The following is a 72,089-nucleotide window of genomic DNA, read 5'->3' on the forward strand; positions in this document are numbered from 1 at the left end:
TGTTGCAAAAACCCATAACTGATCAATCCGATGAAAAAGGTGTGTTGATCGTATTGATACCTCTGGGATGACAGCGCTCGGGAGAGCCATGAGGTGTGGGACGAGGTGGGGCTCCATCTGCTGGACAGACTGTCCTCTCCCCGTCCTTCAGCGTATCCACTGCCTGCAGTAGCTCTTCTTCCTCTACCTGAACACTGTGTCCTGGGAACTGGATGCCATGACGGGAGAGAGTGTGAAAATACACTGAAGGACAACAGCACGCTCAGCAGCGGCAAGGGGAGGAAGAAACACATACACACTAAGAGAGACACATCAGCGGTAATAAACACAGACATCAATGTATCCCTGCTGGGTGTGAGTGTGTGTGTACTGAGTGTCTGGTGTGAAGTGGTGTTACAGACGTCTGATACAGGCGCGTCTCCCAGTGTCACGTCTCTCTCATCCCCTCGCCACACACACACACACACGCAGGCAGGCAGGCAGGCAGGCAGGCAGGCAGGCAGGCAGGCAGGCAGGCAGGCAGGCAGGCAGGCAGGCAGGCAGGCAGGCAGGCAGGCAGGCCTTTCATATTAACAGAGCACAGTAAGGACCAAGGCTGCTGCAGGTCAGTGGAATAACCCGTCACTCTCTGTGTGCTGTACCTCACTCTGCTTACTCACAGACCAGGTGCTGTAGAAGGAGCCCTGCTGCTTTACGTTCATTTAAATTCCACTCCTTTGAACACAGGTTGAGTTTTCAGTCTCTTTTCTAGTGCTTGACTTAACTTCTCTAGGGTAGTAGATGTGGATAGAAAACACTCTGAAGTTTCTAAAACCCTTTGAATGACGTCTGTGTGTATAACAGAACTCATATAGCAGGCAAAAACCTGAGATAAATCCAACCAGGAAGTGTGGAAATCTGAGGTTTGTAGTTTTTCAAGTGATTGCCTATACAGTATACAGTGACTTAGGGTTCATTTTGCACTTCTTAAGGTTTCCACTAGAGGTCAACAGTCTTTAAAACGTTGTTTCATGCTTCTACTGTGAATGGGGAGAGAATAAGAGCTCCTGGAGTCAGATGACTGAGAGAATGACATGAGTTCAGTGGCGCGCACTCACGTGAGAGTTAGCTCCTTTTCTTTTTTGAAAACATTGGAATTGTCCGGTTGGAATATTACTGAATATTTATGATAAAAACATCCTAAAGATTGATGCTATACATCGTTTGACATGTTTCTACAAACGTAAATAGAACTTTTTTTGACTTTTTTGAAATCTGACACAGCGGTTGCATTAAGGAGAAGATTATCTATAATTTTTTGAATAACTGTTGAATATTTTATCAACGTTTATGATGAGTATTTCTGTAAATTGATGTGCTCATTCACCCAAAGTTTTGGGAGGCAAAACATTTCTGAACATTACACGCCAATGTAAAATGGGGTTTTTGGATATAAATATGAACTTTATCGAGCAAAACATACATGTATTGTGTAACATGAAGTCCTATGAGTGCCATCTGATGAAGATCATCAAAGGTTAGTGATTAATTTTAGCTGTATTTCTGTTTTTTGTGACGCCTCTCCTTGCTTAGAAAATGACTGTGTGGTTTTTCTTGTCTCGGCATTGTCCTAACATAATCTAATGTTATGCTTTTGCCGTAAAGCCTTTTTGAAATCGGACAATGTGGTTGGATTAACAAGAAGTGTATCTTTAAAATGGGTATAATAGTTGTATGTTTGAGAAATTTGAATTATGACATTTTTGATGTTTTGAATTTGCCGCCCTGGTATTTCACTGGCTGTTGAATAGTGTGTCCCACATACCCCAGAGAGGTTAAGGCTTTCCTATGCAACCAAGGGTAAAACGGGCAAAGATAACCTTGGTTTTGAGCACAGGTCTGGAGAGTAGAGGCCTTGTAGCCTCTACTAGCTAAAGCTAGAGGTTGAGAGAGAGCCAAGCAATAATTGAATGGATCCTTGTGTTATCAGCCTTGTGCAAGAGAGAGGAACAGAATGAAACAGATAAGAAGTGTTTACAGAAATTTGAAAGAAAGTTATTTATCTTGTGAGAATCCTTTTGTGAGAAGGAAAGGGTGATGTACAGAGACGAGAACAGCAAAGCAGTATATGGTGTGTCACATTATTCCTCATACTCAATGTTTGGCTCTCTGATTGGCCTATTTATGGGATATACGGGGTAAACATCCACAAAGTACACTATGCCATTGTTTACTTTCCTAAAATGGTGCATATGTCAGGCTTGCTTTCTTCTGGGGATGGGAAGTGCGCTTTTTACATCTCCTACACACAGCATCTGTCTCTATGCTTCCCTCCCTGCCTCTCTCCAACTCTCTCGCTCTCTGTCCCTCTCCTTAAACGTGAGATGAGAGAAGGCAGCTGGGATAATTGGCGATGCGTCAGTTAGCCTGTTTGATCACGTAATGCAGTGCGGAGGTGGCAGTGGGTACACACTTACGTGCCGCTCAACAAACCGTCAAATGTAGCACCGGAGGCAGAACATTGCCCCAAAGGGTAGCAGCGCCCCCACCGTGTAACAACTATAAAGCGATGCAGTTTTTTGCCTCGTGTCGTGTGAGTGCCTGCTCTACCACAACTACACTGACAAAAGTGACTTGTTGGAACAACTTACATTAATTACTGCAAGTGGTATCACACAAATGAGTTCAGTTTTTTCAGGTCAGATAAATACTTTAAAGTAATTATTAGCTCAATGATACATTGTAAACCCCAAGGCATGTTAAACTCAAATACTTCTAGTAAACTGAACTCAAAGTCAATGAAAAGTCATTATTACTTAAAATGTTTGTGCTACTGACTCAACACTAAATGAGAAGTCAAATCAACTTTTTGTAAGTTATGATAGCACATTCACTTTTTACCCAACATGCTCTACCGCAGGTAGATTTGTTTGTAATATCTGTGTTTTTGCATGTACATTGATTGATTCATCTTATGCTACACAAAGATACAGTGTAAATACCATATATTTTTTCTAAACTAATCCAATCATTTAGTTACATTTTTTGCTCCCATAACTGAAATGGTTGTTCCAGTTTAAATGGCTTAGCTAGTCTCCTCACACTATTCATAACTATTCCTAAATCATTATGAATGCAGGTTGCGGGTGAATAGAAATTCCAAATATTGAATATCCTAACTCTGACTGGATTCCAATAGAGAGTCACATTATGAGTCTTAATACCCATAAAACCTAGTGGAAAAACAGGGAAATGGTTCCAATTGTTCCAACAGCCAGTGTAATCCCGTGGCGCGTTATTCAAAAACCTTAGAAATGCAAAAACTTCAATTTTTCAAACATATGACTATTTTACACCATTTTAAAAGACAAGACTCTCGTTAACCTCTTACATCTAGACGTTCCGCTAGCGGAACACCTGCTCCAATATCCAATGATAGGTGTGGCGCGAATTACAAATTCCTCAAAAATACAAAAACTTAAATTTTTCAAACATATGACAATTTCACAGCATTTTAAAGACAAGACTCTCCTTTATCTAACCACACTGTCCGATTTCAAAAAGGCTTTACAGCGAAAGCAAAACATTAGATTATGTCAGCAGAGTACCAAGCCAGAAATAATCAGACACCCATTTTTCAAGCTAGCATATAATGTCACAAAAACCCAGAAGACAGCTAAATGCAGCACTAACCTTTGATGATCTTCATCAGATGACACACCTAGGACATTATGTTATACAATACATGCATGTTTTGTTCAATCAAGTTCATATTTATATCAAAAAACAGCTTTTTACATTAGCATGTGACGTTCAGAACTAGCATACCCCCCGCAAACTTCCGGAGGAATTTGCTAACAATTTACTAAATTACTCACGATAAACGTTCACAAAAAGCATAACAATTATTTTAAGAATTATAGATACAGAACTCCTCTATGCACTCGATATGTCCGATTTTAAAATAGCTTTTTGGTGAAAGCACATTTTGCAATATTCTCAGTAGATAGCCCGACATCACAGGGCTAGCTATTTAGACACCCGGCAAGTTTAGCACTCACCAATATCAGATTTACTATTATAAAAGTTTGATTACCTTTTGTTGTCTTCGTCAGAATGCACTCCCAGGACTGCTACTTCAATAACAAATGTTGGTTTGGTCCAAAATAATCCATCGTTATATGCGAATAGCGGCGTTTTGTTCGTGCGTCCCAGACACTATCCGAAATGGTAAATCAGGGTCGTGCACATGGCGCAATTCGTGACAAAAAAAATCTAAATATTCCATTACCGTACTTCGAAGCATGTCAACCGCAGTTTAAAACCATTTTTATGCCATTTTTCTCGTAAAAAAGCGATAATATTCCGACCGGGAATGTCCATTTAGCTAAACAGAGGAAAGTAAACAAAGCTTTCGGTCGACGCGGGCACGAGCCTGAGTCTCACAGTACTGTAACCAGCCACTACCCAAACGCGCTACTTTGTTTCAGCCAGAGCCTGCAAAGCCACGATTCTGCATTTTGCCGCCTTCTGAGAGCCTATGGCAGCCGTAGGAAGTGTCACGGGACAGCTAAGATCCTCACTCTTCAATAAACAGAGACAAGAAGAACGACACCTTGTCAGACAGGCCACTTCCTGCATGAAATCTTCTCAGGATTTTGCCTGCCATATGAGTTCTGTTATACTCACAGACACCATTCAAACAGTTTTAGAAACTTTGGAGTGTTTTCTATCCAAAGCCAATAATTATATGCATATTCTAGTTACTGGGCAGGAGTAGTAACCAGATTAAATCGGGTACGTTTTTTATCCAGCCGTGAAAATACTGCCCCCTAGCCATAACAGGTTAATCTAACCACACTGTCCGATTTCAAAAAGGCTTTACAACGAAAGCAAAACATTAGATTATGTCAGCAGAGTACCCAGCCAGAAATAATCAGACACCCATTTTTCAAGCTAGCATATAATGTCACATAAACCCAAACCACAGCTAAATGCAGCACTAACCTTTGATGATCTTCATCAGATGACAACCCTAGGACATTATGTTATACAATACATGCATGTTTTGTTCAATCAAGTTCATATTTATATCAAAAACCAGCTTTTTACATTAGCATGTGACTAGCATGTGACTAGTATTCCCACCGAACACTGCCGGTGAATTTACTAAATTACTCACGATAAACGTTCACAAAAAGCATAACAATTATTTTAAGAATTATAGATACAGAACTCCTCTATGCACTCGATGTGTCCGATTTTAAAATAGCTTTTCAGTGAAAGCACATTTTGCAATATTCTCAGTAGATAGCCTGGCATCACAGGGCTAGCTATTTAGACACCCAGCAAGTTTAGCACTCAGAAAAGTCACATTTACTATAAGAAAAATGTTATTACCTTTGCTGTCTTCGTCAGAATGCACTCCCAGGACTTCTACTTCAATAACAAATGTTGGTTTGGTTCAAAATAATCCATAGTTATATCCAAACAGCGGCGTTTTGTTCGTGCGTTCAAGACACTATCCGAAAGGGTAAATAAGGGAGACGAGCATGGCGCAATTCGTGAAAATAAAATTCTAAATATTCCATTACCGTACTTCGAAGCATGTCATCCACTGTTTAAAATCCATTTTTATGCCATTTTTCTCGTAAAAAAGCGATAATATTCTGACCGGGAATCTGCATTTAGGTAAACAGAGGAAAGAAAATAAAGCATTCGGTCGACTCGGGCACGCGCCTAAGCCCACAGTACTCTGAGCGGCCACTTGCCAAACGCAATAATGTGTTTCAGCCAGAGCCTGCCTCGATATCCTTCAGCTTTTTCCCGGGCTCTGAGAGCCTATGGGAGCTGTAGGAAGTGTCACGTTATTGCAAAGATCCTAAGTCTTCAATAAAAAGAGCCCAGATGAAACACAACTTGTCAGACAGGCCACTTCCTGCATGGAATCTTCTCAGGTTTTGGCCTGCCATATGAGTTCTGTTATACTCACAGACACCATTCAAACAGTTTTAGAAACTTTAGGGTGTTTTCTATCCAAAGCCAATAATTATATGCATATTCTAGTTACTGGGCAGGAGTAGTAACCAGATTAAATCGGGTACGTTTTTTATCCACCCGTGTCAATACTGCCCCCTAGCCCTAACAGGATAAAGAACTACAAATGCCATGATGATCTGGACGAGACTGACAAATCGAGGCAAAGGTAAGAATCTCTGGATTAACTATCTAATGTTAGCTAAATGTAATAATTAATACATTGGTAAAATGTCTTTAAATAAACAATTATTTTAACTGTCTTGTGCAAGTTTTAAATTGACACAATACCTGTTAGTAAAGGTGTCAGCTAGAGATGACATGCAGGAGCTTGCAGGGATTTGTAGTTTATCATGATGTCTACTTTGATGCTAATTAGCATTCTCAAATCTGTTAGTAAATAGAGCCGAATATATTGATATAAGTTACCTTGTCCTTGAGAGATTTACATGGTTATCAAAACATCACGCCATGGTAAGCCTACACAAAATACAGCCAGCATAATATGACTTATAGGTAGTGTTGCAAAATTCTGGTACATTTCCCAGGTTTTCCCAAAATCCTGGTTGGAAGATTCCTTGATATCCTGCAACCAGGATTTCTTTAAATTTGGGAATGTTGTTAAAGTTACTGATGTGTCCTGTAAACTATGAGTTTCAGGCCACTGTTTTAGGGTAAAGCTAGACCTCAAAATAAGGCCTTATGAGATATGTAGTGCATTGCCATAAAGAGTTTAATTATAATGATAATATTTGCCTAGGAACTCACAACCTTGTCTATGTCACTAACAAATACAGTCATGTAGAAACTGTAGAAACTCTACAATTCACTTCAAAAGACAAGGTACACTGGAAAATTATATTGGAGGCGTGGCTTAGTCGGGCGTTGCTCAAAAATGTCAAGTTGATACAACTAAAATCTGGACCCTCAACAGTGAGTCTCAAACTCATTCCTATGAGGTCCGAGTGTCTGAGGGTTTATGCTCCTCCCTTGTACTTGATTGTTGAATTAAGATCATTAATTAGTAAAGAACTCCCCTCACCTTGTTGTCTTGATCTTAATTGAGAGGAAAAACCAAAACCTGCAGACACTCTGCCATCCATGGAATGAGTTTGACACCCCTGTAATCTACAAAGTCACAGTGGCGGGTTTCTTCAAAAGTTTTGTGTAATGACAGCACATTAGGGTTTACAGTGTACTTTTATCATTAGATTATAATCAAATCAATAATTAACCTCAGTAAAACCTAATTTGACTGCAACTCAACTGCAATTTCTTGATTTTTTTGCTTTACAGAAAACTAAAATACAATGCAATTACAACCTTATAATTAGGCTTAAAGAAAAGCACATTATTGGATTGGAGTAACTTAACTGTGTTACTTCAATTGGTAAAATCTAATTGAAGAAATTTCCTGCAAATTAAAGTATTAGGTTGCGCTATAGAAATGACATCGGCGCGCTGAGGCATGCATTGAAATCACTAAGCAGCTAACTTCGAAGCAGTGTGTCGATACTTGTATCACTTTATCAGAAGTACTTCAACCATGTCCTCTGAAGCTTTGTTTGATCACGTGTTTTTTCAAACCGTGTGTTGCAAAAATGTGAGATCCCACAGATTTTTCCACAGTTCCACTGCTTCCTTTCATCCAAAGCTGTTTGAAACACCGAACTCTGTTGGAATGGCTTTCGGACTAATGGGTGGGCAAAAATAACAAGCTGAAAGCTGAAAGCCAATAAACCACACCTCCAACTCTTCTGATAGGCTGATGCCACAACATTGCCCCCACCTCTATTCAACACTTCTGAATATAAGGTGTTGAAAGCAATTTCAAACCTTTCATTCAAGAAGAAAAAAAATCGAATTGATCTGTCGAATTTAGCGTTGGATTTCAGACAAATTGAATAGAATAGGTTAAATGAACCAAAGAAAAATGTTCTATCATTCCAATCAGTAATAGCACTTCAGATGAACACCAGCCCCATCCCACTTTTTACAGTGTTACTGTGGGATGGGGATCAGGCCTGGGATGGGGATCGGGCAAGTTTTTAGGGTCGTATAAGTAAAAGACAACAGTATTCACCCAAACATAAACAGACCACCAAAGATACTGTGGCCTAGTAGGTACAGTAGCTCATGTCATTTTTCACTTCTATGGTTGTTGTCATTCAGGTTTACTGATGGAGATCTGCAAGAGCTGCTTTGACAACGATGACATAAATAAAAACACTATGCATAGCTTCCTCTTATGCATACATCTTCAGATCCTTATTGTCTCCCTGTGGCATGTTGTTGTTTGTTTCTGCCTATCTATTTATGTGCTGTATTTTCCAGGGAGGGGAGGGGAGCCTGGGAGGCAGCCTGAGCCTGTGCTTCCTTCCCAGAGCTCTCCCAGGGGAGTGCAGTCTCTGGCATCAGCTACTGTCAAACCACTGAACCATTTAACAGCGTTCACGGAGAGATGTGGCAGTTCTTTTAACCCCTCTGTCTGAAAGGGAAGCTCTGACATTGTTCCCAGACAGATGTGAGGGTCTCAGCCCTTTGTAACCCTTCCTCCCATCCCTCGCTCTCCTCCTGCTTTTCTTTTTCTTCTTCCCTTTCTCTCTCTTTCCCAGGAGTAATGGGGTGAGCAGTATGACTCTGGAGTCTGCCAGACAGGTTGACTGGCCAGGAACAATGCAGGCTTTAAACCCTTACTACCACACCTCACTGCGTCTGCACAGAAAAGGGCTGGCCAAGTGTGTGTGCGGCATATAATTGGAGTTGTATGTGTAATTTCCATTATGTTGAACGATTACATAATTCAGCAGAAAATAGTATCTTATAGGCCTAATATATACAGTATGTAAATAGCAGATTTTCAAAATGGCATTAATAATTGCTTCCCAGTTTAAATACATTGTTACATTATAGAAACAGAAAACACTTTTCATGAATACCATGAAAAGCAATACATCTGTTTTGCCTGCCTATATATGTCTATAGACTTTTCCATAACAACCATTTAGGTAGGGTGAAGTTCAGCTGAAGGTTCTTCATTCAAACACTGAATAACAATCCTGCATGCCCCCCTAGATTTGAATTTCATTCCCAGTTCCCAATATTTCTCCCATAAGGTGACTTGTTCCATGCCCTATATAGGTATATAGAAGGGTTTGAACATGTATAGTAAGCACATTCCCCTTCTCCTCTTTCCCCCTTCCCTCCTTCCCTCGCTCTTTGAACTCACTCCTGTCAAAGCGCACCCAGCTTATTCAGTAGTGAGAGCGCTTCAGTAGCAGAAGAGATAGTCGCAGAGGCTTCCTTTTGGGGATTGAGGCTACTTGGGAATGGTGTTTGTTAATATTTAATAGGAGCTGCTCCTCACTAGATCATATCTGTGCCTGGGATTATACACGCTGTCAGTTGGGCCGTGCTAACGCATGCAACTGTGTAATTACAGCAGGGAGAGCGGGGAGAACGGAGGGTTTTATATGCTCTCTGTTTATGGCTGCTGCTTCTCATTCTGCGGACTGCACACTCCCGAGAAGGCCTGGTTTAAGAGCTGTGGGTTCACACCTAGCAAAGGCTTGTTTGCTGATGTTAATGACTCTGACTGAGTCTTCCTTATTTGTACGCATGTATGTGTGTGTGTGTGTGTGTTCGTGTGTGTGCGTGCCTTGTGTGTGTGTGTGTGTGTGTGTGTGTGTGTGTTTGTATTTATTATGGATTCCCATTAGCAGCTACTCTTCCTGGGGTCCAAACACATTAAGACATTTAAATTACACATAAAACAAAAGTTAAAACAGTACATCATATAACAATATTACACCACTACATATCTCCAACACAACATGTATAATACCACCATACCACAATATTACAATGTACGTATGTGTAGAGTGCGTGTGCTAGCGTTTGTGTGCGTGTGTGTGTGTGTGTGTGTGTGTGTGTGTGTGTGTGTGTGTGTGTGTGTGTGTGTGTGTGTGTGTGTGTGTGTGTCCCTTCACAGTCTCTGCCGTTCCATAAGGTGTATTTTTAAATCTGATTCTACTGCTTGCATTAGTTACCTGATGTGGAATAGAGTTCCATGTAGCCATGGCTTTATGTAGTACTGTGTGCCTGCCATGGTCGGTTCTGGACTTGTGAAGAGACAAAAACAAGTAGTGATGAAGTCAATCTCTTCTCCACTTGGAGCCATGATAGATTGACAGGCATATCATTAATGTTAGCTCTCTGTGTACTTTTATGGGCCAGCCATGCTGCCCTGTTCTGAGCCAATTGTAATTTTACTATTTCCTCTTTGTGGCACCTGACCACACGACTGAACAGTAGTCCAGATGCGACAAAACTAGGGCCTGTAGGACCTGCCTTATTGGTAATGTTGTTAAGAAGGCAAAGCAGCGCTTTATTGTGGACAAACTTCTCCCCAACTTAGCTACTGTTATGTCAACATGTTTACAACATGACAGTTTACAGTCCAGGGTTACTCCAAGCAGTTTAGTCACTTCAACTTGCAAAATGTCCATATTATTCATTATAAGATTTTGTTGAGGTTTAGGGTTTAGTGAATGATTTGTCCCAAATACAATGCTTTTTAGTTTTTGAAATATGTAGGAGTAACTTATTCCTTACCACCCATTCTGAAACTAACTACAGCTCTTTGATAAGTGTTGCAGTCATTTCAGTCGCTGTGGTAGCTGACGTGTGTCGTGTCTTTGGGGTACCATTCAACTGAAGACATGTTTATCAATTAACTCCCTGTAATTATTATCACGCGATTAAACTGATTAATCGTTTAATTGTAATTAACTAGGAGATCGGGGCACCAAGGAAAATATTCAGATTACAAAGTTATAATTTTCCTAATATAACTTTCCTATATTATAACATTATATATTATATTCTATTATAGTATAGGCCGATTATCTTCTGGTTTAAATGGTGTATTTTACCTCGCGTCCAGTCTCATTCCAAACGTCGTAAATTGTTGTATCTGCACGAACCCAGTCTTTACTAAGAGTCATCCATACATCAATTGTCTTAAAATCATTTATTTACTAAACTAAGTAATTCACAGAAAGTATACAAACAGTAATTATCATCACAAAGAATTGGTAGAGTAATGTGCCCTAGTGGCTAACAGGCATGGCTGGTGTCTTGTAGAACAATGGGTCATAAAATGTTCAGCTGAGGAGGTACACAGAGTTCATTAATATTAACAATTGACATGCTAATCAATTGCACATGAACGCTCACTCATTTGGGAACAATTGCAATCAATATATATTTACGCTCAGTGTGTCGTCGGGATCCTTGTTGGAGCGTCGTTCTGTTGGAGAGTTTTGTCCGCGTTCTCTCTCTCTCTCTCTCTCTCTCTCTCTCTCTCTCTCAGTTAGAATGGATCTTTCAAAGCGACATTCATTAATTTCGTTATAGAATGGATGTTTCATTGGTCTTCGCGTTCAATGATATAATTTACTTAGCTGCAGACTAATGATTAATCTCAAAGACTTGTTCTTATTCTGTCGGTATCGATAGTCTAAAAGTTAACCACGTGGTATAGTTCACTTTCAGTAGAGTACTTGGATGGTCAAACCTATTGGCCAACTCGCAATGGAGTGGAGGCCGGGTCTGAAGAAAGTAGATCAGGGTATATTTTTATAGTGAACATGTCACATGATGCCTGGTCCTGTCTGTGTCCCTGGGGGCGTGCCGATGACTGAGTTAACCCCTGTGCGGCCTCCAGCGGAAAATCATATCGCCATTAGCATAACAAAATGTAATAATGTTTTTGGTTCCATTTTTTTTTCAAATTATATCGTTTTATAGATACACCTCTCCTGAATCGAACCACGTTGTCAGATTTCAAAAAGGCTTTACAGCAAAAGCAAAACATTAGATTATGTTAGAGGAGTATATCGTAAAAGTAGCCACAGAGCCATTTTCCGACCAACCACATGCATCACAAATAACCAAAAAACAGCTAAATGCAGCACTAACCTTTGACAATCTTCATCAGATGACACACCTAGGACATCATGTTACACAATACATGCATTCTTTTGTTCGATAAAGTTCATATTTATATATAAAAACAGCATTTTACATCGGTGCGTAACGTTGACTAACTATTTTCCCTCAAATGCATCCGATGAAACAGAGCTACAATTTACTAAATTACTAATCGAAAACATTTTTAAAATGTAATATTGTCATTCTAAGATTTATAGATGAATATCTCTTGAAAGTACCTGTAATGCCAGATTTAAAAATAACTTTACTGGGTAATCACACTTTGCGATAAAAGGGGATGCGATACTCAGAACAATAGGCTAGCAATAGCAATAGGCTAGCCATCTTGGAACAATCGCATATCACATCTAGTCTTGTATACTATTGTCAATAATCCCTTACCTTTGGTTGTCTTCATCAGAAAGCACTTCCAGGAATCCCAGGTCCACAACAAATGTATTTTCGTTCGAAAAAATGACTCCTTTATGTTCCAAGAGCTTGTTCTTGTTAGCGCGTCTGAAGGCTGCTCCAAAACTTCCGTCGGCCACGGGACAGCCATTTCGAGAAAATGCATTTTTTTTCCCATTTAGGTTCGTTCAAACATGTCAAACGTTGTATAACATAAATCTTCAGGGCGTTTTTCAACAAGAGAGCCAATAAGATTCGAGGGGGACGATTGCATTGTGTTTCAAAACGTTTCGAAAGGGGAGGGTAACCAGGGGCGCCGGCGTCATAATGGTGATGGCCCTCTCCGTGTGACTACGTTCCACAGCGTCTCATTCATTCAGTTTTCACAGTAGGAGTCTCAAATCACTTTGTAAAGACTGGGGACATCTAGTGGAAGCAATAGGAAGTGCTCAATGAACCATAGCTCACGGTGTGATTAATAGGCAACGTGATGAAGTTGAGTTCGCAATTCAGAATTCCACTTCCTGTTTCCATCTGTCTCGGGGTTTTGACTGCCATATGAGTTCTGTTATACTCACAGACACCATTCAAACAGTTTTAGAAACTTTAGGGTGTTTTCTATCCACAAGTATTAATTATATGCATATCCTAGCTTCTGAGTTTGAGTAGGAGGCCGTTTAAAATGGGCACAATGTTTTTTCAAAAATCGCTTTAGCGCCCCCTATCCTAGGGGAATGCCAAGATTAAGCTTGGTACAGAAATACAATTCTATCACATTAACATCAGTACATAGCATCTCAATGTATTACAAATAGCTTTATCCTTATTAATACATTTTATACAACCATGTGGATGCAAGTCTCATCGCTGAGGCTATTATATAAACCGTTTTATGGTAATATGGCTATATTATCTCTTCTGAGTATCACAAAATTGTACCAAGCGGACCAGTTCGTAGCTGGATTCTTCACCAATCTTCCATACCTTCTCCAGAACACAAATGTCACTCGGTTCCCCAATTCTGTGAGTTGGAAGAATTTCCTGTGTCTCTCTATGGGCCATGTGGCCAGAGACTCTTCTCTGGAATTTTACCACTCCTTCACACAGGGACTGGGTGGGGGAAAGTAGGTTGGGGGATGGTGCAAGGGGGGAGGGGGTCAACTGTCCTCCCTGTACTCAAAGAGGCCAACGTCATGACATACCCCCCCTGGTGGTTTGGATCTTGTTTATCCTGCAAGTTACAAATCAACATAAAATCATGACCACGTGATGTCCCGTTGGTAGATCATCGTTGCAGTCCCCTCTGGTGGTTGAACTGTTATAGGCTCTCTGGAAGCGGAGCAGTCCACCACAAGGTTGGGCAGTTGATGTCCGGTTGGTGGTCGCCGTTGCGGTCTCCTCTAGTGGTGTACCTTGGTATGTTCCCTGGAAGCTGCAAAGTACCCCAGGAAGGGCCAGGGGATGTCCTGGTTGGTGATCGCCATTGCGGTCCCCCCCTCTGGTGGTTTACCTTGGTAGGCTCTCTGACAGCGGGCATGCCGCCACAAGGATAGGCCGTGGGTGTCCGGATTTGGGGTCGCCGTTCCGGACCCGTCGTCCAGACTGGAAGATCTGGGCAGTAACTTAGGCAGATGTTAACGACGCACACACACTCATGAAATATATATAATTACATTCATTCCCCAATGAGCGGCATTGTGGCACTAAGTGATGGTTGTATGGGGACTTTGTTTACGGCTCTATCACTTCCTAAGTGTCAAAGGAACTGAACCGAAAAGGAATGAAAGCATAAACAAACAAAAAATACAAAATATAGTTCTCACACAAAAAAAATCATCTAATTGGACTGTGTTCTATATACGTCCAATATTCTGGCAAAATGATTATCATGGCATTGTCTCTAATGCCATATCTAGGGTTTTTCTACTTGGTGTGTTGCTTAGGCGTTATCCTAAGTTGATAACTATATGATAAGTCTACAGCTGTAATGCACTCGTTTTGGGCAGTTTACAGGGATGACCTATGGACTTCTGGGAAGAAAACTGGTGAGTGCTGTAGAGTCAAAGGCCTAGAAGTAAATGTTCAACTTTACTAAGGCTGGTATATTGCTTGGGCCCTTAAGTGGTCCTAGCATAAATCCTAATTGGATGTTCCGTTGTGCATGTGCGCTTATGCTTACACAAGCGCGCATGTCAAGGGAAGAAAACCAAGTATCCGGGCAGATTACAACTTGTTCAGAATGAGTCTGACGTAGTCAGGTAATTTTCAGGTCAATGCCTGGAGGTCAGTCAGAATTGGTGTCAAGGGAGTCTGTAGTGGTTTTACTACCAGTCACTGTCTTCCACTATTGTAGTGGCGATAGGTATGAAGTCTATTTCATAGCTATGTTATCCACGGAGGAGCTAACCTCACGACGGAAGTACTCTTTAAGTATTGGACCAGTCATACGTGGTGTGATCATGGTTCATGACTTCTAATAATTTTCCTCCTGAATGGAGGGTTGTTACGGATACAGGTATCCTGAGTGTGTATCCTGTATGTGTGTGTTTCTTGTCTCTCCTTCTCCCCTCACAGGTGACAAGCATCACTCCCCAATCAGTCATCAATCAGTCCCCAATCAGAAGACACCTGTTCCTTTTCCCTCAACCTATCACAGCCCCTTTCCCTTGGTTTAAAAACCCAGTCAGTTGTTTTCTCCCCAGCTCATTATCTCGCTAGCTTATTCTCACTCTGTGATCAATCTTTGTGCTCATTCGCTCTTGTGTCCAATCTCTATCTCCCTGTGTCTCTCTCTATCTCTGTATTGATCTCTTTTGTTTTTGCAACTACATGTCACATTTGTCCGGTAATCCTGTGAGTATTGTTTTGTTGTTTGACTGTTTCTTTGTTTGGTGGGAAAAGGGGGTACCAAGACAAGTCGCCCATGGGCATACATTACCCGTAGGAATACTGTGTCTAAGTACCCTAGTTAGAACTGGGCGGACCACCCACTGTATTTTTGGTTAGTTAGCTAGCTGTTGTTGAAATAGGCTAGTCTAGCTTAGGGGTGGTTTTGGATTATTGTTTCTTTGCTTGGGTCCCGCTCAGCCCCTTTTCTCACACCCCCCTTAACGTGTGTTTAAACAATAAACCTTTAGTGTTTGACGGTAGATGTCAGTTGTCTATGGTTTTTGTTCTCACTGTTACTTTTCACTATTATAATTTGCATGATTTATGTTACGGGTCTCAGTTCCATCTCCCTTAGACTGCAGGGCCAAAGGGATTCGTAACATAAGTGGAGGGCAACTTCCCTTATTCACAGAGACAGCTGGCTCGAAATCATGAAAAGACTGGTCAATCAGGTTGGCTGATGGAATGTGTCGAGATATCGTACTCTCTCCGTGGATCGGATTCTGTACCAAGAGGTTTCTAAACGTCTTTTTCCCAAGGTGTGCTTTCGACAGATACCCCTCGTCAAGGACTGCGTTGCAGCTAGCGTTAGGGGGAGACAGTGTGGTCAGTGGAGAAGGCACTGTGGCCTGTGACCATACCTGGTTGGTTTTCCAATCCATCAATGGGATTAACCGATCCATCAAGTCTGCTCCAAGTAGCAGGGGTACAGTTTCGAGGCTGGTAACATACACAGGGTGAACAAGCAATACGTCCTGGAAGTGTAGTTTCAGCATGACTCTCAATGTGAGAGGCGAGGTAGTCTGAGTGACCCCTCGAAGTTTAGTGTCGCATCGTTCCACTTTTAACCAACGTTTAGTTGGCTTCAAAGCCCTTTTGAGATCATCAAACAATGTTTGAGAGATGAGTGATATTGTCGCACCCGAATCAATTAGCGCATGACAAGCTAAGCAGTCCTCCAGGACTGTTTCCAGGTATGGCCGTTTAGATTCGTGGTTAGTGGACATATTCCCCACAAAGTGGAGTGGTCGTTCGCAACCACGTGATGTGCCATGTCTGTTCAAGATGGAAGCAGATTGACTTTTCCGATTTTGAGTGGGCTTGGCTTTAACGAAGCGTTTGACCTTTTTCTTCGCAACTTTTGTATCAGAGTCTATAGACAGAGCCCGGGGGCTTATTTCTTGATCAAGCGGGCCCTGGATAGGGTCTTGAATGAGAGCGGGAGAAATTTGAACTTTAACGTCCATGCTATGGGTGTTAATTCCAGCGGACCTGGTGTCCGGTAATTCCCCGTCTAGTCCTTGTGACTTATCTTTTACCCTTTTCTCAAATTGTTCTCGCTTAAGTTCTTCCCGTAGTGGGACTTCTGGAGAACATTGGTCTACGTTTTGATCGTCCTTCAACCCTTTGTTACCCTTGTGCTCTGACACTTTTTGTGGGTTGGGTTTAGGAACGTAGCGAACGGGTCGATTGTAGCGGTAGTCATGTTGATAGCTACGTACTTTACAGTTATTTTGACCGCGGAGGTTATTGGAACCATGGTTTTGTGGTAGAAACTGTTGTTGTGCGTCATCTCTCGACGCTCCAATACCTGATAATGCACCCTCTAACTGGAGTGAGTGCTCCTGGTCAAACTTCAAAACCGAGTGGTCAGGGATCTTAGCATTGTGAACTTTTGATACCTCAAAAGCTGTGCTTGCAAGCTCTCTGAGTTGTAAGATAGGCAAGCCAACGTGGGCGGTAGGGCCCAAGTAGGTAATGAGAGTGGGATACATGTTCAACAGAAACATTTGTTTGAATGGTAACAGCTCTTCCATTCCTGTTTCTGTGAGTAGGCCAAAGTAAGCTGAACGAAGCCTATGATAGTAAGCTTGTGGGTGTTCGTTCTGAGCTTGTTTGACGGTGTTAGCCAGTGAGCTATCGTGTTTGCGAGTCGCAGAACCACTGAATTCTAATTTCAAAGCTGTGGCAAATTTAGCGTAGTCATTTAGCATGTGCTGCTGTTGTAGACGAATGAACCTCGTCACATGTCTATTCGACGTTCGCTTCAACAGGTAAACCCTGTCAGAACCCGTAGCGTTCGGGTAGCCATCCAACGCGTCCTCTGTCAGCTAGGAACGTCTCAGTATCGTTTGGCTGACCTGGAACGGGGTCAAAGGTGGGGAAATTCTTGACGAGTTTGTCAAGGTATTCCGCACCAAGCGGGCGGAGAGGGTTGGCTTCATCCTGTGGAGAGATTGGGGCCGAAAGGCCAAGAGAGGAAGCCAAGCCTTGTTGTTGTTGGCCAAGAGGCGCCATATTACTCAGTGCCGAAGGGCCAAGAGGAGAAGACTGAGGGACACATGAGGAGGCAAGGTCTGAAACCTATTGTCTTCACTCCTGTGAGTACAGGGCTCCGGTTGCTTGGATGGGTAGTCGCGCTGTAGAGCGTGACCATTCTGGATTTCCTCCAGATGGTACCTAAGGGTGGAATTCTGCTGCATTGCAGAGTCCACTTGAGCGCTTAGAGTACCGATTTTGGACACGTGAGTGTCACACCTGCTCCTTTCGGTCTCAAACTTATCTGTCATGGTTTGCAGATAGAGGTCTCGAGTACGGAGCGAGAGATTCAGTGATGAGATTTCCTTTGCTTGCTTAGAAATCAATATTTCCATCCTCATCACCTGAGTTCTCTCATCATTCATTTGGTTAGCGACTTCAATAAGTTCTGCTGATTTATCATCCAACTTTGTCATTGTGTTCATTAACTGATCGTCTTTGGTCTGCAGCGCTTTGAGGAGAACCATGTTATTTTGAGTAACATTCAACAAAACAGCAAGCATGTTGTCAAGTTGAGCTCTCCTGTTTGTAGAAAACTCTTCAGATTTATCTAGTTTGGCGTGGACATCATCGTATTTAGTTTTGGCTAAATCGAGTTGTTCCTGTAGCATATGATTTTGTTCCTGTAGAAAACGATTTTGTTGAAGAGCTTGTGCTTGTTCATCGTCATACGTTTTTGCAATTACATTTATTGTTCAGTTTTCGAACTCAGTTCCATAGCTAGCAGAATTTTTCCCTTGTCTGCATTGGTCATTGGTTTCCCGGTTCTCTCCACCTGTCCCTTTATGTCTACCGTTACCTGCTCGTGCTTCAGCTGTGCACTGCGGTATTGGACAGATGGCAATCTCGGATGGCAAGACATCAGAGCTAGACTGGAGAGAACCTTTACGAGGCCTGCGCCCGATGGTTGGTTTTGGAAAGCATTGTTGTCTGCTTTTCCACTAATGGCATAATTAGGGTTGTTATCACTGCTGAGGTCAGAGATCAATCCATTTACGGGTGGAGGTTCACTAATTAGCGGGCGAGTGGGGACCACCCCCTATGATAGCTTGCACATTATTAGAACATTTGAAAGGAAAAAATGTTTTTCCTAATTTTCCAAAATTTGGTTTTGGAATGTGGGGAGCTGCAAAGACGATTTTAATCTATTTATACACGTTAATGAACCATCAGTACTGTGGAAGTTCGATGTGAATGAATTTGCAAATTGAATTAATCAATGCCAATGATTAGTCCTACCTGGGTAGGCTATCTGGGTATTAAACTTGAAATTACCTGAGAGGTTGCTTCATCCCGGTTAATATGCAAAGTTGAAGTTGTCTCATTTAATTGGAAGAACCTAGAAAGGTATGTTCGACAATTTAACTTATTAAATTGAATGAGACGATAATCCATACAATCTCCATTGATTGGATATCATAAGTGTAAACCGTAGGTCAAATGTTGGGACCCTTCACCACTAGGGTACGCTCCTCCCTGGGGCTGAAGCCACATGGGATTCACTCCCTTCAGTAATGGGTTTTACTGATTGTGCTTTGCTAAAGCAGATTTTACTGATTAATCTATTTATGATAAATCAAACCCGTATAGGCTATCTGGGAATTAACTTTCAATTAACCTGAGAGCATTGCTTCATCTAAGTTAAGTTTGGAAAAAGTTAATCATGTCTCATTGTAGACGCCCAATCAATTTTGGATATTATTTAAAAGATCCACTTGAAAAGGTAAATCTGGCAATTTCACTTGTTAGTTAAATTGAATGAGACGTCATATCCAGTCAATTGCGATTGTCTGGATATTTTACCGTGATCCACGTTTGGATTTCCCCTAGAGATGTACTGGTAATTCTTCACCACCAGGGTATAGAATGCTGGAATTAAACGTAAGTACAAAGGTCGGACTTCCGTCGCGCCAGCGGAGGAATTTTAAACGTGGTACGGAGAGGGTAAAATGTTCCCTCTGTTAGCTTGCAGTAATGCTAAGCTCTTCCTAACTTTGTTCAGGAGTATCACTTCCAAGCACCAAAATAGGGTCCTTTCACTATGGAAAGGGTGGGTTTTCTAGTGACGTCTCACCTTAACCCCATTCAGCATATTCTGCTAGCGTTTATGCTGACCGGAGCGACACGGTACTTAAATACAGATACGCATACGGTCTGCCCACACTGTCTTAGTGCGGTAGGCAAATTATTTGGCTCGGTTACCGGACAGTTAACTTCTAATTTCTAACCTTACTCTAGAAGTTAATATTGACCGACAGAAATAGTACCGTTTGGCCTAACAGACTAAATCTGGAATTTATCCCTCACTGCTATCGACATAAGACCGGAGCCACTCTAAATAGCTTCTCCCAATGGAAAATACACAATCACTTTGTTTAGATAGCAGGCTGTTTGTACAATTCTGTTCGCACAATTGATATATAGAATTTCACAGCAAAGTCCAAATCTATCTTAGATTCCTCGCACGGGGGCTCCATATATGTCGTGTCTTTGGGGTACCATTAAACTGAAGACATGTTTATCAATTAACTCCCTGTAATTATTAACACGTGATTAAACTGATTAATCGTTTAATTGTAATTAACTAGGAGATCGGGGCACCAAGGAAAATATTCAGATTACAAAGTTATAATTTTCCTAATATAACTTTCCTATATTATAATATTATATTCTATTATAGTATAGGCCGATTATCTTCTGGTTTAAATGGTGTATTTTACCTCGCGTCCAGTCTCATTCCAAACGTCGTAAATTGTTGTATCTGCACGAACCCAGTCTTTACTAAGAGTCATCCATACATCAATTGTCTTAAAATCATTTATTTACTAAACTAAGTAATTCACAGAAAGTATACAAACAGTAATTATCATCACAAAGAATTGGTAGAGTAATGTGCCCTAGTGGCTAACAGGCATGGCTGGTGTCTTGTAGAACAATGGGTCATAAAATGTTCAGCTGAGGAGGTACACAGAGTTCATTAATATTAACAATTGACATGCTAATCAATTGCACATGAACGCTCACTCATTTGGGAACAATTGCAATCAATATATATTTACGCTCAGTGTTGTCGAGATCCTTGTTGGAGCGTCGTTCTGTTGGAGAGTTTTGTCCGCGTTCTCTCTCTCTCTCTCTCGGTTAGAATGGATCTTTCAAAGCGACATTCATTAATGTCGTTATAGGATGGATGTTTCGTTGGTCTTCGCGTTCAATGATATAATTTACTTAGCTGCAGACTAATAATTAATCTCAAAGACTTGTTCTTATTCTGTCGGTATCGATAGTCTAAAAGTTAACCACGTGGTATAGTTCACTTTCAGTAGAGTACTTGGATGGTCAAACCTATTGGCCAACTCGCAATGGAGTGGAGGCCGGGTCTGAAGAAAGTAGATCAGGGTATAGTTTTATAGTGAACATGTCACATGACGCCTGGTCCTGTCTGTGTCCCTGGGGGCGTGCCGATGACTGAGTTAAGCTTGGTACAGAAATACAATTCTATCACATTAACATCAGTACATAGCATCTCAATGTATTACAAATAGCTGTATCCTTATTAATACATTTTATACAACCATGTGGATGCACGTCTCATCGCTGAGGCTATTATATAAACCGTTTTATGGTAATATGGCTATATTGTCTCTTCTGAGTATCACAAAATTGTACCAAGCAGACCAGTTCGTAGCTGGATTCTTCACCAATCTTCCATACCTTCTCCAGAACACAAATGTCACTCGGTTCCCCAATTCTGTGAGTTGGAAGAATTTCCTGTGTCTCTCTATGGGCCATGTGGCCAGAGACTCTTCTCTGGAATTTTACCACTCCTTCACACAGGGACTGGGTGGGGGAAGAGAGGTTGGGGGATGGTGCAAGGGGGGAGGGGGTCAACTGTCCTCCCTGTACTCAAAGAGGCCAACGTCATGACACGTGTATAGGGTTTTGTCATCCTCATACAAAGATACACTGGCTTTACTCATTAGTAAAGATTGAAAAAAGTGAGGGGCCTAGACAGCTACCCTGGAGAATTCCTGATTCTACCTGGATTATGTTGGAGAGGCTTCCATTAAAGAACGCCATCTGTGTTCTGTTAGACAGGTAACTCTTTATCCACAATATGGCAGGGGGTGTAAAGCCGTACACATATATTTTTTCAGCAGCAGACCATGATTGGTAATGTCAAAAGCTGCTCTGAAGTCTAACAAAACAGCCCCCACAGTCTTTTATCAGCAATTTCTCTCAACCAATCATCAGTAATTTGTGTAAGTGCTGTACTTTAATGTTTAATGTCCTTCCCTATAAGCGTGGTGAAAGTCTGTTGTCAATTTGTTTACTGTGAAATAGTATTGTATATGGTCAAACACAATTTTTTTCAAAAGTTTGGTAACACCCTTTACAGGCTATTTGAGCCTGTAAAGGGTGCTTTACTATTCTTGGGTAGCGCAATGACTTTTGCTTCCCTCCATGCTTAAGAGCACACACTTTCTCGTCAGCTTAAATTGAAGATGTGGTAATATTTTCCCCTATTATCCTCAGAAATGTTCCATCCAAGTTGTCAAACCCCGGTGGCTTGTCATTGTTGATAGACAACAATCAGTTATACTTGAATGTGTATTGTTGGCATTTGTTGGTGGCATGTCATGCCTAAGTTAAAAATCATTAAAGTAATTGGCAATATCAGTGGGTTTTGTGATGAATGAGCCATCTGATTTCATTTAAGGTGCTCCAAAGCTTTTTAATATCATTCTTTACATATTTTATCTCTGTTTCATAGTATAGTTTCTTCTTTTTATTCTTGTTTAGTCACATGATTTCTCAATTTGCAGTACGTCTGCCAATCGGTTGTGCTGCTAGTGTCATGTCCTGACCAGTAAAATGGGTTATTTGTCATTGTAGTTTGGTCAGGGCATGGCAGGGGATGTTTGTTTTGTGTGTTTCGGTGTTTTGGGGTTTAGGTTCTATGTTATCTATTTCTATGTTTATATCTAGTTTTCTATTTCTATGTTGGGTTTTTTGGCAGTGACCTCCAATTAGAGGCAGCTGGTTGTCGTTGTCTCTAATTGGAGGACATATTTAGTTGTGTTTAATTCACTTGTGTTTTGTGGGTGGTTGTTTTCCTGTATTGCCTGTGTTGCCTTACGGAACTGTTTCGTCGTTTTGTTTATTTTGTTCAAGTGTTGTCTTTAAATAAGTTAAGAAAATGAGCACTTTACCCGCTGCGCCTTGGTCCAATCCTTACGACGCCTATGACAGAACCACCCACCGAACAAGGACCAAGCAGCGGGGATTGGAGCACCGAAGAGAAGGATGGACGTGGGAGGCAGAACAACGTTTCTGGGAGAGAAAATTAAGGGAGCTACATGAGGCCGAGAGGCACCCCCAAAACATTTTTTTGGGGGGGGGCACACGGGGAGTTTGGCAGAGTCAGAGTGGAGACCTGAGCCAACTTATGGAGAGCGACAGATCAAGCAAGCACCTTGTTATGCAGAAATGCGCACGGTGTCGCCCATACGCACGCACAGTCCAGTGCGGCCAATAAGGGCTCTGCAGCGTTGCAGTGCGAGAGTTGGCCGGCAGCCAGGAAGAAGTGTGCCGGCACAACAGATCTGGTCTCCAGTGCGTCTCCTCGGCCCAGTTTACCTTGCGCCTGCTCTACGCACGACAGCCCTCATTCCCCAGCACAGCCCAGTTCGCCCTGTGCCAGCGCTCCGCCCCTGCCGGGCTACAGTGACCATCCAGCCAGGACGGGTTGTGCGCTCCAGACCTCCAGTGCACCTCCAAGACCCAGTGTATCCTGTGACTGCTCCGCGCACTCTACCTCCAGTGCGCCACCATAGCCCGGTAAGGCCGGTGCCTGCTGTGAGCACGCTGTCCGAAGTACGTCTCCCCAGTCCGGTGAGACCAATTCCAGCGCCCCGAAGGAAGCCTCTAATGATGGTCAATGGTCCGACTTCTCCAGCGATAATTCATGGCATGAAGCCTCCAGTGATGATCCATGGCCCGAAGCGTGTAGGGAGGATCCATGGCACGAAGCCTCGGAGTCTAAAGGCCAGTTTTATTGATTCTTTAATCAGAACAACAGTTTTCAGCTGTGCTAACATAATTGCAAAATGGTTTTCTAATGATCAGTTAGCCTTTTAAAATGATAAACTTGGATTAGCTAACACAACGTGCCATTGGAACACAGGAGTGATGGTTGCTGATAATGGGCCTCTGTATGCCTATGTAGATATTCCAGAAAAAATCTGCTGTTTCCAGCTACAAAAGTCATTTACAACATTAGCAATGTCTACACTGTATTTTTGATCAATTTGCTGTTATTTTAATGGACTTTTTTTTTCTTCTTTCAAAATCAAGGACATTTCTAAGTGATCCCAAACTTTTGAACGGTAGTGTAGATGTGTGTGTATGTGTATGTAGAGAGAGAGAGTGAGAGAGATGTAGTGAGTTCCCCCGGCTATGCTCCATTGTCTCTGAACTCTGGGTCTGATAAAATTACAGCTAGAATAAACATGACACTTGCATATGTTTGAGTGTGCGTGCTTGAATGTCAAGTTCCATTTCCTCAAATTGGTCACAATAGCTTTTGCGCATCACTCTTGTTAAGCTCAAGGATATCAACAAAGTATTAAATTATTCCAGCACCTTCTTTTTAGTGGGAGTGTAGAAAGGCTGGGCTTATAGAGAGAGACCACAGACAGACAGCATAACACTCTGCTACTGTATGGAGTCCTAGAGGGTCCAAGAACATGGTCAGGGACCAAAACAAGTGTCCTGTAATGAAACGTTTCCAGACAATACGTCCTTCTGAGCTGATTGGCTATAGAGCACAAGGAGAGAGCTGACAGCAGCCCAAGCATGGACACTACACCCACCCCTCCCTTTCCCAAAGCAGCTTAATCGAGATATCAAAACTTGCCACTTTTCCCCCCTATGAAGGGCAAATGGCCCCTGCTGGGGCTCAGAAAGACTGTGCTTCTGGCAGTCCAGGGGCCAAGAGGGCCACAGGGGGCCCAAGGGGCCCGAGGGGGGGTCATTGGGAGTCACCCATAATAAGGCTGTCTGGTTGAGCAGCGGGCCGCGACTGACGGAGCAGGACCCAGCCGTCACGGGGCCCTGCGGGCGGTCCTCTCTGGGCCCCTAGCGCCGCTCTGACCCTGCCACCCCCGCACAGGGGGCCAAACAGCGCCTGGAGAGCAGTGCCTGCTGTAAACCCCTCTTAAACTGTCATGAGAGTGAAGCTTAGACGTACCACACACACACACACACCATCCCAACTTTTATATGTTGGGAGATAGGCGAAGGGTTGACAGGAACCCAGCTTGATGTAGGAGTGAGGGAGTCCCTGGGCACTGCGGTTAACATCTGCATCTTTGTGGATCTCTGCCTCCAACACACTGATGGACCTTTGTTGTTCTGTCAGTGCCAGTCTGCGGAGAATAGCACCCGGCGATCTTACATGCATGATAAACTTGTCAATGGGCTTTTGAATTTTGAATCCCTCTCTCTCTCTCTAGACAGAACTGGAGCTTGCATCACCAGCAACAACACGCACACACACACACGCACACACACACACCCTGTACTCACATCTCAGGCGGGGGAGAAGAGGCAGAGAGAGGGAGGGAGAGAGATGGGGCGCGAGTAAGAGAGAGTTAGTGAGCAAATGAGAGAGACAGAGAGAGAGGGAGGAAATTAAATCAGTGGGTAAATTCTTAAATGATTGCATGATTGACCATTCCCAACAGAGTCTGGCATGATTTAGAAGAAAGTATGTAATAATTGGTTTTCGGCCATGTCAGACACATGCAATTCCCCTCACTAAAAGCTCTGTTAGGTAGTACATTTCAGTAATTTAGCAGACTCTCTCTTATCCAGAGGAGCAAATAGGGGGTCTTGCTCAAGGGCACATCAATAGATTGTTTTACCTTGTTGGCTCGGGGATTCAAACCAGCAACCTTTCAGTTACTCGCCCAACACTCTAACCACCAGGCTACTTGCCTCTTTCAGGTAGAGGTGGGCCTCATTGGTCAAAGAGGGATAGAAGACGACCAGCTGTCAAGCCCCTGCACCCCACTCTGACAACGGAGAGAGGGAGAGTGAGCGCTGAGGAAATGAAGTGGCAATAAGTGCAACCCAAAGGGGAAATTCACTTCAGTGTGCGTTTAGGCCGGGGATTTGGCAGCCCGCCAAGACAGCAATTGTTTACCTTTTTGCTCACTGGCTGCATCTGTTCTGTTTTGTAAACGGCACTAAACTATCCGCCCGTAAAACCAGAATCAATAACAACTGCTGAGGGAATTCCCTCCCTCCATCCTTCCGTTTTCATACTCCCATCCCCTCTCCCTACCTGCCCTCCCTCCCATCCCTCCTCTCGCTTTTCATGCCAGTCAAAGGGAGTGTGACTGTGAAGCAAATGCTGTTCAACTCAGGTGGAACACACAGGAGACTGCCTGGGAGAAGACTGATGGCTTTCCCCAAGTGGATGTTTGTGTTGCTTTGTGTTCTAGTTTAGTTTCCTACAAAGCACATGCTGTCATTGGCCACCATACTCCATAATTAAAGCACTTGGCTTTACTGATAGATTGTCTTTCTGCCTAGTCAGCTTGGTCAAAATGCATTTGATTGTTAATTGAGTTTGACAATGTGGTTGAAATTCTGGTCAGCCTCTGACCACACTGTTTCCTCTGATTTGTTACCCTCTTGCATGTGTTTTCACAAGGCCACCAGTCCCAGATCCGTGACACCAAGTTTCTGTCACCACATAATACCAGCTACAGTATGGCAATCTCTACAGCTGCAATATATTCACATTTCATTCATTTGGTCTCCCAGTTAGGGTAGTCCAGCATTTCCATCATCCACTGTATTTTCCTTATCAACCTCATTCAAAGAAGTAAATTATCATTCAGATATGTCCATTTTGGGGTTGCAGTTCTCGTTTTCTTTATAGATTCTCTGCAGACAGACCCTTGAGTGAACCCTCCCTCCCTCCATCTCTGGCTCTCTAGTCTAGTACCGTGACACACCTGGGAGACTTAAACACCTCCATTTGGTTCCAGTGTGTGATGTGACACAGGCATAATGAGCTTCAGATGGCTGTCTCCTGTACAGTAGTAAAGCCGTGGCTATTTGGCCTGTTTACAGGGCTATAAATACCTATCGCTATGTGACTGTTGGAGTGGACAGGGGACATGGTACAGAACTGTTACAGAGCAGTTACACTCCAAGGTCATGTGTCACAGTGTTTGAGTTACAGAGAGATGGATGAGGGAAAGCCTTTCTGGGTTCACGGACACCTCACCTGACAGAATTACGATCAGTGTCATGACGGTTTCAACAGGAGGCCCATGCAGGAGAGCACAGAGAGAGGTCTTTATATTGCGTTTGTTATGCGTTGTTGTTTCTTTGAATGAGGTATGTCACATCTAGTTTAGGTTCTTTGCTTTGGAGATGTTGACATTAGTTTCAGGTTGACAGGGTATGTGTGTGTTTGTCAGCCAGGTCAGGCATGAGAGGTATTCTCTGTAGTGTCGACTTCCACTGGAGACCACTACTGAGAAGCTCCAGAGCCATGGGCCTATGCTGCTTAATTACACTTTCATACACACACACACACACACACACACACACACACACACACACACCAGTGGAGGAAAGGGAGGACCATTTTTTTAAGTTATAAGTTTAAGATATAACTGTACTAAATATATTCACGTCACCAAATAATTTATTAAAACACAATGTTTTGCAATGAAGGTCTACAGTAACCACAGCAGCACTCTGTAGGGTAGCACCATGGTGTTGCAGGAGGACAGCTAGCTTCTGTCCTCCACTGGGTGCATTGACTTCAATACAAAACATAGGAGGCTCTTGGTGCTCACCCACTTCTATAGACTTGCACAGTAATTATGACAACTTATGGAGGACGTCCTCCAACCTATCAGAGCTTTTGCAGCATGAACTAACGTTGTCCACCCACTCAAAGGATCAGAAAATAAATCTAGTACTCAAAGCACAAGCTACAGCTAGCTAGCTAGGCAGTGCATAACATGTGGTGAGTAGTTGACTCAAAGATATAGAAAGACAATATTTGAACAGTTCTGAACAAATACATTTTTTCCAAAATTAAGGAGAAGTGAGAGAGAGAGAAAGCTAGCTATATTTCGTGTATGTATTTTTTTCACTTTCACTTACTTAGCTAGCATCGAATGCAGCTAGCTAGTTTAGCCTACTCAAACAACTGGCTAAAACAGAGATGGATGCTATGTTAGCTGGCTGGCTATGGCTATCCAACACCCGAATTCTTCTTAGTCAAGGTAAGCTTTTGGTTTTATACATTTAATGGCAGCAGGGTCCACTGGTGTAACTGCTAAACTGCTTGCTGCTGATGCTACACTGTACTGCATGTAGCGGGTTTACTAAGGCGTTAGTTCTAGTAGCTATGTTGACTAAGACGTGACAACGATGTAGGCTGTGTGTAGTGGTTAGCGGTCATAATATGAAGGTTTGGCTTGGAAATGTTTTTTCACCTGGTCACTGACAGCTGATGTGTTGTGCACTGCGAAGGATAAAGGTGAGAGGATGAGTGCTCGTAGATAGATCCGAGAAGTAATTATACAACGATCAAAGGGATCATCCTGTATCTATGTCACCGCTATGAAAGTGAACAGTGTTTGTGTGTGATCAGGGGTGTATTCAATCTGCCGATTCTGATTAACATTTTTCTTAAACGGAAGCAAACAGAACGAAACAGGGATAAACATAACTGAATTTGTCCAATAGAAACTCTCGTTTGCAAATGTTGGACTAATGTGTTGCGCATTCATAAATTCATAATTTATTCTGCGCTCTGGCACAGACGAGAGTGCTCTGAAATCGGAGTAGATAGCCAGAGTGAATTTACGAACGCACCCCTTGATTACTCAACATTTTCTCTCAACCTGTGTGCACCTACGTTGTAAACTCTCGTTAATAAGCTAGGTTGTAGCAACCTCATAATGGGTATAGGAACATTTTGAGTATGTAGTAGCCTAAACCTATCGATGTTACATTGAGCTGGGTGAATGGGTTATGAACGACCGTCATCCAATATGCTGAAATTGTCACTCCTGCTCTCCCTCTCCGGCGCTCGAGGGCGCCAGGCTTCCCTTCATTACGCACACCTGACACCATCATTATGTGCAGCAGCGCTCATTGGACTCACCTGGACTCCTTCCCTTTGTTGATTGCCCCGTCTATAACGGTCTGCTCCCCCGTTTGTTCCCTATGTCAGCATTAAATTAACCCACTGGCTCCAGGTCATCTACAAGACCCTGCTAGGTAAAGTCCCCCCTTATCTCAGCTCACTGGTCACCATAGCAGCACCCACCTGTAGCACGCGTGCCAGCAGGTATATCTCTCTGGTCACCCCCAAAGCCAATTCCTCCTTTGGCCATCTCTCCTTCCAGTTCTCTGCTGCCAATGACTGGAACGAACTACAAAAATCTCTGAAACTGGAAACACTTATCTCCCTCACTGGCTTTAAGCACCAGCTGTCAGAGCAGCTCACAGATCACTGCACCTGTACATAGCCCATCTATAATTTAGCCCAAACAACTACCTCTTCCCCTACTGTATTTATTTATTTATTTTTCTCCTTTGCACCCCATTATTTCTATTTCTACTTTGCACTTTCTTCCACTGCAAATCTACCATTCCAGTGTTTTACTTGCCATATTGTATTTACTTTGCCACCATGGCCTTTTTGCCTTTACCTCTCTTATCTCACCTCATTTGCTCACATTGTATATAGACTTCTTTTTCTACTGTATTATTGACTTTAAGTTTGTTTTACTCCATGTGTAACTCTGTGTGGTTGTATGTGTCGATCTGCTTTGCTTTATCTTGGCCAGGTCGCAATTGTAAATGAGAACTTGTTCTCAACTTGCCTACCTGGTTAAATAAAGGTGAAATAAAAAAATAAAAAATTAATGTCCTTATGTGTTCATGTACAGACGCTGTGCTGTCCTGTCCTGTCGTTGCTATTAAATGTTCACTACCTGTACCTGATTCTCATCTCTACCAGTGTCTATCCTTACAGTAATAGAAATAAGGCCATGCTCATAAAAATAAATTATAATCCTCCCTCATCTTAAACGTCACCAACCGCCACTGATACACACATACTTAAACATGCCAACACAGACACTTGAATCATGAATATTATTCCTAGATGACCATCCAGCTCCTGGGACTTCGGAGCATTGAGCTAGTCAAATGTAATGCAAAAGACGTCCACAAATAAAGATATGTACCAGCCCCTCCACACACACACTCATGCATGATTAAGCCTGGAGGCAGGGGACTGAGTGTGTTGTCATATTGTCAGAATTTTTTTAACAATGTGACAAAATTACATTAGGATCTAGAGGCAATATTGTTGCAATTATTGGAAGCCTCTTTTGTTTCCACACTCAATCATGGCTAATGCTGCACTGATCCATTCCCAAATGACTTTGCAGTGGAGGAACTCATTTAAGCGGACACACAAAAGTATTTGCTCACGTGTCTGGAAGTACAGCAACACATTTCACAGTCGACCATTCTTTGGCTTAATGTGGAACATCCCCTGGGTGATGGGTTTGGCAGTTTCAGAAAATGGGAAATCTATATTTGCTGAGGGGGTCATCCATGGGTTAGGGGGAGAAAAGTTTCCGCCGAGGATGTGTGACTTCGTTGGGAGAAAGTAAAGGGTGTGATATGATGGAGTAGAGATGTGTGTGCATGTGCGCTTGCTGAATATCGCATGAGGTTGAATAATCCTGTAATATGAAATGACAGTATGCTAGCGACAGAAAGGCTTGAGTGGTTGTTTTTTTTCTGGGTAATCTCCTCCACCACAGCACGTCTGGAGCTGCCGAGAGAGAGAGAGAGAGCGAGAGAGAGAGAGAGAGAGAGAGAGAGAGCACACACCAACATGGACATACGGTGTGAACAGACACTGGGCACACTGGTTGAAGCGATGGAATGATGTTGAACCAACGTAGAATAGACATTGAATTGATGTCTGTGCTCAGTGGGCATACTCTCCATGTGTTATTTAAATGTGTTATTTTAACAAGGTATTATCTTGGGTGGCGTACAAGTCTTTAACAGCCCTCTCCCCTTTGAACTGGAGCAGAGAAGTTAGATGAAAGCTTTTGATGCGCGTAGTAATTTCCATAAAGGTTACATTAAAAACAAAACATGCAGAAAGGCTTGATTTACAGAGAAGTAAACAGCCTTTAAAGGGCAGTTATCCAGATCATTAATTTGAGGCAATCAAATGGCTTAATTACCAGAAATTCATCAGATGGGTTTAAAGGTCAAAAAGTGACTCGCAGGCCGTTTCCTCTCTTCTTCTGTTCCACACTGTCTTGTTCGGGCTAAATTGCCTTGCCTGGGGTCTCACTTCTCCTCTTCTGATTAGGGAAACTTGGCCTTGATGTCTGCTCCTTTTAATTTGCTCCCCCATACACCCGTCTTATCCTACCCCTCACCCCCCTCTAAGGATTAGCCCAGTTATGACCGTTGCTATCTGGGTTCAAATGAACTCCAAGCCCCAGATTTAGACTAATAAAGAACTCACTGTTCCATTTCTCTGAGGAACGCATTCATTCAATGGTCACTCCTACTGATTGGTGCATTGAAGAGGACAGGGAAAGGAAATGTACTGGTTTATCATGTACAGTTACAGTGGGGAGAACAAGTATTTGATACACTGCCGATTTTGCAGGTTTTCCTACTTACAAAGCATGTAGAGGTCTGTCATTTTTATCATAGGTACACTTCAACTGTGAGAGACGGAATCTAAAACAAAAATCCAGAAAATCACATTGTATGATTTTTAAGTAATTAATTTGCATTTTATTGCATGACATAAGTATTTGAGACATCAGAAAAGCAGAACTTAATACTTGGTACAGAAACCTTTGTTTGCAATTACAGGGATCATACGTTTCCTGTAGTTCTTGACCAGGTTTGCACACACTGCAGCAGGGATTTTGGCCCACTCCTCCATATAGACCTTCTCCAGATCCTTCAGATTTCGGGGCTGTCGCTGGGCAATACGGACTTTCAGCTCCCTCCATAGATTTCTGTTGGGTTCAGGTCTGGAGACTGGCTAGGCCACTCCAGGACCTTGAGATGCTTCTTACGGAGCCACTCCTTAGTTGCCCTGGCTGTGTGTTTCGGGTCGTTGTCATGCTGGAAGACCCAGCCACGACCCATCTTCAATGCTCTTACTGAGGGAAGGAGGTTGTTGGCCAAGATCTCGCGATACATGGCCCCATCCATCCTCCCCTCAATACGGTGCAGTCGTCCTGTCCCCTTTGCAGAAAAGCATCCCCAAAGAATGATGTTTCCACCTCCATGCTTCACGGTTGGGGTGGTGTTCTTGAGGTTGTACTCATCCTTTTTCTTCCTCCAAACACGGCGAGTGGAGTTTAGACCAAAAAGCTCTATTTTTGTCTCTTCAGACCACATGACCTTCTCCCATTCCTCCTCTGGATCATCCAGATGGTCATTGGCAAACTTCAGACGGGCCTGGACATGTGCTGGCTTGAGCAGGGGGACCTTGCGTGTGCTGCAGGATTTTAATCCATGACGGCGTAGTGTGTTACTAATGGTTTTCTTTGAGACTGTGGTCCCAGCTCTCTTCAGGTCATTGACCAGGTCCTGCCGTGTAGTTCTGGGCTGATCCCTCACCTTCCTCATGATCATTGATGCCCCACGAAGTGAGATCTTGCATGGAGCCCCAGACCGAGGGTGATTGACCGTCATCTTGAACTTCTCCCATTTTCTAGTAATTGCGCCAACAGTTGTTGCCTTCTCACCAAGCTGCTTGCCTATTGTCCTGTAGCCCATCCCAGCCTTGTGCAGGTCTACAATTTTATCCCTGATGTCCTTACACAGCTCTCTGGTCTTGGCCATTGTGGAGAGGTTGGAGTCTGTTTGATTGAGTGTGTGGACAGGTGTCTTTTATACAGGTAACGAGTTCAAGCAGGTGCAGTTAATACAGGTAATGAGTGGAGAACAGGAGGGCTTCTTAAAGAAAAACTAACAGGTCTGTGAGAGCCGGAATTCTTACTGGTTGGTAGGTGATCAAATACTTATGTCATGCAATAAAATGCAAATTAATTACTTAAAAATCATACAATGTGATTTTCTGGATTTTTGTTTTAGATTCCGTCTCTCACAGTTGAAGTGTACCTATGATAAAACTTACAGACCTCTACATGCTTTGTAAGTAGGAAAACCTGCAAAATCGGCAGTGTATCAAATACTTGTTCTCCCCACTGTATGTATTTTCCATGCTGCCCTCCATTTACAATGGGATATTATCAGAAATGTGCATTACAACAGTATGTGTGCCAAAGACGACTTCTTCTAAGAATTACACAGTAATTAGGTTTTCTGAATAGATGTTTTCTTTGAGCTTATCTCATGGCCTTGTCTTTAAGTTGACTGCCATTTCATTTCCCTTTGGCCAAATCCATAAAATCAAATAGCTTATTAAAATATTGAAACACATTTTTCAAGCCATATCTGTTTCTGTTGAAAGGTATTGGAAAGGACCAAAGACAACTTGAAATTGAGCACTGTGGATGATACCAAGACCACGGCAGAGAGCACAGAGGTTAAACTGCCCTCTGCTGCCTCGGAGGAGGAACTGCAGCCTAAAAACCATTATTCCACCAACCGCTCCAAAACCATCTGATCAAACACAATATTGACGAATCAGTCTTTAAATGTCAATGTGTTCTATCGCTGTGTAGATTGGCTGTGCTGTTGTTTTTTTCCTGGTTGTAAGCCATGAATCTGGAGTTTGATTGGAGGGCTGCGTTCAGGGAGCTGGTACCCCAGATGGCTCATTGTGTAAAGGTGATGCTGCAGGATGTTTGAACCAAGAGTCTGCAGCAGGAGGAGCTGTCACACACATCTGACTCGCCCACATCACACTGAATAACACGCCCCACAGAGATGACTCCTCCCCCACTTGCCCATAGAGGGACAGCCCTAAGATGGCTGCCAAGGCAAGCACAACGTCCAACACAAATATGACTTTGTGTGTGCGTGATCCATCCTCATGTGTTGTCCATATGACAGTGCTCGGTCACCTTGGTAACATGAGAACATCTGTGAAGAAGAACCAGGCTGCATGACAGAGGCAGCCCTGTCTCCTCAAAGTCGAGAGCAGCTTGCCCTGGTTAAGTCCCCACCCTCTCTCCTCTTTAGATGAAGATGAAACCCCCCCTCCTCCATCAGGAGACAGTCTCTCATTCATCACCATCACCGACCCCATGCACATTGCCCCCCCATCTCTTTCTCTTACATTAGTGTTCCTCACTCATACCTCCTTCTCCTCCTCCTCCTCCTTTCAATGTACAATACCAGTCAAAAGTTTAGACACACCTACTCATTCAAGGTTTTTTCTTTATTTTTTAAAACTATTTTCTACATTGTAGACTAGTAGTGAAGACATCAAAACTATGAAATAATACATATGGAATCATTTAGTAACCAAAAAGTGTTAAACAAATCAAAATATATTTTATATTTGAGATTCTTCAAAGTAGCCACCCTTTGCCTTGATGACAGCTTTGCAAATTATTGGCATTCTCTCAACCAGCTTCATGAGGTAGTCACCTGGAATGCATTTCAAATAACAGTTGTGCCTTCTTAAAAGTGAAGGAATTTATTTTCTTCTTAATGTACTTGCGCCAATCAGTTGTGTTCTGACACTGTAGGGGTGGTATACATAAGATAGCCCTATTTGGTAAAAGTCCATATAATGGCAACAACAGCTCAAATAAACAAAGAGAAACGAGTCCATCATTACTTTAAGACAAGAAGGTCAGTCAATGTGGAAAATTTCAAGAACTTTGAACGTTTCTTAAAGTGCAGTTGCAAAAAACTTCAAACGCTGTGACGAAACTGGCTCTCATGAAGACTGCCACAGGAAAGGAAGACCCACAGTTACCTCTGCTGCAGATGATATATTTATTAAAGTTAAACTGCAATCTCAGATTGCAGTCCAAATAAATGCTTCACAGAGTTCAAGTAACAGACACATCTCAACATCAACTGTTCAAAGGAGATTGCGTGAATCAGGCCTTCATGGTTGAATTGCTACAAAGAAACCACTACTAAAGGACACCAATAAGAAGAAACACCAGCGATGGACATTACATTGGTGGAAATCTGTCCTTTGGTCTGATGAGTCCAAATGTGAGATTTTTTATTCCAACCGCCATGTCTTCGTGAGACGCAGAATAGGTGAACAGATGATCTCCGCATGTGTGGTTCCCACCGTGAAGCATGGAGGAGGAGGTGTGATGGTGTGGGGGTGCTTTGCTGGTGACACTGTCAGTGATTTATTTAGAATTCAAGGCACACTTAACCAGCACGGCTACCACAGCATTCTGCAGCGATATGCCATCCCATCTGGTTTGCGCTTAGTGGGACTACCATTTGTTTTTCGAAAGGACAATGACCCAAAACACACCTCCAGGCTGTGTAAGGGCTATTTGACCAAGAAGGAGAGTGCTGCATCAGATGACCTGGCCTCCACAATCACCCAATCTCAACCCAAATGAGATGGTTTGGGATGAGTTGGACCGCAGAGTGAAGGAAAAGCAACCAACAAGTGCTCAGCATATGTGGGAACTCCTTCAAGAATGTCAGAAAAGCATTCCTCATGAAGCTGGTTGAGAGAATGCCAAGAGGGTGCAAAGCTGTCATCAAGGCAAAGGGTGGCTACTTTGAAGAACCTCAAATATAAAATATATTCTGATTTGTTGAACACTTTTTGGTTACTACATGTTTCCATATGTGTTATTTCATAGTTTTGATGTCTTCACTATTATTCCACAATGTCAAAACAAAGAAAAGCCCTTGAATGAGTAGGTGTGTCCAAACCTTTGGCTGGTACTGTATGCCAAGTGTTTTGTCTCTAATGTATTTTTTGTTATGTGTTGGAGCCCAGTAAGACTAGCTGTTGCCATTGGCATCGGATAATGAGCATCCTAATAAATCACATCAAAATCAAATCCTTCTCATCTTTCTCCTCCTGCTCCTCTTCCTCTTCCTCATCTTCCTCCTTCTTCTCATTCTCTTCCTCCTCAGTCTCCTATTCCTCCTCCTTCTCTTCCTCATCGTACTACTCTTCCTCCTCATCCTCCTTCTCCTCTTCTTCCTCCACCTCCTCCTCCTCCTCCTCCACCACCTCTTCCTCCTCTCTTCTTCTTCCTCAGATGGTTTATTGTTTCAGTTCCGTATCTTCTTTTTCCTCCTTATTTTCTGTCTGCCCCACCTGAAGCAGCCCCCTCCTCCTCCCCCCAATACCACCAGAGTTAAACCACCCACCCACAGCTGCTTCCTGCCCATTTGTTTTCACTGCAGCTGGGACAGGGCTGGGATAGGGCTGGGGGGTTGCTGCCTGGTGTCCATGTACATTTTCCCCTCCACTACTACTGCCTGCGCTGGGTTTAAAAGGGGCCATCCTTCCAACAGCCTGGCCCAGGGAGATTGATAGGCCTGGTGGGCCCCAGAGTAGGGGCTCTCAGCTGGGGAGAGTCCAGATGGTTTGGACCCGATATGGCTGACACTCTGGCTCAGGTTGGTCCCAGGGAAGCGTACTTTGTTGTGTATATTTCGACAGGGGACGTAGGGGAAGGGTAAAAGCCCTGTGGGTAGTTAGAGAGGCTGGGGATGGGCTGGACACCATGATTGACTGTGGTTCCATTATGCTACTGTTCTATTTATATACTATTTATTCAACTGCGCAACCAAGACACCGTTCACTTTATATTTGTAAATACAGTCATACCTGACATAGCAGATTCATTATTTATACTGTATATCCTACTGGTTAGTGAATGCATATTAGTTATATTACTATGCATACTTCTTTCTCCTACTACTACAATTGTTTTTTATATTATTATATTGATACTGATATTTGTACTTTTGAGGGAGCTTGTATCATTAATACCTGCTGTAAACTGTATACGTGATGCTTAAATGTTGATTTGATTTCATTTTGATTTACCGCTGAACCACTCTGTCAGGCTTGTGCGCTACTGGTGCAGAAGTCAGGTGCAGGAGAGCAGAGTGTATTGTTCAGGCGCACACTTTATTAGGCAGAAGCAAACAACCGTAGGACGCAACTGCGTCGAACAAATCTCCAGCCAAAAGCGAAAGTGTAAAGTGCGACAAAGTCACAATGAATCAAAAAATGTTTAACAATATAAACATACTACGGGTGAACATGGTACCCGGAAAACCCAGCCTGGCGCGTCACACAAAAACACGTAAGAAAGAACATTCCACACAAAGACATGGGGGGAACAGAGGGAATATATACAGTGGGGCAAAAAAGTTTAGTCAGCCACCAATTGTGCAAGTTCTCCCACTTAAAAAGATGAGAGAGGCCTGTAATTGTCATCATAGGTACACTTCAACTATGACAGACAAAATGAGAAAAAAACATCCAGAAAATCACATTGTAGAATTTTTTATGAATTTATTTGCAAATTATGGTGGAAAATAAGTATTTGGTCAATAACAAAGGTTTATCTCAATACTTTGTTATATACCTGTCGTGTCTTTGGCTATGCCGGATTAAGTGATATGACATGCTAACTTATAAAATGATTTCTCTGTAATTAATATTACCTGATTAAGCTAATCATGTAAATGTAATTAACTAGAAAGTCGGGGCACCACGGAAGAACGTTTATAGAGCTGTTATCTTCCGAATAAACTCTTAAAATACTTTGTAATATTTTACAACGATAGCAGTCAATCTTAACCCTTGTCTTATTTTCAGTCTCATAATGAAAGTTGTAAGTTCTTGGCTATCTTCACGAACCCTGGCTAACAAGTTGAATCAGCAATACAAAATTGGGTTTAATTATTTATTTACTAAATACCTAACTAATCACACAGAATTACAAATACACAGAATACAATGATGTCATACAGAAAACGTCCCGGTAGACGGAACAGATATGACGGCTGGTTACACAAAGGAAAGGGGGTTGGGCTTGAATGAAAGAGCGGGAAGATGTAGGAACAGAGAAACAGCAGCTATGCTATCGTAAATACATTATCTTATGCATTCTAAATTACCGCCCATTTGTAAAAGGAAAATGCAATAAATATTTACTCTGAGCTGCGCTTCGGTAGATTGGTCGTAGATGCTGGCCGGGTTGGCCAACAGATCTCCCTGTTTTCGGAAGAATGTCAATGGTGGTCCATTGGATACGTGGTGGTATCTTCGTCTGGTTGTTAGACTGGATCCGTCATCCGTCCTTTCCTAACCCACGTTAGCAGCGGCCGCTGCTAACTCAACGGCTAGGAAGTAGCACTTCTGTAGTGAATAAGCTCAAAGTTCATACCAGAGCTCACGCCGAGGTTGGCTTAGTTCTGTACTTGACATGTGTGTCCTTCTAACGTAGAGGCTGCAGACCCCCCGTACTGGAACCACGTGGTTATCTTTTCGTCAAAGGATTATATAGTGGAGAGGGGGAGGGAGGTGTTTCATCGTTTATAACCGCTGTCTCTTCACAGGGTTGGGCCACTGATCGAGCAGGGCACTTTCCTTATGAAAATCCAATTCTCTCGTTTGGAAGCTAAAATTACATTTCATCTCCTAACAAACATTTTCAATATCAAACATTTCAATTGCATAACAATTCCATGTGACTCTGATAACTAGAGGGTGGATACTTTCCCAGGTACAGTTTATGTCGTCCTGTCATCAATCATAATGTCTCAGATGACAACTGAAATGAAATCCATACTCATTACGTTATCAAGCATATTTCCAACTGGTTTTATTAACAAAATATGGTTCCTTTTCCCCATTTGTTTGATGTTCCCAGACTCTCTATATTTAACACAGGCTATTCACGTCCTTCAGTAGATTCAGAGAGGGGAAGAGAGAAAGGCATTTATGGGGGGGGGGTCATAAACCTTACCCACAGGCCAACGTCATGACATACCCTTTGTTGGCAATGACACAGGTCAAACGTTTTCTGTAAGTCTTCACAAGGTTTTCACACACTGTTGCTAGTATTTTGGCCCATTCCTCCATGCAGATCTCCTCTAGAGCAGTGATGTTCAGCCCAGTCAAAACTGTTCGCTGCTCTGGCACCCCAATGGTGGAACAAGCTCTCTCACGACGCCAGGACAGCGGAGTCAATCACCACCTTCCGGAGACACCTGAAACCCCACCTCTTTAAGGAATACCTAGGATAGGATAAAGTAATCCTTCTACCCCCCCCCCCTTAAAAGATTTAGATGCACTATTGTAAAGTGGTTGTTCCACTGGATATCATAAGGTGAATGCACCAATTTGTAAGTCGCTCTGGATAAGAGCGTCTGCTAAATGACTTAAATGTAAATGTAAATGTAAATATGTTTTGGGGCTGTCGCTGGGCAACACGGACTTTCAACTCCCTCCAAAGATTTTCTATGGGGTTGAGATCTGGAGACTGGCTAGGCCACTCCAGGACCTTGAAATGCTTCTTACGAAGCCACTCCTTCGATGCCCGGGCGGTGTGTTTGGGATCATTGTCATGCTGAAAGATCCAGCCACGTTTCATCTTCAATGCCCTTGCTGATGGTCAGAAAAACAGATGTTCCTTTTCATGCAATCACACTAGCTTGTCGGGTAGGCTTTGTTACTTTGGTCCCAGCTCTCTGCAGGTCATTCACTAGGTCCCCCCGTGTGGTTCTGGGATTTTTGCTCACCGTTCTTGTGATCATTTTGACCCCACGGGGTGAGATCTTGCGTGGAGCCCCAGATCGAGGGAGATTATCAGTGGTCTTGTATGTCTTCCATTTCCTAATAATTGCTCCCACAGTTGATTTCTTCAAACCAAGCTGCTTACCTATTGCAGATTCAGCCTGGTGCAGGTCTACCATTTTGTTTCTGGTGTCCTTTGACAGCTCTTTGGTCTTGGCCATAGTGAAGTTTGGAGTGTGACTGTTTGAGGTTGTGGACAGGTGTCTTTTATACTGATAACAAGTTCAAACAGGTGCCATTAATACAGGTAACGAGTGGAGGACAGAGGAGCCTCTTAAAGAAGAAGTTACAGGTCTGTGAGAGCCAGAAATCTTGCTTGTTTGTAGGTGACCAAATACATATTTTCCACCATAATTTGCAAATAAATTCATTAAAAATCTTTTTTCTTATTTTGTCTGTCATAGTTGACGTGTACCTATGATGAAAATTACAGGCCTCTCTCATCTTTTTAAGTGGGAGAACTTGCACAATTGGTGGCTGACTAAATACTTTTTTGCCCCACTGTATGTAGTGTGATTAGGGAATGTAAACCAGGTGTGCGGGGAAACAAGACAAAACAAATGGAACAATGAACAGTGAAGCGGCGATGGCTAGAAGGCCGGTGACGTCGAACGCCGCCCAAACAAGGAGAGGAGCAGACTTCGGCGGAAGTCGTGACACACTCAGAGGATACAAACCTCTATGTGATGTCATCCATGCTCACCACCCTGGGTCCTACAGCTAGCTCTACAATACTGAGGCCCAATTCAACCAATCACAGACAATAGAAAAAATGCACTGCAGGTATACTTGATTATGATTATGCTGTATTTTAAGACAGGTTTGGTTTCGTTGAATATACAATTATAACGTCCTTGAGTGGAACAGGTTGTACAACATTTTCCGCCAAGATAGAACTGCCAAAGGGGGTGGAGTTGCAATCTACTGCAGAGATAGCCTGCAGAGTTCTGTCATGCTGTCTAGGTCTGTGCCCAAACATTTCGAGCTTCTGCTTTTAAAAATCCACCTTTCCAGAAATAGACTCTCAATGTTGCCGCTTGTTAAAGACCCCCCTCAGCCCCCAGCTGTGCCCTGGACACCATATGTGAATTAATTGCCCCCCATCTATCTTCAGAGTTTGTACTGTTAGGTGACGTAAACTGGGATATGCTTAACACCCCGGCCGTCCTACAATCTAAGTTAGATGCCCTCAATCTCAAACAAATTATCATGGAACCTACCAGGTACAACCCTAAATCCGTAAACACGGGCACCCTCATAGATATCATCCTGACCAACCTGCCCTCTAAATATACCTCTGCTGTTTTCAACCAGGATCTCAGCAATCACTGCCTCATTGCCTGTGTCCGTAATGGGTCCGCGGTCAAACGACCACCCCTCATCACTGTCAAACGCTCCCTAAAACACTTCAGCGAGCAGGCCTTTCTAATCGACCTGGCCTGGGTATCCTGGAAGGATATTGACCTCATTCCGTCAGTAGAGGATGCCTGGTTATTCTTTTAAAGTGCTTTCCTCACCATCTTAAATAAACATGCCCCATTCAAAGAATGTAGAACTAAGAACAGATATAACCCTTGGTTCACTCCAGACCTGACTGCCCTTGACCAGCGCAAATACATCCTGTGGCGTGCTGCATTAGCATCGAATAGCCCCCGCGATGTGCAACTTTTCAGAGAAGTTAAGAACAAATATACAATGTCAGCTAGAAAAGCAAAGGCTAGCTTTTTCAAACAGAACTCCAAAAAGTTCTGGGACACTGTAAAGAGCACCTCCTCCCAGCTGCCCACTGCACTGAGGCTAAGAAACACTGTCACCACTGATAAATCTACGATAATGGAGAATTTCAATAAGCATTTTTCTACGGCTGGCCATGCTTTCCACCTGGCTATCCCTACCCCGGTCAACAACTCTGCACCACCCACAGCAACTTGCCCAAGCCTCCCCCATTTCTCCTTCACCCAAATCCAGATAGCTGAAAGAGCTACAAAATCTGGACCCCTACAAATCAGCTGAACTGGACAATTTGGACCCTCTCTTTCTAAAATTATCCTCCGCAATTGTTGCAACCCCTATTACTAGCCTGGTCAACCTCTCTTTCGTATTGTCTGAGATCCCTAAAGATTGGAAAGCTACCACGGTCATCCCCCTTTGAAGAGGGGGAAACACTCTAGACCCAAACTGTTACAGGCCTGTATCTATCCTACCCTACCTTTCAAAAGTCTTCAAAAGCCAAGTGACAAACAGATCACCGACCATTTTGAATCCCACCGTACCTTCTCTGCTATGCAATCTGGTTTCCGAGCTGGTCATGGGTGCACCTCGGCCACGCTCAAGGTCCTAAACGATATCATAACCGCCAGCAATAAAAGACAATACTGTGCAGCCGTATTCATCGACCTGACCAAGGCTTTCGACTCTGTCAATCACCGCATTCTTATTGGCAGACTCAACAGCCTTGGTTTCTCAAATGACTGCCTCGCCCGGTTAACCAACTACTTCTCAGATAGAATTCAGTGTGTCAAATCGGAGGGCCTGTTGTCCTCAGGCCGACTCTCTTCTCTGTATACATCAATAATTTTGCTCTTGCTGCTGGTGATTCTCTGATCCACCTGTATGCAGACGACACCATTCTGTATAATTCTAGCCCTTCTTTGGACACTGTGTTAACAAACCTCCAGAGGAGCTTCAATGCCATACAACACTCTTTCCATGGCCTCCAACTGCTCTTAAGGGGTTAGACTGTAAACTCTCCTTCCAGACTCACATTAAGCATCTCCAATCCAAAATTAAATCTAGAATCGGCTTCCTATTTCGCAACAAAGCATCCTTCACATACCCTCGTAAAACTGACTATCCTACCGATCCTCGACGTCGGCGATGTCATTTACAAAATATCCTCCAACACTCTACTCAGCAAATTGGATGTAGGTTACCACAGTGCCATCCGTTTTGTCACCAAAGCCCCATATGCAACCCACCACTGCGACCTGTATGTGTCACGACTTCCACCGAAGTCGGCTCCCCTCCTTGTTCGGGCGGCGTTCGGCGGTCAACGTTGCCGGCCTTCTAGCCATCGCCGCTCTATTTCTCATTGTTCCATTTGTTTTGTCTTGTTCCCCGCACACCTGGTTTACATTCCCTAATCACACTGCATATATATATTCCTCTGTTACCCCCATATCTTTGTGTGGAATTGTTTTGTTACGTGTTTAGTGTTACGCGCTAGACTGGTTGTTCCCCGGGTATTGTGTTTTGACCCGTAGTATGTTCATTGTCATACATTTGCATTATTGTGAGTGTTTTCGCGCTTGTTCACTTTTGCCATTGGCTGGAGGTTTTTGGACGCAATTGTGTCTGTCTTTTGTGCTTCTGCCAAATAAAGTGCACCTGATAACAACTCTCTGCTCTCCTGCACCTGACTTCTTACCAGTAGCGCACAACCTTGACAGTATGCTCTCGTTTGCTGGCCCTCGCTTCATATTCATCGCCAAACTCTCTGGCTCCAGGTCATCTATAAGTCTTTTCTAGGTAAATCCCCGCCTTATCTCAGCTCACTGGTCACCATAGCAGAACCCACCCGTAGCACACGCTCCAGCAGGTATATTTCACTGGTCACCCCCAAAGCCAACTCCTCCTTTGGTCGCCTTTCCTTCCAGTTCTCTGCTGCCAATGACTGGAACGAATTGCAAAAATCACTGAAGGTAGAGACTTCTATCTCTCTCACTAACTTTAAGCATCAGCTGTCAGAGCAGCTTACCGATCATTGCACCTGTACATAGCCCATCTGTAAACAGTCCACCCAACTACCCCCATCCCCATACTGTTCTTTTTTTTTGCTCCTTTGCACCCTAGTATCTCTACTTGCACATCTTCTGCACATCTATCACTCCAGTGTTTAATTGCTAGATTGTAATTATTTTGCCACTATGGCCTATTTATTGCCTTACTGTACCTCCCCAATCTTACTACATTTGCACACACTGTATAAAGACTTTTCTGTGTTGTTATTGACTGTACGTTTGTTTATCCCATGTGTAACTCTGTGTTGTTTGGCCAGGTCGCAGTTGTAAATGAGAACTTGTTCTCAACTGGCCTACCTGGTTAAATAAAGATGAAAAAAGTGTATTTTAATGTGTCTAATAACTATGTTAAGATACACCATAAAAATGTTTATTGAACCCACAGTGGTTTCCCTTGATCTGCAATTGATTGTTTTGGGGCCTAAGGCTTTTCGTCCATCTTTGCTTTGCCTCACAAGGAGCCAATGTTTTTTCTCTTGTCTTCTCCTTTCCTCTTCCTTCACCTCCTCCACCCCTCACCTCCTCCTCTCCTCTAGCCCTTTAAACAGACACTAGCTGTGGCTCCTCATTGCTAACGAGTGTCAGAATTTGTCTCCACTCAAGACCTGTACAACATATTTATGTGTAGGTCAACGCTTAAATAATGAGAGCCTCTCAGCTGAAAGGTTATACATGCATGCATTTGCACTCAGGAGCATCCACCAAGGTTTTTTCTTTCTCTCCTTTTCTTTGACACATGCATGCCCCGTGTTTGAGGTGAGAGCAAATTACTATACAAGCACCGAGCATGAAATGTGCTAGTTCAAAAGCATTAGCCCAATCAATATTTCACTCATTCATATGCAGACATTTGTAGCTCCATCTCAGCTTTAGTCGCATGACTCGTTCCCCTGCCTACATTACCGTTGGTACTGTATGTCCATCAGACCCATAGTAGTGCTGAAATGTTGACGTTTGCTCTTTCTGCATTCACCCCTGCCTGTACATTCACCTGCCTGTTCGCGGTTAGCCTTGCGTTACAAACGCCTCATAGATACAGAGAGAGATCCAATAGTTGCTTTAACATTGTATCAGTTCAATCACCTTGCAGTGGAGCGCTCCTGTAAGACCTGTAGGAATTATTTTGTGGGGTGGCAGATAGCCTAGCGGTTAAGAGTATTTGGCCAGTAATTGAATGGTTGCTGGTTCAAATCCCCCAACTGACTAGGTGAAAAATGTGTTGATGTGCCCTTGAGAAAGACACTTAACCCTAATTGCTCCTGTAAGTCACTCTGGATAAGAGTGTCTGGTCAAATGTATGTTTGACCAGAGCTAGTTGATCTCCCAGACACCTAGTTGGTCCTCATCCACCTGAGTCTGTCTGTCTGTGATGGTGGACATGCTGCTGGCACCATGGCCCTCACTGCTAAGCTCCTAATTATTCGATGCGCTCTGTCTATTTACTTCCTCATCTGAATGGACATTCTTCCCAGGCTTTTCTAGCCCACTAGAGGTTTCTTCTGCGATGTCTATTCTTCTGCGATGTCTACTAATATTAGTAGGGTAATGTGAGTATAAAACAGAGCTGAGCTGATGTATCTGGGACTGATTGAAGGTACTTTGTTATGGAGAAGGGCTTTTCCACTCTAAGGGCAAGGCAACTCCTGTTGGAATTTTGGAAATATATTATAGTACCTGGCAATGTTTCACTGCTTTTGAATCACCCTGGCTCATAACTCTCTTCTATAGGAGTATAAATTGTGAGGTGAACTCATTTACACATGTGTGACTCTGGCCTTTGCTGATCCTCTGTCGTTATTCTCAATGTGCTGTCAATGGGAAGCACATGAGCCAGAGTGTATATGGCATGGTGTATGTGTCATGGTGTGTCTGTCTGTCTGTCTGTCTGTCTGTCTGTCTGTCTGTCTGTCTGTCTGTCTGTCTGTCTGTCTGTCTGTCTGTCTGTCTGTCTGTCTGTCTGTCTGTCTGTCTGTCTGTCTGTCTGTCTGTCTGTCTGTCTGTCTGTCTGTCTGTCTTTCTGTCTGTGAGGTGATTCAGGTGATGCTGTCGAACGGTCCTCTCACCCCCACCCCCACCCCATCCCCATCCTCCTCCTCCCCTTAACCATCCTCCCACAGACACAACACACACGTCTCCTACGCTCTTCAAGCGTCCTGTTCTTTCCGAACAGAAAGGTGCAGCGCAGCCTAAACAGAAAAGTTTCCCAGGACCATTGTGGAAACATGAGATAAGTGTTGCTTCTGCTGTCCAAGTGCTGCGGGAGGCGAGCTGGAAGACGTTCAGTCACTAAACCACCGGCCCGGCCAGGCACCGCAGCTCCCAACCGTCTTTCAAACTGAATCCCACTAATAGAATGCACATTGCAATCCTTGTCCCAGGACTTCAACAGCCAGTTTGTCTATAGTAGAGAAGGAGACATTCTCCTCGTGGGGTGGAACGGATTAGATCTGTTCTGATGATCTGAGCTGAGGTGTAGAGGTGATGTCTGCCAGGGGAACAGTTTATGACCAGGAGGAAGAGTGAAAACATCTCTGTAGCTCTGAACCTGAACTTTTCATTTTAGGGCCAAACATCACCCTGCTGTCTTCAGTAATGGGAGGATTTTACTTAAATTGACAAGATGGGAGTGGTTCTTAATGGAAGAGTAACAGGGGAAGATGGGAGTGGCTGTTATAGGAAGAGTAACAGGGGAAGATGGGAGTGGCTGTTATAGGAAGAGTAACAGGGGAAGATGGGAGTGGCTGTTATAGGAAGAGTAACAGGGGAAGATGGGAGTGGTTCTTAATGGAAGAGAAACAGGAGGAAGATGGGAGTGGTTCTTAAAGGAAGAGGAACAGGAGGAAGAGTATAGACGTGTTGTAGTGGGTGATTCCACACCAGCGTAGTCTCAGATTGCTCTGGAAATTCTCACATAATAACTTTATTGGGAGGAAGAATGTTTAACATGCTTTGTAAATTTGTATTGCAAACCATTTTTGGGGAAAATCATGATGAATGTGGCCATTTTAGGCATCATGGGGCAGCAGCTACTCTTCCTGGGGTCCAAACACACCAAAGCACCAAATTACATATAAAAAAAGATAGAACAGGGAACTATGTTTGTACTGAATGAGCTAAAGATATGAGTACATCATATAACATCCCTACTCCACCACATATCCACAACACATTGTGTTCAATACCACAATACAACAATATCGCAATGTGTGCGCATGCGTGTGTCTGTACCTTTGTGTGTGTGTGTGTCTCCTCACAGTCCCTGCTGTTCCATAAGGTGTATTTTTACCTGCTTTTTAAATCTGATTCTGCTGCTTGCATCAGTTACCTGATGTGGAATAGAGTTCCATGTAGTCATGGCTCTATGTAGTACTGCTTCTCATAGTCTGTTCTGGACTTGGGGACTGTGAAGAGACTTCTGGCGGCATGTCTTATGGGTTATGCATGGGTGTCCGAGCTGTGTGCTAGTAGTTTAAACAGACAGCTCGGTACATTCAGCTTATCAACACCTCTTACATAAACAAGTAATGATGAAGTCAATCTCTCTTCCACATTGAGCTATGAGAGATTGACATGCATGCCATTAATGTTAGCTCTCCGTGTACTTATAAGGGCCAGCTGTGCTGCCCTGTTCTGAGCCAACTGCAAGTCCCTCTTTGTGGCACCTGACCAAACTACTGAACAGTAGTCCAGGTGTGACAAAACCAGGGCCTGTAGGACCTGCCTTGTTGATAGTGTTGTTAAGAAGGCAGAGAAGAGCTTTTATTATGGACAGACTTCTCCCCATCTTAGCTACTGTTGTATCAATATGTTTTGACCATGACCATTTACAATCCAGGGTTACGCCAAGCAGTTTAGTCATCTCAACTTGCTCAATTTCCACATTATTCATTATGAGGCATAGTTGAGGTTGAAGGTTTAGTGAATGATTTGCCCCAAACACAATGCTTTTAGTTTAGAAAATATTTAGGATTAGCTTATTCCTTACCACCCATTCTGAAACTAACTACAGCTCTTTGATAAGTGTTGCAGTCATTTCAGTCGCAGTAGTAGCTGACATGTATAGTGTTGAGTCATCCGCATACATAGACATACTGGCCTTACTCAAAGCCAGTGGCATGTCATTAGAAAAGGTTGAGAAAAGCAAGGGGCCTAGAAAGCTACCCTGGGTTCCTGATTCTACCTTGATTACTCTTTATCCACATTATAGCAGGGGGTGTAAAGCCATAACACATACGTTTTTCCAGCGGCAGACTATGATCGATAATGTCAAAAGCTGCATTGAAGTCTAAAAAAACAGCCCCCACAATCATTTTATCATCAATTTCTCTCAGCCAATCATCAGTCATTTGTGTAAGGGCTGTGCTTGTTGATTGTCCTTCCCTATAGGCATGCTGAAAGTCTGTTGTCAATTTGTTTACTGTGAAATAGCATTGTATCTGGTCAAACACCATTTTTTCCAGAAGTTTACTAAGGGTTGGTAACAGGCTGATTGGTTGGCTATTTGAGCCAGTAAAGGAGGCTTTACTATTCTTGGGTAGAGGAATGACTTCAGCTTCCCTCCAGGCCTGAGGGCACACGCTCTCTAGTAGGCTTAAATTGAAGATGTGGCAAATATGAGTGGCAATATCGTCCGCTATTACTTGGATGTGTAGTGTCAGCGTTTTTTGCTGGCATGTCCTCCCTAAGTTTGCTTATCTTGCCATTGAAAAAGTAATTAAAGTAGTTGGCAATATCGGTGGGCTTTGTGATGAATGAGCCATCTGATTCAATGAATGATGGAGCCGATTTGGCTTTTTTCCCCAACATTTCATTTAAGGTGCCACAAAGATTTTTACTATCATTCATCTTTGTTTCATAGTATAGTTTATTTTTATTTTGTTTAGTCACATGATTTCTTAATTTGCAGAACATTTGCCAATCAGTAGGGCTGCCAGACTTATTTGCCATACCTTTTGCCTCATCCCGCTCAATCATACAATTTTTCAATTCCCTAATTAAACCAAGGAGATTTAACAGTTTTACAGTCATTTTCACAATGGGTGCATGCTTATTAGTAACTGGAATAAGCAATTTCAAAAATGTGTTAAGTACATTTGTTCATATGGGCTAATTTTAGCACTTTTCTGGGTTGCTTGATTGTTTTTAATGCTTTACTGGGAAGCTTGTCAGAGGTAAACATGCTCATGTTATTTACATTGGAGCTGATAGTGCAGGGTGAGCTGCACTCAGTGGACTTCCTACTAGGGCACACCACCTCAGTGCTAACAGTATTACTCTGGTTCATAGGCTCATGATTACTGCATACAATAGCTGTAGCATCAACAGAGGTATTCAGGGAAGTTTGATTTGATTTGATTTGATTTGGATCTCTTTTAGTCCCCATTTGGACTAATCTTCCAAGAGTTCTTAAATATTAAAATACAATTTATATACGAACACATTTTCACATATAACACACTATTACAAACATACATAATATACTAACGTAATAAACCAATAAATAATCAATCTAAAAAATATGGATTCTTCATCTACTGTAATCCCACAACATTTCTGTGTATTACATTTAAATTGTTTTAAAATAATGTTTAAATGTATATATTGAAAGGTTTCTGGTTTGCTCAGTTAATTTATTCCATTTCTTTATTGCTCTAAATCGAAATGTTCTTTTGCCTATTTCTCTTTTCTGTCTGGATAACGCATAGATGGTGGACAATCTATTCCTAGTATTTACGGGATGTCTGTCTCTTACCAACTGATTACCGTTGTGAATTGTACTTGGCCGTTTTAAATGATGTATATTATGAAATAAAATAAGCATGTTTTTTTTCAATTATCTTGTCGATTGATGACCAACCAAGAACATTGCGTATGACTGCAAAAGAAAAACCATATCTCCACCGTAAAACAATCCTTGCTGCTTTGTTCTGTGCAATCTGCAGCAGTTAGGGTGACATAAATTAAGTTATTTACATTGTGTCTTCCAACGCCCCTGGGATAATGGTACATTTGATGCAACATTATGATGACTCGTTGTCACAATGGTAGGGATTAACTGAGCTGGTCTTGGGTCATTGTGTGTGGAGATGCCACCCTGCTGGAGGTGCACCGCAGCTTGTGGAGGTGTGTGCCTGGGTCACATGCCATCCTGGACCTTGTGGAGGAGCGGGCAGGGTAGGTGCCCTCGGCTGCCACCTTAAAGAACCTGGGCACCAGTGTGTATGTCCACCAATGGCTGTGCCACCATGACAACCAATGCCAGACCAACGCCATCGCAGCCAGAGTGTGAGTCTATGCTTAGACTGTGTGTGTGTGTGTGTGTGTGTGTGTGTGTGTGTGTGTGTGTGTGTGTGTGTGTGTGTGTGTGTGTGTGTGTGTGTGTGTGTGTGTGTGTGTGTGTGTGTGTGTGTGTGTGCGTTGTGTGTGCCTGTGTATGTGTGCCTGTGTGCCTGTGTGCGTTGTGTGTGTTGTGTGCCTCTGGTTGTTTCTACACACAAGAGCATAGTAGTTGTAATAAACGCCATACGCTGTAATCTCCAATTGTTCAACAGTCCACCTTCCATCTCCTTCTCAGTTCCAGAATCTCTACAACCCTGCATCATGGCTAATAGAAAACTGCACCACCATGACAACAAAGATTTAAAACAAGCAGAAAGCCAATAAAAAGCCAGGGTCCACCAGACAAGTTTTCCTAAATATTCTGGGGGATTTATCGATGTCCGGTGTAGTTTATCTGTCCAGGGAGATTGTCAGTGGACTGCCAAAGGTACTAAAACTCTACAATTGAGTTGTAAAGACTCTGCATATCTGTGTGAGAGCGATGGCCTCACTGCACCGTCCGTTTGTTTGTCTGGTGGAATGGAGGAGATGTTGGGTGGAAAGCAGATGTTGCCTCTCAAACCGAGCCAAAGGAATAAGGCAGGGGAGAAATATAGAGAGTCTGTGTGGCCTAGAGCTGACATAGAGGGGTGGGGAGCAAGATGTAGAGAGTTTGGGGGAGGGGTGGGCCGTTTGAACGGGGAGGAGTTAAGTGAGAGGAAGGGAGGGAACTGATTGACAGGTTCTAATCACAGTCATTTGTGAATACTGTACATCTGGCGGCATTATTCACCTCCTGCCCTTGTGGCCCCTTGCCCCGTTCCCCTGCCCATGGGCCCCCATGCAACCCTGTTAAATGTGTGAGTGTGAGCGTGAGTGTTCTTTGTGGCCCTGTAGGCCCCTGACTCTGCTGCCCCCCCTGAGATACCATAATGTTGTGGAGGGCCTGAGAGAGCAGCTGACCAGCTACTGTGTCCAGTTGTGGACCAGTACTATCCTGCAGGACGCAGAGAGACACCACCTCGCTGACCCCAAACCCTTCTAGGAGGTGAACTAGACCAGGATTACTGCCTGGTACTGGAGCTTTGCAGCTAATGTTTAGATACTAGACAGAGGGGGGGTCCAACAGTAACAGATGTCTTGGAGTGTTTGTAGTGCTTGATGTGTTCAATGTGGTTTTTAGTCACTACAAATCTGCAGAGCCTGGTAGACTTGGAGATCTCTCTCTCAAAGGTTATTCCAGAAATGTATTCTTTGCACTCTTAGCACCCCTGTCCCCTCCCGGCCCCCAACCCAGGGCTCCACTCTCAGCTCTCCATGAACATCTGGGGCTCCTGTACTGCCCTGAGGGCTGGTGGGATTGAGCCGCCTGCACTGTGACCGTCTGGAATCAGGGCTGCTGGGACCTCCGGCCTCCACTACCTATGACCCCGATACCAACCCAGACCCCTCCCTCCCTCTCCCTCCCTTTGTTCCCAGGCAGTGAGGCCAGACAGGCCTGCTGTGTGCAGGTGTGTGGGGCTGCCGTGCAGGCAGGGCCGTCTGGGCTGTCTGGCTCTCGTCCGTCTCTCTCCTGCAGCCTGGATCCTGGAGCTCAGAGGAGGCAGCTCAGCTCTTCCGCCCCAGACCCAGACCCAGCCAGTCTCAGCCACACGTGCACACCCTCCTGGTCCTGGTCCACATATAGGGAGGTCTACTGGGTCCAGAGGCAGAGGATGGGAGCCCTAATCCCGGATGTACGGTCACACTCAATCCCTTAAATGACTGGCATCTGGGGCGGAGGGGGAAGAGGGGAAGGGGGGGTGGAGACACCAGCCAAACTGAACCCATCCTGGGATCATTTCGAGGACACGTTGGACAATAATCTATCTTTGGTCACACTACCAACTCTAGGGCCTTGTCTGAGAACAATTAGTCACAGGAAACCAGCCTCTCTTCTCGCTCTCTCTCTCTCCCCGCTCTCTCTCTCTCTCTCTCTCTCTTTCCCCCTGTCCCTCCCACTCTATCGCTCTCTCTCCCCGTCTCCCTCTTTCACTTAGTCTGTCTTACAATTTTTTTGACCCAACCTAAAAACCCATTCATGTTTCTGTCATCTTATCTCGTTTCCGTGTGTGTGAGCATTTGTGTGTTTGTGTAGTGATATTCCAGACAGTTCCTCTTGTCTGTGATGTCTTCCACAGATCAGGACATGAAAGAGGTCTTTAGTCCCACAGGGACAGATGCAGAGTGCTGGTGGTGTGACCATGGAGTCTTCTATTTGTTGACAGCTCTCTCTCTCTCTCTCTCTCTCTCTCTCTATCTATCCATCCATCTCCCCATTCTCTTTCCCATCCTCTCCCCTTTGTCTGTGCTGCAGGGTGAGAGGTTTTTCTTCTCGGGGCATATTTTTTAAACATTTTTTTTGGCATTTTTAGTCATTTAGCAGACGCTCTTATCCAGAGCGACTTACAGTAGTGAATGCATACATTTCATTTATTTTTAATTTTTTGTGCTGGCCCCCCGTGGGAATCAAACCCACAACCCTGGCGTTGCACACACCATGCTGGCGTTGCAAACACCATGCTCTACCAACTGAGCCACAGGGCACTACTTCCTGACTGGCCTGCGTATTCACCTGTGGTTAGCTGTGGCCTGCATATTGACCTGTGGTTAGCTGTGGCCTGCATATTGACCTGTGGTTAGCTGTGGCCTGCATATTGACCTGTGGTTAGCTGTGGCCTGCATATTGACCTGTGGTTAGCTGTGACGGGCTGTGTGGGGCGGGACGTTCTGCCTCAGGTGCTCACTGAGAGTTTGCAGATCCTGGTTCGAAGGTACTCCAGGACAAGGGTCCTCCAACATGAGACACCTGTAGATCAGGTACACTATGAAATCCTGCAGAACGCACACATACAAATGCACAAACACACACAAACACACAACGGCCGCATCACTTTATGTTCAACAGTTTTAGAGAGGCCATGTAGAAACCAAGGTCCAATGATGTGGTATTAGTATTTTTATTCGTTTTACTAGTTTTACTAGTGTTAGTAGTGTTAGTAGTGTTAGTAGTGTTACTACTGTTAGTAATATTAGTAGTGTTACTAGTGTTAATAGTGTTAATAGTGTTACTAGTGTTAGTATTGTTACTAGTGTTAGTAGTGTTACTAGTGTTACTAGGGTTAGTAGTGTTACTAGTGTTACTGCATTAATAGTGTTAGGAGTATTAGTAGTGTTAGGAGTATTAATTGTGTTAGTAGTGTTAGTAGTGTTACGAGTATTAGTATAATTAGTAGTGTTAGTAGTGTTACAAGTGTAAGTAGTGTTAGTAGAATTAGTAGTGTTAGTAGTGTTAACAGTGTTACTAGCATTAGTAGTGTTAATAGTGTTAGTAGTGTTAGTAGAATTACTAGTGTTAGTAGTGTTACTCGAGTTAGTAGTGTTAGCAGAGTTACTAGTGTTACTAGTGTTAGTTGTGTTAGTAGTGTTACTACTGTTAGTAGTGTTAGTAGCATTACTATAGTTAGTAGTGTTATTAGAGTTACTAGTGTTACTAGTGTTACTAGTGTTAGTAGTGTTACTAGTGTTAGTAGTGTTACTTGAGTTACTAGTGTGACTAGTGTTACTAGTGTTACTCGTGTTACTCATGTTAGTAGTGTTACTAGTGTTAGTAGTGTGCTTAGTGTGCGTAGTGTTACTAGTGTAAGTAGTGTTAGTAGTGTTACTAGTGTTACTAGCATTAGTAGTGTTAATAGTGTTAGTAGTGTTAGTTGTGTTAGTAGTGTTACTACTCTTAGTAGTGTTAGTAGCATTACTATAGTTAGTAGTGTTACTAGTGTTACTAGAGTTACTAGTGGTAGTAGTGTTACTAGTGTTAGTAGTGTTACTAGCGTTAGTAGTGTTAGTAGTGTTACTAGTATTAGTAGTGTTACTACTGTTAGTAGTGTCAGTATTGTTAGTAGTTTTGGTAGTGTTAGTAGTGTTAGTAGTGTAAGTACTGTTAGTAGTGTTACAAGTGTTGGTAGTGTAGGTAGTGTAGGTAGTGTTAGTAGTGTTGGTAACGTTATTAGCGTTAGTAGCGTTAGTGACGTTATTAGCGTTCCAAGCTTTAGTAGCGTTAGTAGCATTATTAGCGTTAGTAGCGTTAGTAGCGTTACTAGCGTTCCTAGCATTAGTAGTGATAGTAGTGTTACTAGTGTTAGTAGCGTTAGTAGCGTTACTAGTGTTAGTAGTGTTACTAGTGTTCCTAGCGTTAGTAGCATTATTGGCGTTAATACCGTTAGTAGCATTAGTAGTGTTTTTAGTGTTATTAGTGTTAGTAGTGTCATTAGTGTTAGTAGTGTTAGTAGTGTTACTTGCGGTACTAGTGTTGGTAGTGTTACTAGTGTTACTAGCGTTAGTAGCGTTTTTAATGTTTTTAGTGTTAGTTGTGTTATTAGTGTTATTAGTGTAAGTAGTGTTACTACTGTTACTCGTTTTAGTAGTGTTACTAGTGTTAGTAGCGTTAGTAGCGTTACTAGTGTTACTACTGCTAGTATAGTTAGTAGTGTTAGCAGTGTTAGTAGCGCTAGTAGTGTTCCTAGAGTTAGTAGCGTTATTGGCGGTAATATTTTAGTAGCATTAGTAGCTTTATTAGCGTTACTAGCAGTAGTGTTAGTGGTGTTACTAATTGTGTTACTAGTGTTACTAGCGTTAATAATGTTACTAGTGTTAGTAGTGTTACTAGTGTTAGTAGTGTTAGTAATGTTACTAGTGATAGTAGTGTTACTAGCGTTAATAGTGTTACTAGTGTTAGTAGTGTTAGTAATGTTACTAGTGATAGTAGTGTTACTAGCGTTAATAGTGTTACTAGTGTTAGTAGTGTTAGTAATGTTACTAGAGTTAGTAGTGTTACTAGCGTTAATAGTGTTAATAGTTTTACTTGTTTTACTAGTGTTAGTAGTGTTAGTAGTGTTACTAGTGTTACTGCATTAATAGTGTTTGCAGTGTTACTTGTGTTAGTATTGTTAGTAGTGTTAGTGGTGTTACTAGAGTTACTAGAGTTAGTAGTGTTAGTAGTGTTAGTAGCATTACTGTAGTTAGTAGTGTTATTAGTGTTAGTAGCATTAGTATAGTTAGTAGTGTTACTAGTGTTAGTAGCATTAGTATTTTTAATAGTGTTACTAGTGGTAGTATTGTTAATAGTGTTAGTTGTGTTAGTACTGTTGGTAGTGTTAGTAGCATTACTAAAGTTAATAGTGTTACTAGAGTTACTAGTGTTAGTATTGTCAGTAGTGTTAGTAGTGTTAGTAGTGTTACTAGTGTTAGGAGTGTTAGTAGTTTTACTAGTGTTATTAGTGTTACTAGTGTTGGTAGTGTTCGTAGTGTTACTATTATTACTAGTGTTACTAGTGTTAGTAATGTTACTAGTGTTAGTAGTGGTGTTATTCGTGTTGGTAGTGTTAATATAGTTACTAGTGTTTCTAGTGTTAGTAGCGTTAGCAGCGTTAGTAGCATTAGTAGCATTAGTAGTGTTATTGGTGTTAGTTGTGTTACTAGCGATACTAGTGCGACTAGTGTTAGTAGTGTTCGTAGTGTAATTCGTGTTAATTAGTAGTGTTACTAGAATTAGTAGTGTTAGTAGATTTACTAGTGTTACTATAGTTAGTGGTGTTACTAGTATTACTAGTGTTAGTGGTGTTACTAGTGTTACTAGTGTTATTAGTGTTACTAGTGCTACTAGTGTTAGTAGTTTTGTAGTGTGTCACGTACGTTGTAAAGATTGGACCAAGGCGCAGCGGGAATGTGAATGCTCATCTTCTTTTATTATTGAAGAAAACCAAAACAAACACTTAAACAAAAAACAACGACGAGAAACAGTCCTGTGAGGCACACAGCTACACATACGGAACAACTACCCACAAAAACCCATGAAAAAACACCCCTACTAAATAGGACCTTCAATTAGAGGCAACGAGAAACAGCTACTTCCAATTGAAGGTCAAACCAATAAACTAAGCATAGAAATAGATGAACTAGACACAGACATAGAAATAGACTAACATAGAACATTGCCCATCAAACCCCGAAACACATTGAACAAACACCCCCTGCCATGTCCTTACCAAACTACAATAACAAATAACCTCTTTACTGGTCAGGACGTGACATAGTGTTAGTAGCATTACTATAGATAGTAGTGTTACTAGTGTTAGCAGCATTAGTATAGTTAGTAGTGTTACTAGTGTTAGTAGTATTAGTATTTTTAATAGTGTTACTAGTGTTAGCAGCATTAGTATAGTTAGTAGTGTTACTAGTGTTAGTAGTATTAGTATTTTTAATAGTGTTACTAGTGGTAGTATTGTTAATAGTGTTAGTAGTGTTAGTTGTGTTAGTACTGTTGGTAGTGTTAGTAGCATTACTATAGTTAGTAGTGTTACTGGAGTTACTAGTGTTACTAGTGTTAGTATCGTCAGTAGTGTTAGTAGTGTTATTAGTGTTACTAGTGTTAGGAGTGTTAGTAGTTTTACTAGTGTTATTAGTGTTACTAGTGTTGGTATTGTTCGTAGTGTTACTATTATTACTAGTGTTACTAGTGTTAGTAGTGTCAGTTGTGTTAGTGGTGTTACTAGTGTCAGTAGTTTCACTAGTGTTTCTAGTGTTTCTAGTTTTCTTAGTGTTAGTAGTGTTACACGATCGGTTGAAGAGCATGCATTTAGTTCTCCTTGCATTTAAGAGCAGTTGGAGGCCACGGAAGGAGAGTTGTATGGCATTGAAGCTCGTCTGGAGGTTAGTTAACAGTGTCCAAAGAAGGGCCAGAAGTATACAGAATGGTGTCGTCTGCGTACAGGTGGATCAGATAATCACCAGCAGCAAGAGCAACTTTATTGATGTATACAGAGAAGAGAGTCGGCCCGAGAATTGAACCCTGTGGCACCCCCATAGAGACTTCCAGAGGTCCAGACAACAGGCCCTCCGATTTGACACACTGAACTCTATCTGGGAATTAGTTGGTGAACCAGGCGAGGCAGTCATTTGAGAAACCAAGGCTTTTGAGGCTTCCGATAAGAATGTGGTGATTGACAGAGTCGAAAGCCTTGGCTAGGTTGATGAATATGGCTGCACAGTAATGTCTCTTATCGATGGCGGTTATGATATCATTTAGGACCTTGAGCGTGGCTGAGGTGCACCCATGACCAGCTCGGAAACCAGATTGCATAGTGGAGAAGGTACGGTGGGATTCGAAATGGTCGGTGATCTGTTTGTTAACTTAGCTTTTGAAGACTTTTGAAAGGCAAGGTAGGATAGATATAGGTCTGTAGCAGTTTGGGTCTAGAGTGTCCCCCCCTTTGAAGAGGGGGATCATCGCGACAGATTTCCAATTTTTTGGGAATCTCAGACGATACGAAAGAGAGGTTGAACAGGCTAGTAATAGGGGTTGCAACAATTTTGGCAGATAATTTTAGAAAGAGAGGGTCCAGATTGTCTAGCCCATCTGATTTGTAGGGGTCCAGATTTTGCAATTCTTTCAGAATATCAGCTCTCCGGATTTGGGTGAAGGAGAAATGGGGGAGGCTTGGGCGAGTTGCTGTGCGGGGTGCAGGGTAGTTGACCGGGGTAGGGGTAGCCAGGTGGAAAGCATCGCCAGCCGTAGAAAAATGCTCAATTATAGTGGATTTATTGGTGGTGACAATGTTTCCTAGCCTCAGTGCAGTGGGCAGCTGGGTGGAGGTGCTCTTATTCTCCATGGACTTTACAGTGTCCCAGAACTTTTTTGAGTTTGTGCTACAGGATGCAAATTTCTGTTTGAAAAAGCTAGCCTTAGCTTTCCTAACTGCCTTGAAAAGTTGCATATCACGGGGGCTATTCGATGCTAATGCAGTACGCCACAGGATGTATTTGTGCTGCTCAAGGGCAGTCAGGTCTGGAGTGAACCAAGGGCTATATCTGTTCCTGGTTCAACATTTTTTGAATGGGGCATGCTTATTTAAAAAGGGGAGGAAGGCATTTTTAAAGAATAACCAGGCATCCTCTACTGACGGGATGAGGTCAATATCCTTCCAGGATACCCGGGCCAGGTCGATTAGAAAGGCCTGCTCACTGAAGTGTTTTAGGGAGCGTTTGACTGTGATGAGGGGTGGTCGAGGCAGTGATCGCTGAGATCTTGGTTGAAAACAGCAGAGGTGTATTTGGAGGGCAAGTTGGTTAGGATGATATCTATGAGGGTGCACGTGTTTACGGATTTGGGGTTGTACCTGGTAGGTTCATTGATAGTTTGTGTGAGATTAAGGGCTTCAAGCTTAGATTGTAGGATGGCTGGGGTGTTAAGCATGTCCCAATTTAGGTCACCTAGCAGCACGAGCTCTGAAGATAGATGGGGGGTAATCAATTCACATATGGTGTCCAGGGCACAGCTGGGGGCAGAGGGTGGTTTATAGCAAGCGGCAACTGTGGGAGACTTGCTTCTGGAAAGGTGGATTTTTAAAAGTAGAAGCTCGAATTGTTTGGGTACAGACCTGGATAGTAAGACAGAACCCTGCAGGCTATCTCTGCAGTAGATTGCAACTCCGCCCCCTGAAGGAGCTGCAAAGCTCCACAGCGGAGATTGGAGTATTTGTCCATAGGACCACTTTAAGCAGTACACTCCACAGAGCTGGGCTTTACGGAAGAGTGGCCAGAAAAAAAGCCATTGCTTAAAGAAAAAAATAATCAAACATGTTTGGTGTTCGCCAAAAGGCATGTGGGAGACTCCCCAAACATATAGAAGAAGGTACTCTGGTCAGATGAGACTAAAACTGAGTTTTATGGCCATCAAGGAATTTGCTTTGTCTGGCACAAACCCAACACCTCTCATCACCCCGAGAACACCATCCCCAGTGAAGAATGGTGGTGGCAGCGTCATGCTGTGGGATGTTTTTTATCGGCAGAGACTGGGAAACTGTCCAGAATTGAAGGAATGATGGATGGCGCTAAATACAAGGACATTCCTGAGGGAAACCTGTTTCAGCCTTCTAGAGATTTGAGACTGGGATGGAGGTTCACCTTCCAGCAGGGCAATGACCCTAGGCATACTGCTAAAGCAACAATCAAATGGTTTAAGGGAAAGCATTTAAATATCTTGGAATGGCCTTAGTCAAAGCCCAGACCTCAATCCAATTGAGAATCTGTGGTATGACTTAAAGATTGCTGTACACCAGCAGAACCCATCCAACTTGAAGGAGCTGGAGCAGTTATAGAGACATACCCCAAGAGACTTGCAGCTTTAATTGCTGCAAAAGGTGGCTCTACAAAGTATTGACTTTAGGGTTTGTCAATAACAATTTGTAAGTCGCTCTGGATAAGAGCGTCTGCTAAATGACGTAAATGTAAATGTAAATGTAGGGTTCGTGAATAGTTATGCATGCTCAATTTTGTAGTTTTTTTGTCTTATTTCTTGTTTGTTTCACCCCCAATTTTTTTTTTGCATCATCAAAGTGGTATGCATGTTGCGTAAATCAAATGATACAAACCACCCAAGAAATCCATGCTAATTCCAGGTTGTACGGCAACAAGATAGGAAAAATGCCAAGGGGGTGAAAACTTCGCAAGCCACTGTAATAGTGTTACAATTGTTAGTAGTGTTAGTGCTGTTACAAGTGTTAGTAGTGTTACTAGTGTTTCTAATGTTAGTATTGTTACTTATGTTATAAGTGTTACTCATGTTAGTAGTTCGTATTGTTATTACAGTTATAAGTATTACTTGTAAAATGTAAAATGTAGTGTTAGTAGTATTACTAGTGTTAGTGGTGTTACTAGTGTTAGTATTGTTACTAGTCTTACTAGTGGTATTAGTGTTACTAGTGTTAGTAGTGTCACTAGTGTTAGTATTGTTACTTGTGTTAGTATTGTTACTCGTGTTACTAGTGTTAGTAGTGTTGGTAGTGTTGGTAGTGTTGGTAGTGTTGGTAGTGTTGGTAGTGTTAGTAGTGTTAGTAGTGTTAGTAATTGTACTAGTGTTAGTAGTGTTAGTATTGTTACTAGTGTTAGTATTGTTACTACTGTTACTAGCGATAGTATTGTTACTGGTGTTACTAGTGTTAGTAGTGTTACTGGTGTTAGTAGTCTTAGTATTGTTACTAGTCTTACTAGTCTTACTAGTCTTACTAGTATTAGTAGTGTTAGTAGTCTTAGTATTGTTACTAGTCTTACTAGTGTTAGTAGTGTTACTAGTGTTAGTAGTGTTACTAGTGTTAGTAGTCTCAGTATTGTTACTAGTTTTACTAGTGTTACTAGTGTTAGTAGTGTTACTAGTGTTAGTAGTGTTACTAGTGTTAGTAGTGTTACTAGTCGTACTAGTGTTAGTAGTGTTAGTAGTGTTAGTTGTAGTCTTAGTATTGTTACTCGTCTTACTAGTGTTAGTAGTGTTACTAGTGTTAATAGTATTAATAGTGTTAATAGTGTTAATAGTGTTAGTAGTGTCAGTAGTGTTACTCGTGTTACTTGTGATAGTTAGTGTTACTAGTGTTAGTAGTGTTAGTAGTGTTAGTAGTGTTACTAGTGTTACTAGTGTTCGTAGTGTTACTAGTGTTAGTAGTTTTACTAGTGTTCATAGTGTTACTAGTGTTCATAGTGTTACTAGTGTTAGTAGTGTTAGTAGTTTTACTAGTGTTAGTAGTTTTACTAGTGTTCATAGTGTTACTAGTGTTAGTAGTGTTAGTAGTTTTACTAGTGTTCATAGTTTTACTAGTGTTAGTAGTGTTAGTAGTTTTACTAGTGTTAGTAGTGTTAGTAGTTTTACTAGTGTTAGTAGTGTTAGTAGTTTTACTAGTGTTAGTAGTGTTACTAGTGTTAGTAGTGTTAGTAGTTTTACTAGTGTTCATAGTTTTACTAGTGTTAGTAGTGTTAGTAGTTTTACTAGTGTTAGTAGTGTTAGTAGTGTTAGTAGTTTTACTAGTGTTAGTAGTGTTACTAGTGTTAGTAGTGTTAGTAGTTTTACTAGTGTTCATAGTTTTACTAGTGTTAGTAGTGTTAGTAGTTTTACTAGTGTTCATAGTTTTACTAGCGTTAGTAGTGTTAGTAGTTTTACTAGTGTTAGTAGTGTTAGTAGTGTTACTAGTGTTCATAGTGTCAGGAGTGTTAGTATTGTTGTTGCTATTTTACACCTTTCTATGTTTTTAATTATCAATCAACTCCAGCAGACTACATTTCTATTAAGTTTCATTTCTTTGAGTCATACGTTTGTAAAGCCTTATTTGAATATTCATTAAAGTGCCACATTAAGGTGATTTGCAATGTGATATCCAATGTCTGTTGGAAGCCAACTTGCAGGAATATATCCAGCACTTTAACATCACTCACAACTTGCATTTAGAAGGCCTGTCAGAGTAGGGAAGAAAATACAGTACATGAAGACTACCTTCTGCAGGATTCTCCAAACTTGTTCCTGGAGAGCTACACTCCTGTCCCCAGTTGGATCTAGCCTGATTCAGTTGATCAACCAGCTAATTATTAGAATCAGGCTCGGTAGATTAGGGTTGGAGTGAAAACCTAAAGGAAGGTAGCTATCTAGATATCGGATTGGAGAGCCCTGGTCTACATCATGTAAACTGAAACAACTATCCCACTAACAGTTGCTATAAATCCAACCACTTACAGATCAATGTACATGCAAAAACAGAGATATTGAAACAATAATTTTAAAAAATCTACCTGCAAAAGGGCATGCTGGGAAGAATGACAATGAGGTCCCTCCCACATCTGTGGGTAACTCCATAGATTTAGTTTTTTTTTACAATTTTTGACAAGCGTTTACCTATACTTAAGATACATTTTCTTAACTCTTAACACAGCAACACACCTACATCACACAATTAGCCAAATATAACATTTTCTGATCAAAACCACATTTTGTTAATTAAATACCAACTGTACATTTCAAAATGCAAAAAAAACTCTACATACACGAACTCTATCAATACACGGCAAACCCAACTCAATATCTAATCATTCTGTCAAAAACACTAGTACATGATTTCTATTCAAGAGGAATACCATAGCACAACGACTTTCAAAATACTAACAGTTGATGGCATTACAAAAAACTCTTACTTTCGTTTTTTATAATTCAGTTTTCTTTTACTGTAAAGCACTACATTTTTAGGTTAAGTGTCGAATGTGTGCATTTTTGGCAACATACTATCTAAAAATGAATGAACACGATGGGAGACAGAGAGCTGGTTTCAAGCGCAGGGCGTAGCAAGTGTTTATTGTAAAGGACCACAGAGGACGCAGGTAGCTGGGGCAGGCAGAAGGTCATACACAGAGGTCCAAAAAGGCAACAGTACAGGCAGGGAAAAGGCTAGTAACGTCATCCGGGAGATCAGGCAATAGGTTGATAACAGGAAATCCGATAGGCTAAAGTACAGACAAGGAATATGCAAAAGGCGTCGTTAGTGAGGCAGGTAAAAACTATCATACACGGGAGGAGTAAATTCCGGGAAACCCATAGCTCCGAATTGAAGTGTGTCACAAAACAAAAAATACCTCACAATGATGGGGTGCAAAGAACTGAACTAAATAGTGTGTGATTATGACATACAGGTGTGTGAACAGGTGATCAGAATTCAGGTGATTGGGATCTGGAGAGTGAGCTGCGTTCAAGGGATCTATGTGTTTGAGTGTGGGGGCTGGAAAGTGAGCTGCGTTCCGGGGATCTACATGTTTGAGAGTGTGAGTTGGAAGCAGACCTAACAAATGCACAGCCACAAAAAATTGTAACTGACATAATTGCTGCAGTAAAAGCTTTATTAGCAACATGAAATTGCTGCCAGTGATAAAAAAAAATCAAACATACACGGCCTTTGGTTCCTTGGTGTCCACAACAACAACAAACTAGAATGGTCCAAACACACCAAGACAGTCGTGAAGAGGGCACGACATTGTCACGGGCGGATAGAACAATTGAAGGATGAGTCAAGCGCAGGAGACTGAGGTCCGTTGGAACAAACGTGATTTAATGTATCCAAGGGCAAAATCCATATAAGGCTGGGATCACAACAGTCAAAAGACTAGAGGGAAGCTCCACTCGAAAAGACAGACGGGGCGCAGCCCGGCAACCCTAATGCCTAGACAATAAGTAGTAAAACAACTACGTATAAACAATACAACCCCTACCACACGTAACAATGAACAATCCCGCACGAATCCTAACTAAACACAGACAAACTAAATACCCCCCCACTAATGACAAACATGAAACAGGTGCAATCAAAAAACAGACATAACTAACAGACACTGAAACATAGATCGGTGGCAGCTAGTAGGCCGGCGACGACGACCGCCGAGCACCGCCCGACCGAGGAGAGGCGCCACCTTCTGTGGACGTTGTGACAGTACCCCTCCCCTGACGCGCGGGTCCCGCAGCGTGCCGACGCCGGCCTCGGGGACAACCCGGAGGGCGAGGCGCTGGGCGATCCAGGCGGAGGCTGTGGAAACTCCGCAACATGGCTGGATCCAGAATGTCCCTCGCCGGGACCCAGCACCTCTCCTCCGGACCGTACCCCTCCCAGTCCACGAGGTACTGCAGGCCCCCTACCCGACGTCGGGAGTCCAAGATGGCCCGGACTGTGTATGCCGGGGGCCCCCCGATGTCCAGGGGGGCCGGGGGGACCTCCCGCACCTCAGCGTCCTGCAGCGGACCAGCTACCACCGGCCTGAGGAGAGACACATGAAACAAGGGGTTAATGCGGTAATATGTAGGAAGTCGTAACCTATAACACACCTCGATTATTCTCCTCAGGACTTTGAATGGCCCCACAAATCGTGGACCCAGCTTCCGGCAGGGCAGGCGGAGGGGCATGCGGAGGGACAGGTTCCGGGTCGAGAGCCAGACTCTATCCCCTGGGTTAAACACGGGGGCCTCACTGCGGTGGCGGTCAGCGCTCTCCTTGTGTCGTTCTCCAGCCCTCTTTATACACTCCTGGACAGCATTCCAGGTCTCCCTTGAGCGCTGGACCCATTCCTCCACCGCAGGAGCCTCTGTCTGGCTCTGTTGCCATGGCACCAGGACCGGCTGATAACCTAACACAACCTGGAAGGGTGACAGGTTAGTAGAGGAGTGGCGCTGAGAGTTCTGGGCCATCTCGGCCCAGGGCACGAACCGCGCCCACTCCCCTGGCCGGTCCTGGCAATACGACCGCAGAAACCTGCCTACATCCTGGTTAATGTGCTCTACCTGCCCATTACTCTCAGGGTGGAAACCCGAGGTCAGGCTGACCGAGACCCCCAGCCACTCCATAAACAACCTCCACACCCTGGACGTAAACTGGGGACGCCGATCAGATACGATGTCCTCGGGCACCCCGTAGTGCCGGAAGACGTGGGTGAATAGGGCCTCCGCGGTCTGTAGGGCCGTAGGAAGACCGGGCAACGGGAGCAGACGGCAGGACTTCGAGAACCGATCCACAACAACCAGGATCGTAGTATTCCCCTGAGATGGCGGGAGATCTGTGAGGAAATCCACCGAGAGGTGAGACCAAGGTCGCTGTGGAACGGGGAGGGGCTGTAATTTCCCTCGAGGCAGGTGCCTAGGAGCCTTGCACTGGGCGCACACCGAACAGGAAGAGACATAGTGTCTTACGTCCTCAACCAAGGTGGGCCACCAGTACTTCCCCTTCAGGACTCGCACTGTCCGTTCCACCCCAGGATGACCTGAGGAGGGTAGAGTGTGGGCCCATCAGATCAGGCGATCGCGAACACCAAGCAGAACGAACTTCAGACCCGCGGGACATTGAGGTGGAGTGGGTTCTGACCGACCCGCCCGCTCGATGTCCGCATCCACCTCCCATACCACCGGTGCCACTAGACAGGAAGCAGGGAGTATGGGAGTGGGATCGATGGCCCGCTCCTCGGTGTCGTAGAGACGCGACAGTGCGTCGGCCTTCCGGTTCCGAGAACCCGGAATGTATGAAAGGGTAAACTGGAACCTCGTAAAGAACATGGCCCACCTGGCTTGACGAGGATTAAGTCTCCTCGCTGCCCGGATGTACTCCAGGTTACGGTGGTCGGTCCAGATGAGAAAAGGGTGACGTGCCCCCTCAAGCCAATGTCTCCACACTGTCAAAGCCTTGACCACGGCTAACAACTCCCTGTCCCCCACATCATAGTTGCGCTCCACCGGGCTCAGCTTCTTAGAAAAGAATGCGCAGGGGCGGAGCTTCAGAGGAGCGCCCGAACGCTGCGAAAGAACTGCTCCTACCCCAGCCTCGGACGCGTCCACCTCCACTATGAATGGCAAAGAGGGATCCGGATGCGCCAGCACCGGAGCGTCGGTAAACAGAACCTTCAGACGACGGAAGGCTCTGTCCGCCTATGCCGACCACCGCAATCGCACCGGACCCCCCTTCATCAGTGAGGTAATGGGAGCTGCCACCTGACCAAAACCCCGGATAAACCTCCGGTAATAATTGAAGAAACCCAAGAACCGCTGCACCTCCTTCACCGTGGTAGGGGTCGGCCAATTACGCACAGCCGTAACGCGGTCAGATTCCATCACCACCCCTGTGGTGGAAATGCGATATCCCAGAAAAGAGACGGCTTGTTTGGAGAACTCACATTTCTCAGCCTTGACGTATAGGTTATGCTCCAGCAGCCGCCCAAGCACTTTACGCACCAGCGCCACATGCGCGGCGCGTGTGGCGGAGTAGATCAAGATGTCATCGATGCACACCACCACACCCTGACCGAGCATGTCTCTGAGAACCTCGTCCACAAAGGATTGGAAGACGGCGGGAGCATTTTTTAACCCATACGGCATGACGAGGTACTCATAATGGCCAGATGTGGTACTAAATGCGGTTTTCCACTCGTCTCCATCTCGGATACGCACCAGGTTATACGCGCTCCTGAGATCTAGTTTGGTGAAGAAGCGCGCCCCGTGAAATGACTCCACGGCCGTAGCAATGAGAGGTAGTGGGTAACTGAACCCCACTGTGATAGAATTTAGACCTCTATAGTCAATGGACGGGCGCAGGCCTCCCTCCTTCTTCACAAAAAAAAACTTGAGGAGACGGGTGATTTAGATGGCCGAATGTATCCCTGTCTCAAGGACTCAGTGACGTATGTCTCCATAGCCACTGTCTCCTCCTGAGACAGAGGGTACACGTGACTTTTAGGAAGGGCCGCGCCAGCCTGGAGGTTTATCACACAATCCCCCTGTCGATGGGGTGGTAATTGAGTCGCTTTCGTTTTACTGAAGGCGATAGCCAAATCGGCATATTCAGAGGGAATGTGCACAGTAGAGACTTGGTCTGGACTCTCCACCGTGGTTGCACCGATGGAAACTCCTATACACCTACCTGAGCACTCCCTCGACCACCCCTTAACTCTTGACGGGCTCGTCCCGTATGCGGGACGGACATCCAGCGAAAAAATCCTATCACCATTAGCATAACGAAATTTAATATTTTTTTTTTCAAATATAGGACTATGTTATATCGTTTTATAGATACACCTCTCCTGAATCGAACCACGTTGTCCGATTTCAAAAAGGCTTTACAGCAAAAGCAAAACATTAGATTATGTTAGAGGAGTATATCGTAAAAGTAGCCACATAGCCATTTTCCGACCAACCACATGCATCACAAATAACCAAAAAACAGCTAAATGCAGCACTAACCTTTTACAAACTTCATCAGATGACACTCCTAGGACATCATGTTACACAATACATGCATTCTTTTGTTCGATAAAGTTCATATTTATATATAAAAACAGCATTTTACATCGGGCGTAACGTTAACTAACTATTTTCCCTCAAATGCATCCGATGAAGTAGCGCTACAATTTACTAAATTACTATTCGAAAACATTTTTAAAATGTAATATTGTCATTCTAAGATTTATAGATGAATATCTCTTGAAAGCACCTGTAATGCCAGATTTAAAAATAACTTTACTGGGTAATCACACTTTGCGATAAAAGGGGATGCGATACTCAGAAAATAGGCAAGCAATACAGGTCAGTGCCATCTTGGAACAATCGCATATCAAATCTACTCTTGTATACTATTGTCAATAATCCCTTACCTTTGGTTGTCTTCATCAGAAAGCACTTCCAGGAATCCCAGGTCCACAACAAATGTATTTTCGTTCGAAAAAATGTATCCTTTATGTCTTCTTGTTAGCGCGTTCTGAAGGCTGCTCCAAAACTTCCGTCGTGCGCGGGACACCTCTTTCGAAAAAATGCATATTTTTTTTATTTAGGTTTGTTCAAACATGTCAAACGTTGTATAACATAAATCTTTAGGGCCTTTTTCAACCAGAGCTCCAATAAGATTCAAAGGGGGATGATTGCATTGTCTTTCAAAACGTTTCGAAAGGGGAGGGTAGCCAGGGGCGCCGGCGTCATAATGGTGATGGCCCTCCGCATGTGACCAATTTTCACAGCGTCTCATTCATTCAGTTTTCACAGTAAAAGGCTCAAATCACTTTGTAAAGACTGGGGACATCTAGTGGAAGCAATAGGAAGTGCTCAATGAACCATTGCTCACTGTGTGAATTACAGGCAAAGTGGTGAAGTTGAGTCCGCAATTCAGAATTCCACATCCTGTTACGATCGGTCTCGGGGTTTTGACTGCCATATGAGTTCTGTTATACTCACAGACACCATTCAAACAGTTTTCGAAACTTTAGGGTGTTTTCTATCCACAAGTATTAATTATATGCATATCCTAGCTTCTGACTTTGAGTAGGAGGCCGTTTAAAATGGGCACGAATTTTTTTCAAAAATCGCTGTAGCGCCCCCTATCCTAGGCGACCGTCAAGAGGTTTTAAGAGCCCTCTGCCCCCATGAAATCTGAGGGTTGTGAGAGGCTAGCCAGGGAAGTCCCAGTACCACCGGAAATGCCGGGGAATCAATAAGGAACAGGCTGATACGTTCTTCATGACCCCCCCGCGTCACCATGACCAATGGCACTGTTACCTCCCTCACTTGGCCAGACCCTAGTGGTCGACTATGGTATTAGGCTGGACTCTTTCACCAGTCTCTGAATCGACTAGTGCCTTATACTGGGAGTGAGGGGAAAACTCAGGGGAAAAAAAACAGAGACGTACATGTGGTCGACAGGGGGCTCTGGGTGTGGCTGGTGCTGACTCACCTGGGGGGTCGATGTGGTGCTCTGCCTGCCATCTGAATTCCGGGGAGAACCTCTCCAGCACCGGTCCGCAGTGTGTCCTCTACGACCACAGTGGGTGCAGGAGAGGCCCCCCCCTCCGGTCCTCCTAGCAGCAGCCCCTCCTAGCTCCATGGGCGTTGGAGCAGGAGGGATGGGAGGTGGAATGAATAGGCCCCAATCGGAACGTCCCCGGGCAGCCAGCAGGTTGTCCAGCCTGATGGACAAATCAATCAACTGGTCCAGGGTGGTTGTATGGTCCCGGCAAGCCAGCTCCCGGCGGACGTCCTCACGTAGACTACACCTGTAGTGGTCAATCAGGGCCCACTCATTCCACCCCGATCCGGCGGCTAGAGTCTGGAACTCCAGGGCAAAGTCCTGAGCGCTCCTGGTCTCCTGCCTCAGATGAAATAATCGCTCACCCGCCGCCTTGCCCTCCGGGGGATGATCGAATACCGCCCGGAAGCGGCGAGCGAACTCTGGGTAGTCGTCCTTAGCTGAGTCTGGGCCCTCCCAGACGGCGTTGGCCCATTCCAGAGCTCTACCCGTGAGGCACGAAATGAGGACGCTCACCCTCTCTTCATTGGAGGGAGAGGGCCGGATGGTCGCCAGGTACAGGTCCAACTGTAGCAAAAACCCCTTGCACCCAGCGGCCGTCCCATCGAACTCCCTGGGAGCCATGATCCAGATCCCGCCTGTACTGGGTTCGGTGGGTGTCGGTAGGGGCGCAGGGTGATGATTTGGTCCTGGTGGGGGTGAAGGAGCGACTCGCTCCCAGCTCTCCAAATGGGGCAGTACCTGGTACATGGCCGTGCCCAGTCGGTGGAGGAGGCTGGCATGTCGGGAGACTTGTTCCTACATAGATGGTGTTCCGGCTCCTGCTGACACCATATTTTGGTGCGGGATTCTGTCACGGGCGGATAGAACAATTGAAGGATGAGTCAAGCGCAGGAGACTGAGGTCCGTTGGAACAAACGTGATTTAATATATCCAAGGGCAAAATCCATATAAGGCTGGGATCACAACAGTCAAAAGACTAGAGGGAAGCTCCACTCGAAAAGACAGACGGGGCGCAGCCCGGCAACCCTAATGCCTAGACAATAAGTAGTAAAACAACTACGTATAAACAATACAACCCCTACCACACGTAACAATGAACAATCACGCACGAATCCTAACTAAACACAGACAAACTAAATACCCCCCCCCCCACTAATGACAAACATGAAACAGGTGCAATCAAAAAACAGACATAACTAACAGACACTGAAACATAGATCGGTGGCAGCTAGTAGGCCGGCGACGACGACCGCCGAGCACCGCCCGACCGAGGAGAGGCGCCACCTTCTGTGGACGTTGTGACAGACATAGCCTATTCCCACTCAGGAAACTAAAAAGATTTGGCATGGGTCCTGAGATCCTCAAAAGGCTCTACAGCTGCAACATCGAGAGCATCCTGACTGGTTGCGTCACTGCCTGGTACGGCAATTGCTTGGCCTCGGACCGCAAGGCACTACAGAGGGTAGTGCGTACGGCCCAGTACATCACTGGGGCTAAGCTGCCTGCCATCCAGGACCTCTACACCAGGCGGTGTCAGAGGAAGGCCCTAAAGATTGTCAAAGACCCCAGCCACCCCAGTCATAGACTGTTCTCTCTACTACCTCATGGCAAGCGGTACCAGAGTTCCAAGTCTAGGACAAAAAGGCTTCTCAACAGTTTTTACCTCCAAGCCATAAGACTCCTGAACAGGTAATCAAATGGCTACCCGGACTTTGTGTGCCCCACCCCCAACCCCTCTTTTACGCTACTGCTACTCTCTGTTCATCATATATGCATAGTCACTTTAACCATATCTACATGTACATACTACCTCAATCAGCCAGACTAACCAGTGTCTGTATGTAGCCTCACTTCTTTTATAGCCTCGCTACTGTATATAGCCTGTCTTTTTACTGTTGTTTTATTTCTTTACCAACCTATTGTTCACCTAATACCTTTTTTGCACTGTTGTTAGAGCCTCTAAATAACCATTTCACTGTAAGGTCTACACCTGTTGTATTCAGTGCACGTGACAAATATACTTTGATTTGATCCAAATGTGTAAAAATAAAACACAATTACATTAACAAAGGCACAGAAGGGGAAAAAACACAAAAATGCACAGTTCTGTTCTAATCTATATGATCTTCAGCATTTGGCCACATGTTCTAGTCCACATCACATCTTCTTTCGTAGATAGAAATGCTTGGCATGCCTTATCCACCCCTGGCAGTCTTCAGCTGAGATATCTCTGCAGCCGTCATCCATTGCATTTAGTCATGTGGCCGATGATCATATACTTTCCACCTCCAGGCAGAAAAAAATTCCTCAATGGGGTTGAGGAAAGGTGAGTAGGGGGGGAGGAAAAGGGAAACCATTCTTGAATGGGCAGCAAACCAGTTTGTGATTACATGTGAATGGTGAAATGCTACATTGTCCCATGCAATCACAAATGTCCTTAAGTTTCCTCCCAACTGTTCCCTTTCTGCTTCTGGCACTAGTTGTTGGTGGAGGTCATCTAAACACAAAAGAAGGCGCTCAGTGTTGTAGGAGCCAATCTGCCATTTCTGCAGGACCAAACCAGCACTCGAGATTGCAGCACACATTGTGATATTTGCTCTTCTCTGACCCGGCACATCAACGGTGGCCCTTTTCCCGATTACGTTTCTTCCTCGCCTACGTGTTTTTGCCAAGTTAAACCCTGCTTCGTCTACATAAATGATTTCATGTGTGGTCTGATTAGCCTCCAACTCCATGACTCTCTGAAAGAATCAAATACAGTATGTGTAAATGCTTTTCTGTATGTCCTACTGTATGTACTGTAACCCATGTTTACATGTAGAGTAGCATAGTGTCCTACTGTATGTACTGTAACCCATGTTAACATGTAGAGTAGCATAGTGTCCTACTGTATGTACTGTAACCCATGTTTACATGTAGAGTAGCATAGTGTCCTACTGTATGTACTGTAACCCATGTTTACATGTAGAGTAGCATAATGTCCTACTGTATGTACTGTAACCCATGTTAACATGTAGAGTAGCATAGTGTCCTACTGTATGTACTTTAACCCATGTTTACATGTAGAGTAGCATAGTGTCCTACTGTATGTACTGTAACCCATGTTAACATGTAGAGTAGCATAGTGTTCTAGTGTACGTACTGTAACCCATGTTAACATGTAGAGTAGCATAGTGTCCTACTGTATGTACTGTAACCCATGTTTACATGTAGAGTAGCATAGTGTCCTACTGTATGTACTGTAACCCATGTTTACATGTAGAGTAGCATAGTGTCCTACTGTATGTACTGTAACCCATGTTTACATGTAGAGTAGCATAGTGTCCTACTGTACGTACTGTAACCCATGTTTACATGTAGAGTAGCATAGTGTCCTACTGTATGTACTGTAACCCATGTTAACATGTAGAGTAGCATAGTGTCCTAGTGTACGTACTGTAACCCATGTTAACATGTAGAGTAGCATAGTGTCCTACTGTATGTACTGTAACCCATGTGTACATGTAGAGTAGCATAATGTCCTACTGTATGTACTGTAACCCATGTTTACATGTAGAGTAGCATAGTGTCCTACTGTATGTACTGTAACCCATGTTTACATGTAGAGTAGCATAGTGTCCTACTGTATGTACTGTAACCCATGTTTACATGTAGAGTAGCATAGTGTTCTACTGTACGTACTGTAACCCATGTTTACATGTAGAGTAGCATAGTGTCCTACTGTATGTACTGTAACCCATGTTTACATGTAGAGTAGCATAGTGTCCTACTGTATGTACTATAACCCATGTTAACATGTAGAGTAGCATAGTGTCCTACTGTATGTACTGTAACCCATGTTAACATGTAGAGTAGCATAATGTCCTACTGTATGTACTGTAACCCACGTTAACATGTAGAGTAGCATAGTGTCCTACTGTATGTACTGTAACCCATGTTAACATGTAGAGTAGCATAGTGTCCTACTGTATGTACTGTAACCCGTGTTAACATGTAGAGTAGCATAGTGTAAAACTCACTATACAACAAGACATATTGGATAGACACCATACCTGGACTTATTGGTGCCAGAGTTCCTTGACCCACTCACTGTTCCTTTCAAAAGGAACTCTGTGTTTGGTCAGAGTCTGAGCAATGGTAGTCAGGTTGATGCTTTCCACACTGGGAAATACCAGGTTGTCCTCTACAATTCTGGTCTGAATTTCTCTCAGTTTTATTGCATTGTCAGCAATGACCAATCCTGCAGTGGCATGCTCTTGGTCTTCACTGAGGAGCTTTCCTCTTCCCCCAGAGAGAGGAAGACGTTGCGTCCTTTAGAGGAACAAAAGTACAACATATGTATTTGCA

The sequence above is a fragment of the Salmo salar genome, chromosome ssa24 (genome assembly GCF_905237065.1).
Source record: "Salmo salar chromosome ssa24, Ssal_v3.1, whole genome shotgun sequence".
NCBI lineage: Eukaryota > Metazoa > Chordata > Actinopteri > Salmoniformes > Salmonidae > Salmo > Salmo salar.